The following is a 72089-nucleotide window of genomic DNA, read 5'->3' as shown; positions in this document are numbered from 1 at the left end:
TCTAACAGAACTTTCATTTTTATTACATAATTGCGTGTCATCAGCAAACATATTCAATTTGGTTTCTATAAGCTCCCCGTTTTCTTCCCCGGGCAACATAATACCTGCAATGTCTTTTTCTGTCCTTATTGCACAGGCCAGGGGCTCTGCTTGTAATATATATCAAAAAGAGGATATACGACATCCCTGCCTATCTGATCTAGAAACTGAAAAATATTTAGAGACGTAACCATTTGTTTTTATACATGCCTTAGCACGTTTTAATAGCATTTGAACCCAACCACGAAAATTGTCCCCAAAATTTAATTCCTTCATAACAAAGTCTAGCCATCCCCATTCCATCCTATCAAAAGCCTTTTGTTGGTCAGGAAAGACAATATACCCTCTTCATCCTCACTATCAATATATTTTATAATATCCTGTATCATTCTATTTGCTTCCGTTATATGTCTGTCTTTTACAAACCCTTTTTGGTCGGGATGAATAGGCTTTCTGCTAGTATTTTTGCTATAATTTTATAATCACAATTCAGTAGTGTAAGAGTGCGCCAGTTCCGCATGTTTTCTCGTTCCCCGCCCTTAAATAGTAATGTTAAAACTCCTTTATATTGTGAGTCCGCCATTGTTTTTTTATTAAATATTTCTTGCAATAACGTACAAAATTCCCCTTGAATTGTATTCCAAAATAATATATAAAATTCTGATATGATCCCGTCCTCCCCTGGTATGGGGATTTCTTTGTTTTTATAATTTTTAGAACTTTCATTATTTCCTCCGCGTTAATTTCACGGTCTAGTAATTGTTTGTCCTCCTCATTTAGTTTGTTTTCGATATGGCTTGTTAAATATTGAGCATTTTCCAAATGCCATCTTTCGGAACTAAATAAATTTGAGTAAAATTTAACTTGTTCATTTAGTATTCCGTCTATATTGTGTTTATAATGCCCATTTCTGTTTTTATTCGACTCCATAATTTATTTTTACCGTTTTGCTTTCCAAGATTGAAAAAGTAACTAGTCGATTTTTCACCTTCTTCCGCCCATTTTACAAGCACCCTTATTGTTGACGCCTCTGATTTGTTCTCATTTTTCTTTGGTTAATTATTTGATTTTTAATTTCTGAAAATATATTTTTTTCTATTGAAAGTAAGGGACGACATCAAAAGTTCAATGTAGGATAAAAAACTTAATTCACATAGTTTTTTCGCTGACCCCCCTACCCCCCTTCTTAACTTAATTTGGGAAAAATTGATTTACCTATATGGATATATGTAAAATCGATTTTAGATTAACAAAACTTGCAGCAATGTTGACCCCCCACCCCCAAACTATTCGATTTAAGTTTTTTATCCTACATCGATCTTTTGATGTCGTCCCTAATGGAATGAATCAAAACAACATTGAATTAAACAAATAATGTATTAAATTGCAAAATTGGTTATTCTTGATAAAAGTTTATCGTTTGTTCCATGACTAAAGTCATATGACATATAAAAGGTAAATTCACAAAAAATGCTAAAAACACAGGAAAATTCAAAAAGAAAGTTACTTATCAAATTGAAAAATCGAAAGCACAAACATATCAAACGAATGGATAAGAACAATCATATTCCTGACTAGGTACATGCATTTTTTTCCGCAGAAATTAAATTGATGGATTAAATCTGGTTTTATAGCTAGATAAACCTTTCTCTTGTATGACAGTCGCGTAATATTCCGTTATATTGGCAAAGATGAGTAAAAAAAACCAGAAATACAACATATTAGGTGAACTTTTTATGTAAAATCATTGTATAAGTAGAAAGTTGATAAACCAGGGGTGTGTCAAAGAACTTCTCGTCCATTTAAAAATAAAGTCCATCAGAAAAAACAGGACGTTGTTAATAATAATATCATATCAAGTTCACTAAAGGTCACAGTAAAGTCTGCAAAACGGAGCCTTTGCTCATTCCGAACAGCAATTTTTAAAGGGCTCCAAAAAAATACTAGTGTAAAACCATTCAATCGGGAAAACCAAAGGTCTAATCTATATGTAAAAAAAATCGAGAAACACTTATGAACCACATCAATAAATGACTAACAGATTCCTAACTTAGGACAGATGCAAACAATTGCAGCTGGTTTAAACGTTTTAATGATACCAAACCTTCACCCTTATCTGAAACAATAGTGTAACATCACAACATAGAAAAACACACTATAAAATATCAATTAAAATAGCTTAACTTAATATGTGACTTTTTGTGTTTCTTTGTTACTTATTTTTTTTATTTTCTATAGTGATTATATAGCAAAATGTTGACAACTATTCCCCTATTCATGGAATTTTTACCTATTGTGTCTGTTTGTTTTGTTTACACATCGTTGTCGAAACAATGGAATCGATGCGACTGCCATACCAATAAGAGGTTTAGCTAGCTAGAAAAGAGGTTTAATTAATATTGTCTACATAAGAAAATGCCTGTACCAACTCAGGAATGTGACAATCGTTTTCCTCTCGTTTTAGCTTTCGATTTTGTCATTTGCTAACGAACCTTACGTTTTAAATTGTCCTTTGAGTTTGTTATTTTTTTGTTTGTTAATTTACTCATCAGTTACATGTATGTACCACTCGACTCTTATTCATGTAAATGTGCCAGTGAATGTGTTCAAATGAATAAAAAGAAATTGAAACTCCTCTGGTTGTAATGAAAATTCTGATTCATCTTACGCATATCTGTTTTTAAGTTCACATACAGTATGTAAAACAAAAACAAAAGGATTATTAGAACATCTTTCACTAGATGAGAACTTTTTATTATTCTAAAGTCTTTATCGATTAAGTTGTCCTTTAGGTATTGGATTATATTATCTCCAGTAAAGCTTAAATAAATGAATTTATGTGCGGTATGCGGAAGGTATTTGAAAGATTGCGCATTAATTTTATAAGGGTGATTTTGTATAAGTTGTATACTATTGCCGTTAACCGGTTTGGCGGTCAGTATAAAAGTAAATTGCACGGGTTTTTAGTTATCGAGGACTGGGTAGTGACCACATACGCACACGTCATATATATATAGGTAGAAGTTTATTTTCATCATGTCCGATATGGAGCCAGACAACTTATTGAATGATATTCAACCTGAAGTTGCTTCACATGCTGCGGTTCCTGATGAGGAGATTTCCAATGCTGATTTGCTTTCGCTTATGCAAAACTACTTTGGTAAGAAATTGTCGGGGATTGAAAGAAATTTCGCTGACACTACTCAGGATTTAGCCCGTAAAGTCAAGAAGACCGAGAATAATTTACGATACAAAGGAAATCAGGTGCAGTTTGATCTAAATTCAGACATTTTAGACAATATTAGTGGCGCTTTAGACAACTTGCATCATAAGAGATATTGCAAGGCCGTTTCGTTGTTGGAGGAGTCTGAAAAGGTGCTAAAGAAGAGAAACAAACTGATCCGTATAGCGGACAAGTCAGAGGCAGGATGGAAAACCGTTGACGAATATCTTTCTGACGAGGTAGCTAGCAATTCAGAAGATGAGAAGAAGATACGATCTGCAGAGACGAGAGCCGTGAAGAAGATGAAAGTAACAAAGGGTAGTAGCGGTAACAGAAGTGTTAAGAAAAGACCCGCTGAAGCTGCAAGCGGTCCGTCTTCAGTCGCTCGTGGAGCTGATGGTATTGCAACTGTTTCACAGCCGCCCTTTCGTGTTGGCGGGCATCGGGCCCTAATTCAAGATTCGTCAGATCAAAAGCCAGAGACATCTGCTACAAGTGTGGGTTGTATGAGCATTGGGCCAAGGAATGCAAGAACGGAGGGAACAGTAACTTCACAGCTTCCAGAGGGTCTTCTGCATAAAAGAAATTCGGACATTTTACAGGTACAAAGCTTAGACAATTTTCAAACTTATTTTGAATATGAATCTGGTTCATTTTTGATTAATGTACATAATAGACTGAAGCATTCTATTTCTTTTTGGAAAAGCATAAATACTTCAGATTTTATTCTAGATATAATTAATTCTGGTTATAAAATTCCTTTTATCAATGAACCTGAAAGTGTATTTTTGAAAAACGATAAATCTGCATTTGATAATTCAGATTTTGTAGGGAAGGCTATACAGGATTTGTTAGATTCTAATTTGATCAGAGAGGAGTCGAACGCACCTTTTGTTGTAAATCCGTTAACGGTATCTGTAAGTCAATCAGGTAAAGGTCGTTTAATTTTAGATTTACGACATGTAAACAAACAGGTACGTTATTGTAAGGTCAAGTTCGAGGACTGGAAAACAGCTAGTCAGTTTTTAACTTCGAATTGTTTTGAATTCGTCTTTGATCTTAAGTCTGGTTATCATCACATAAATATCTTTCCTAATCATCAAAAATATTTGGGATTTTCATGGAAGTTTGGTAATTCTGTAAAATATTACGTTTTTACTGTTTTGCCATTTGGGCTTTCATCAGCAGGGTACATTTTTACAAAGGTAGTTTGTCTTTTGGTATAACATTGGCGTAAGGATGGGATTAAGATAACTGTTTATTTGGACGATGGCTTGGCGTTAGCAGAAGAAGAACAGGTATGTGCACAACAAGCTATACGGGTGAAACATGACTTGATTTTGTCTGGATTTGTACCCAATAAAGATAAGTGTATTTGGAGGCCTGTCCAGAATTTAGTCTGGCTTGGATTTATATGGGATTTGAAGCTTTGTCTATTTCAATTGCTTCCAGAGAAAGTGGCAAATATTGTAGATTTAGCAGGAGTCATTTTAGAACAGCCTCACAAAGTGAAAATAAGGTTGCTTGCGAAATTTTGTGGTAAAATAATTTCTTTTACCCCAGTTATAGAAAATGTCACACAGATAATGACTAGGTGCATTTTTTCAGTGATTAACAGTAGAGATGAGTGGGATCAATTTGTAGATTTGAATTTTTATTCAGGTTCTATACGAGAAATTTTATTTTGGAGACAAAATATCGTAAGTTTAAAGCCTGTGGCAATCTTGCGAGAAATTTCAGATTTTAAAGTGTTCACTGACGCCAGTGATGGTGCAGCTGCAGGTTTTGTAGCTAATTCTGATTATATCATGCATAAGCAGTGGTTGAAGCATGAAGCTATTAAAAGTTCCACTTGGAGAGAATTGAAAGCTATTGAACTGTCTATAGATAGCTTTAAGCATTTACTATCGAATAGTTTAGTTTCGTTTTTCACAGATAACCAAAATGCTGTTGGTATTATTCAGAAAGGTAGCAAAGTACCAGAATTGCAAACGTTGGCTTTGTCAATATTTAGTATTTGTGTTTCTTGTAACATTTCGTTACATCCAGAATGGATCCCGAGGGAAGATAACGAAAAAGCAGACGCTTTGAGTAGGATCGTCGATATTGACGATTGGGGTATTTCGTTTGAATTTTTCAACTTCATAGATAGATTATGGGGATTACATACAGTTGATAGATTCGCTAATATGAACAATGCGAAACTCGGGAGATTTAATTCTCTATTTTGGAATCCGGGTACGAGTGCAATTGATGCTTTTACTTGTAATTGGAAGGGGGATAATAATTGGTTAGTCCCTCCTGTTAATCTAGTTAGCAAATGCATCAATCATTTAATTAATTGCACGGCAGTAGGAACATTAATCGTTCCGAAATGGCCATCGTCTGCGTTTTGGCCTCTTTTATTTAAGGAAAATTTAGAATATGCTTGGTTTGTCAGAGATGTTTTAGAATTTCATGAGATTGACAGAATCTTAGTTGCAGGCAATAATAAGAATTCTATGTTCGCTAATGGGACATTTAATGGGCTATTATTAGCTGTTCGTTTGGATGCTTCTCAGATGAATTAATATGTTGTTTATTATTTACAGATTTTGGATAAAGATGTTGCACCACTGGGTTTTTTATGTAATGATTACGCTGGACTGCCTTAAAGGTTGCTGGACCATGTATGTGTTTAGAGGTCACTGGACCATATGTTTAAGTGTCACTGGACGTACATCTTCTAAGATGTGTTGCCTATTTGCATTGTGTAGTGTTGGTCACAGGACCATATAGAAATCATAACGGTATGTATTGATTATATAATACATTTTTTATTGGAGTGTTTATTTGATTACAGAAAATATTTTCTACTGGATTCTGGTCTGAAAATGAAAAAGTGGCACATCCTGAGCTTCATCTGCTTTTACATAATTTGCCAACAACTGTAACTAATGCTAGAGCTAAATCTACAGTAGACAAATATAGTGGTGGTTTTAAAAGATTTGCCAAATGGACAGAAAAGTATCGTGAAATAAGTTGTATTTTACCATGCAAAGAAATTTATGTTGGTCTTTATCTGCAAAATTTAATAGAATCTGCAAATCATTTTAGTTTAATAGAGTTTGCATTTTATAGTATCAGATGGGCACACAATTTAGCTGGTGTAAAAAATCCTTGCGACTCAGATTTAATTTCTTCAATAGTTGAGTCAGCAAGAAGAACACTTTCTAGACCTATTAAGAAAAAGGAACCTGTGACACCTGATATTATGATTAAATTGTTTGATAGATATTATACTTCCAATAGCACACTCAAAGATTTACGTTTACTTACTATCTGTTCTTTAGCTTATACTGGTTTTTTACCTTTTAATGCATTATGTAACATTAAAGCCAAACATATAAGTTTTTGTGATGGTTATATAGATATTTTTGTCGAAAGAAGCAAAACAGATTGTTATAGAAAAGGCAACCATGTTTTTATATCAAAGCTAGAAAGTCCACAATGTCCTGTTGCTTTACTTTCAAACTATTTAGATGTAGCCAATATAGATATGAAGTCCGACATGTATATTTTTAGATCGATCTCGTTTTTTAAGAGTCGTAATGTATTTTCATTAAGAAAGAAAAATGTATGTCTCTCGTACACTAGAACTAGAGAAATCGTATCTATGGCATTAGCTGATTTTGGCTGTAGTATAACTGATTTTGGTTTACATAGCTTCAGAGCTGGAGGGGCAACAGCCGCCGCTCAGAATGGTATATCTGATAGATTATTTAAAATGCACGGTCGCTGGAAATCAGATAGAGCCAAGGACGGATATGTGTCAGAAAATTTACAAAAGCGTTTATCAGTTTCTAAGAATCTTGGAATTTAGTTACTTGTATATTTCTGTCTACTTTCTTTGTGCGTCGAGGTGGTCACTGCGCCATTCAGTATCCAAACTTGTGTTTGTTTTATTGACTTTAGAAAGTAAAGGCTAATGTTGAAGTGTAAATAATTGGATGTGCTCAGTTATTTACACATATGTTCAAAATAGATGGAGCATTTTAGCACATAAATACTTTATGTTTGGTTAAACAACGTGCATTAAAACATAAATGAATTTATGTGCGGCATGCGGAAGGTATTTGAAAGATTGCGCATTAATTTTATAAGGGAGATTTTGTATAAGTTGTATACTATTGCCGTTAACCGGTTTGGCGGTCAGTATAAAAGTAAATTGCACGGGTTTTTAGTTATCGAGAACTGGGTAGTGACCACATACGCGCACGTCATATATATATAGGTAGAAGTTTATTTTCATTTTTTTTTTTTTTTTTTTTTTTTTTTGTATACAAAATATTTGTATTCAAGTTTTATGTAGAACAGTATTTAAATGTGTTGTATTTATTTTGTAGATTATTTTGTTGCAGAACATATTGTCCAAGATTCTGACATCTTGTGTTTTTGATGGGACTTTTATTATTTTAGTTTGATAGACTAAACATGCAGATTAGATACATTTTGTATAAGAAATAAAATTTTCGAGGTGGTCACTGCGCCATTCAGTATCCAAACTTGTGTTTGTTTTATTGACTTTAGAAAGTAAAGGCTAATGTTGAAGTGTAAATAATTGGATGTGCTCAGTTATTTACACATATGTTCAAAATAGATAGAGCATTTTAGCACATAAATACTTTATGTTTGGTTAAACAACGTGCATTAAAACATAAATGAATTTATGTGCGGTATGCGCAAGGTATTTGAAAGATTGCGCATTAATTTTATAAGGGAGATTTTGTATAAGTTGTATACAATTGCCGTTAACCGGTTTGGCGGTCAGTATAAAAGTAAATTGCACGGGTTTTTAGTTATCGAGGACTGGGTAGTGACCACATACGCGCACGTCATATATATATAGGTAGAAGTTTATTTTCATTTTTTTTTTTTTTTTTTTTTTTTTTTTGTATACAAAATATTTGTATTCAAGTTTTATGTAGAACAGTATTTAAATGTGTTGTATTTATTTTGTAGATTATTTTGTTGCAGAACATATTGTCCAAGATTCTGACATCTTGTGTTTTTGATAGGACTTTTATTATTTTAGTTTGATAGACTAAACATGCAGATTAGATACATTTTGTATAAGAAATAAAATTTTCGAGGTGGTCACTGCGCCATTCAGTATCCAAACTTGTGTTTGTTTTATTGACTTTAGAAAGTAAAGGCTAATGTTGAAGTGTAAATAATTGGATGTGCTCAGTTATTTACACATATGTTCAAAATAGATGGAGCATTTTAGCACATAAATACTTTATGTTTGGTTAAACAACGTGCATTAAAACATAAAAGAATAATTATGATGATAAAAAAAACGCTTTCTTTAATGTTTTAATTGTATTCTCAAATCAACTAAATTTTATAATTATTAGCTTTCTTTTTAATAGATATTTCAGAGAACTATTGATATACTCAGATGCTTTTCTGTGGATATCAATTCCTTGTCATATCATTTGGGCAAACAATCTTGGGTATATATCAATTGTTTTATTTATATAAACCTTGAGACCAGTAGTGTCGATAAATAGCAATTACTGGAAGACAAATGATGTTCTAAATAAGATATTGAAAATGAAAAACGTTTGATCTTAGGAATTGGACGGCCTTTTTAAATTTGTTACAGCGCTTTACCAGCCATCCATCATCTTTATAAAGTCTAAAATTGTACATAATATCTAGGTCATAATTCACTAATAAAAATCTGTGGAAATTCATCAATTTCCTTAAACAGTTCCAATACAATTTATTTAGAATTTGATAGTTCTGTAAAAGATGGAAACAATTTTTTATATACAGACCATAGGGACACGAAAAATAATCTAATCGTTAAGTGCAGTCGAAATATAATTTAAAAATAATATGTGATATGATTGCAATTGAGATAACTCCCTACCAGCGTTATATAAAGCTATTATTGGTGCTACTAAAGAAATGAAGAATTTGCAAAGGGAAAATGTGGATCATGATGAATGAAAAGTGTTAAACAGATATACTGTATACACATCAACGACCCCCTTTTTTCGAAAAAAAAGTTGGTAAATTTCGGCCAGTATAAATGTTAATGTTCTGTCTTTATCAAATTCTCTTTTCATTCCTTTTAAAAGTCAACATTCCTTCATGCTTTGTGTAAAACACTATATTGTGTTTTTTTTGGTTTATTTCATATACATTCTTGGGGATGGGAACATTACTAAATTATCATTTGTAGGGTTAAGTCGCTGTAAAGGTTTACATTTTCAAACTTTATAATATATGTACGTGATGAGGGTGAGAAATTGAGTTTTAAAATATGACAAAGTTGGTGAATCATAAGTAAATGAAACAAAATGCACGTAGGTTTTTTTTTCACAAATGCCAATAAAAGAGGGACGAAAGATACCAGAGGGACAGTCAAAGTTATAAATTAAAAATAAACTGACAACACCATAGCCAAAAATGAAATAAATGTATAAGAAGTTGTCAAATTTATGTACTTTCATTGAAAATCATAATCATGATAGCTATATTAAATTGCCTAACAAGATTTTGTGAGGTAGACGAAATTGACCTTAAAACGATCGTTTTGACTTTTCTTGTCCAAAAATAGGTAGATCGTACATATTTGGACTTCATTTTATGACTTCTGTACTTTGAGTAAAATTGAAATTAGTATATTCCAATAAAAACAAATCGGGTAGATAAATATTATTTTACCTGACATAAAATGTAGTTCGGCATTTCTCTTCTAAAAATGACTTGTTGGTTGGAATAAAACTTTGGAAACTTGGTCTTTTTTTTCTTCGCACATTTCTATTAGAAAATAATTTATTTGCTGTGTATTCAACATATTTATGAAAAAAGAAGAATTTGCAAATCTTAAATGTCATTCTTAAACTTTCATTGATAAAACATAACATGGACTCGTTTAGTGTCAAGTTTGAAGGTCATGCTAGTCACTGTCATTGTCACATTCATGCACGTTCTGATTTAATCAAAAGCATAAACAGTTTGAGTTTAAATTAATAATAACTTAATCCAATCAAATTTGCGTAAGATTCAATAACAATGACTGGTCGACATCATAATTAATAATAGGGGTTAACTGGGTAGGGAGAAAATGTTAGATATTTTAAGTTAATTTTTTGCAAAGGCGAATAAAGATTTTTCAACCAATAGGGTTGCTATTATTTCATAAACATGTCGTTCTGCATTGGTATCATTTTTGGATCTTTCATTCATATATTTAAGGCAATACAAAGTTTGGGCGTCAAAAGTCTACATAATTATTGTCAGAAAATTCGTCCTTTTAAAACATAATGATTCACAAACAATTCGCGACTACAAAGTAAATTAATTTTTCATAGCACTGCAAAAAACTGTATTTCGATTGGTATAGTGGTATTTTCATAAAGTGAAATGGACAGTGGTATAGCGATAAGATGTGTCACGGTACTTGTCTATCCCAAATTCATGTATTTGGTTTTGATGTTATATTTGTTACTCTCGCGGTATTTTGTCTGATGCTTGGTCCGTTTCTGTGTGTGTTACATTTTAGTGTTGTGTCGGTTCTCCTCTTATATTTAATGCGTTTCCCTCGGTTTTAGTTTGTTACCCCGATTATGTTTTTTTGTCCATGGATTTTATGAGTTTTGAACAGGGTATACTACTGTTGCCTTAATATAGCAAACATCGAAATCCCTCATACAATGTTATCACACACTATAGTATATATCTGTGCAGTGTGCATTTTTGTTATTCAAAGTATACGAAAAGAGTTTGATACTGAATACCGATATTATTTCATCGGGCTACTGGATATGATCTTATTGTGCTGCTTGCGTAAAACACATGAGTATTCAACAAATCAGGTACTGCAGTTTATGTTCTTATCAATAACAGAATTTCATTCCTTTGTAATACTGTACGCCAGGTAGTTTCATATTCCGGAAACGGTTTTCCGATGTGTGTTTGACATTTAACATTAACTATCTCTCTTCCTGTTTTACGATAATATAACTTGGCATTTACTGTGTTAGTCAATAAATAGACATTATCTCAAGTCGTACATTTGTGTAGTGATTTTCCTTATTGGCGGTAACTGTTTTTGTGAATTAATCCCTATATTTGTAAAATACTCCTTTTCTTATATACATAGACGCTAAGTCATGCTTTCTCACAATTAATAAAAATGTATTGAAAAGAAAAAGTCGAATGCATCGTTTTCTTACATAAAAAATGATCCCCTCTTGATATGCAATATCTTTAAAGTGATCATTAATGCTCTCATCCTTTTCTTTAAAGGAAGTATACGTCTTTATAGAAAAAGGAAAACTATAAATAAATTATTTTCAAAAAAATAATGTCTTATACTTTGTATCGTGTGACATTATACATTATGAGCTAAAGTAGACATGTCTATATCTTAACCCATTAGCATGGTTAAATGCACATACTACATTGGCCTTTAAAAGGTTGCAAGTTTTGCAGGAAAACTATAAAATTGACGGCCTTTCAACATGTGAGTCAACCAAAGTATAATTTGATGAGCGGCACATATATCAAAACAAAACAGAACAGAAAGGTATCAACTAAAATTTCGATCAAATCATAACAAATAGTATATATGCTGTATTTGCATTTTAAAACTCTACAAAATAAAGAAGAAGTCCAGAAATTAAATAAATCTATACCTGGTGAATCCAAAGAAACACAACAGCATCAATACGACTACATTTATGTAATTAGTTGAAGTTCAATACCAATTTGCGTTACAGAAGCGAGTACAAGAAGGATAAAGTTCCTGTGAATATCAGAAAAAAAGAAACTATTGTCATTTGACTAAATAATTAATTGTTTTGTCAAAAATAAGTAAAAATTTTACAATCATGAATGTCTGTTTGTTTTGTTTGTATATGATTGTTAATGTAATGAAATTTTATGTGACTGTCATTCAAGTGAGAGGTTAGCTAGCTATAACACCAGGTTTTTCTACATAGTAAAATGCCTGTACCTTTATCAGGAATATGACAGTTGTTTTCCGTTCGTTTGATGTGCTTGAGCTCTTCATTTTGCCATTTGATTACAGACTTTACGTTTTGATTTTTTTTCGGAATCGGGATTTTTGTTATTTTACTTCTTTTTTTTATAAGGACACTTCTAGGAATACAAATACCTTTTTTAATGTTTCAACGAACAAAATGAAACTTGAAATACTGAAAGAAATTTTGATAACAATTGTAATATAAAACTCAGAACATTTCATATTTTCTTATTTAAGTAAAAATGATAAATTATGAATAACTTCATGCACATTTATACTTCAATGTAAATTACTTTCAATTTGGCGTTAAGATAATATTTGTTAATCCAAACCACGGGTAGTAAGGTCGTCATATCGATGGGCGTTTAGTACAGTGTTTTTGTCATAGTTTGGTTAAGTTAGACATGGTTGTGTTAAGAGTTTTTATCGACAATCAATGACACAATATAAACATTCAGATTTTTTCGCTAAAGGAACCTCTGAATATAAATTCAAGGTGGTAAGTATCTTTGTTTATTTCTAATATGAAAGTAAGCTAAAGTTTTCATGATATAGTTACAATTTGACACAGAATATATAATGCTTGTGTATGTCAAATTTTATAAGTTGTTGTTCATTTCTAATGCATAAAGTACATTTATTTCTTTACTGTCTGTTACATCCCATATTTCAATATGGTATGAATCTGCCGTCAATTATTCCAAAAAAAATGTACATTTGCACACAATTTAAGATTACAGAAAATTCGGTGTCATGGTTTGGTTCATTAGTGTCATGGTTCAGTTCATGTTGGACATGGTTCAGATTAGATTCCTGTCGTGAATGATAGAGATGTTACCACCAAAACAAACTGTTTAACAATATTTTGTCTGATACTTTTTTCGTATTAAACCTATTCTATCCTATTTTGAGTCAATATAGTGTCGTTATTTTCTTATGTTGTTGTTTTGTTCCCAGACGAGTAGATCTAAGTTTTAGATATTAAGGATGATCTTCTACTCGCAAAAATACACCGCTCGAGAAAACAAGTCGTCTACAGTAAAGCTCAGATATTATCATTATAATTATCATAATTAAAGCACGTATAAAGAAATCACTAGTCTTTAGAGTAATATATTAATGAATTTGAATCATAGCAAATTTCTGTAAAAGTTGGTGTATTCGGAATTCGATTATGACCTAAGAAAGTATATAGTAATATACAATTAGTAAATACAGTATGATTTCTAATAAGACAACTACACTTTGTATCAACCCTAGACCAAATGACGTAAATATTGGGTCACCGTACGTCCTTCAACAATAAACAGAGCTCATACCTCTTAGCAAGTAATTAAAGACCCCGTCAAATTTAAAGAAAAAGCAATTCAAATAAGAAAACTTACAGACTGACATATGTTCAGAACAATAAGCAAAAAATGAATATGATATAAAGAAGAAAAACTCGAAAGTTAGTGCATCACAGACTGTAGACTTTAAACAATGTCATACAGAATATGACGTGGTTAAAATGTTTGCTGGCTCTCAACCAGTCCATTGTCTTAATTTCCTTAATCTTGGCATACAGGTTACCGCACAGCAAAGAAATAAATTGTTGAAAAGGACTTGACTGATCAGATCGATACAGAGGAAAGTAATCAAGTATTAAACAAAACACCACAGAAAGAGCTGATCTGTGAGTACATTCCAAGCCAATAACAACTAATAAAAAGACGTAAAACTAAGACAAAAAAGTTTCTTTCATTTATTTCAGGATGGAATACTGTTACCAATATTCATATATTGTCTGTGATTTCTCGCCTTGTCTGGTCAGAAATGAGACTGAACACAGTTTAAAAGTACCTATACTAAGCACAACAGTACGTGTATCAAATATAAAAAAAGAAGATGTGGTATAATTGTCCACAAGAGACCAAAATGACACAGAAATTAACAACTATAGGTCACCGTACGGCCTTCAACAATGAGCAAAGCCCATACCGTATAGTCAGCTATAAAAGGCCCCGATAAGACAATATAAAACAATTCAAAAGTGAAAACTAACGGCCTGATTTATATATAAAAAAAAATGAACGAAAAAAAATATGTAACACATAAACAAACGACATCACTAAATTACAGGTTCCTGACTTTGGACAGGCAGGCACATACATAAATTATGTGGCGGGGTTAAACATGTTAGCGGGATCCCAACCCTCCCCCTAACCTGGAACAGTGGTATACCAGTACAACATAAGAATGAACAATAAAAATCAGTTGAAAAAGGCTTCACTCATCAGATGGACAAAAATACAAGTGGACGTGACCGGGTACTTATTCAAAGAATTTTTCAATTATGTTTTTCAATCGCATTTAATAATGTACATTTTTCATACTAAATACTAAATCGATATCGTGGATCTAATTTCATAGTTGAGTTATTGTATCATGGACGGTATCATTTCTAAGTAGGTGAACTCTGCCGGGAATAATTACCGTGAGAAATGATTAACGACGTCTTCTTAAAGCCCCAGTCCCACTAGACCACCATCACACCACGCTCACCGCGATCTAATATAAATTGAGATCGTGCTGAGGTCGCGGTATGAGCGGCATACATTTTCGTTGTTTTCACATTGCTATTACGTCCTCATTACGCTTCTACAACGACCCCGCTACGATTATACCACGTTCTCACCGGCCTTATTCCGCGACCTCACTACGGTTATCAAAATCTGTCTACGCTAATTACGAAAAAAAATATGTAACACATAAACAAACGACATCACTAAATTACAGGTTCCTGACTTTGGACAGGCAGGCACATACATAAATTATGTGGCGGGGTTAAACATGTTAGCGGGATCCCAACCCTCCCCCTAACCTGGAACAGTGGTATAACAGTACAACATAAGAATGAACAATAAAAATCAATTGAAAAAGGCTTCACTCATCAGATGGACAAAAATACAAGTGGACGTGACCGTCAGTCACGTTCTCACTTCCACCATACCACGAGTTATCCGATTGCAACACAATCTTACCACGCTTCTACTGCGATTATAGGACGTTCTTACCACGATTTAACTACATGTACGTTCATGAATACCGATCTTATGACGTTCTCAGCAATAACGTCAACTTCGTGTTCCCTATCAATACAGTTCTATTACTTCTATTTCTGATTAAATATAGATTTCTGGGAAACAATACAGTCGTGCCACCAAAATCTACCAGAACACGTGGGCGTGGTGGTATGGGTTTATGTTGAGGCAGAGGGAGCTCTAATAGTTACGAATTCTGATCCAGCAGAGATGTCGAACCGACCAATCCAACCTAAATTACAATCTATTGCTGTTTCATCAAGCGCAAATGCCGATAATTTAGTGAACGATAGCAGAGATGACATAGATTTGTGACGCATTGTTGAGCCGTTAGAGAAATTGGACAAGTCCTAACTACATACAGACAAACAAAACCTGGAGAGCTTTTATATACCGGTATTTCATGTGAAAATGACAATGAGAATGATGGTCGTAGTATGAACGTAGCCAGTTCATAAAGAGATCGTGATGAGGACGGCATGGGCGTGCTAGAATCGTACTATGGTCTTGAACAGCGTGGTGTAAACGTGGTATAGTCGTAGTGGAAGCGCAGATGGGTCGTGGTGAGAACGTAATGGTCGTAGTGCGATCGTAGTAACGTCGCTGTGAGATAGTAGCGCAGTCTCTCCGAATAGAATCACGAACTCGCTACGATGGTACAGCGCCCTTTGTGATCTTTCCACAACCTTACTGCGCTCTTACTACGTTTCTACTACGACCTGATTTCGCCACGACCGCACCATGATTGTTTTCAACATGTTCAAAGTTTGCCACGCTCATCACGATCTAGGAGACTTCACCACAACCGTATTGCAATCTACATGAAAGCACTACAAACATCAAAATTTGCATTTTGTACAGATCTTAGTGCGATCTTGGCCTTGGGGGATTGCGGTATTAGAGTTGCAAAACGTAACAGTTAGATAGTAAAAAAATAATCTTTCGGTACCAATTTTCAAATGAGTCCAAAACATTGCTGATATAAAATGCAGTTCTCCATACAATTATATTTCTAAGGGACACAACAATTGAAAAATAGGCACTTTTGAAATCGTCCAAGACATTGCTAATATAAACCTAGGTTGTAAGTTTGGCAAGAATTGTACATTTGAGAGTGCTAACAGCGCAATTTTAATATAGCTTATGTTTTCCAAGGGCCATAACTCCTTTAAAAATAAATGAGCGTCACTGATTTTCGAACTAGCCCAAATTATTACTATAAAACTATAAAACTATAATATAAGTTTCATAAAAAATCCGGCAGGAATTGTAAACGTGAGACCTGATGGATGAACGCACAGTCGGACAGACGTAAGGACGGACACTGCGTTACGCGGGATACAAAAATATATAAATGTACGGTTTGCCGTTTACGCCCAAAAAATTTATATCAAAAGACTTTTTTTCCTCTTTAGTCAATTAGTTGATTGTGTTCTTTTTAATTTTTCACAATCGCCTTCAAACAAACTATCAATATTAAGGTGCCACAAATATGTATTAATTTAGATCTAAACCATGACAAATGTGACCAAAACCATGACGATTTTCTAGATTCTTAACTGAACCATGTCAATAGCTTAACCAAACCATATCAATTTAGATATTTTGGTTATCCTGCGTTCATTTCTTAAAAATAACAATTTCAATTTAGATAGTTTGACTTACAAAATAGATTCAAACATTTGATTTTCTTTTTATTTCCTCATTTGTAAAGAATTGAGGCAATCGTTTTGGGAAGTAAAATAACTTATCCATGACCAACCTAACCAAACTATGACAAAATCACTGTACTAAACGCTCCTCGATATGACGACCTTTCTACCCGTGCAAACCTGCCTGTAAAATACATTACAAGCTAGTCGTTAAAATAATGATATACAAACCAAACCAAACCAAACCTGCATTTTAAATACATGGCAAGCTCTTCGTTAAGATAATAATATACAAACCAAACCTCCCACACTCAATTATTCAATAGCTGTAGTTTACTATTTATCAATCTCCAATTACAAATGGTTTTATTTGCAAATATAAACAATACATATTTATAGACCTTTTGAAACCGAATTTAACGAACAAAAATATGAAATAAAAACCATTAAAAGTTTTCACATCAATATGTTGCCTTTTTGCTAAATTAATCTAATGTAATGGGGTTTTTTTTTAACAACGATATACTGATTCTTTCTTTAATGACTATATAAAATCATTTTTTTTCAAATAGCTAAATGTACAGAAGATAAATCTAAATAACCATTTACACAATTACAAACCAATTAGGTAATGGCCGATCAATAAGTGTCATCAAAAAATAAATAGCTAAACATATATTGTAGACAATAGATATTTTGCCAAGATGAGATCTAAAATAACATAAAGTTATTATGACACGTCATTAACAGTTTAAGCTGTCCTGTTCGAGTAATGTACTGTGCATGAATAGTTTCATAGAAATAGTTTAAACCATCTTCAACTCTTCACGTTACTCATGCATTTCTTGATGTGCCCTTTGGGTGTCTAGATGTTTGGAGGAACTCGATTCTTTGTTTTATTGATATATTTTTAAATATAAAAAAGAAGGTGTGGTATGATTGCCAATGAGACAACTTTCCACAAGACACCAAAATGACACAGACATTAACAACTATAGGTCACATCACGGCCTTCAACAATGAGCAAAGCTCATACCGCACAGTCAGCTATAAAAGGCCCCGATATGACAATGTAAAACAATTCAAACGAGAAAACTTAGTTTTTTGCTGGATATCTTTGACTGTTTTAATATAAACATATTTGTAATTTGATGGTGTTATCCGAATCTTTGTCGGTCCTTTATATACATATGTAGCGTCGGCTACATATAACAAAGATGTGTGCTACACCGGAGGTAAAGGACTTTGCAATCGGTTGAGATTTTTTGTGCGATATTAACGGTCTTACTGTTAGATAAATAACAAGAGCCAATGCATGTTTTTTACTTCAGGTTGGATAAACTGTGTATAAGGGTTTGTTAGTCACGAATGAGGTATATTGAATGGTAGCATATTTGAAGGTCAGATCCTTGTAGTAACGCTGTAAAGCTGCTAAACTGAAGATAGACATAAAATATGGAGATCCACATCCACCTAAATAATTAAAAAATAAACATCTATTATCATATGAGTACCAAATTACTGAGCTCCTTGGCCGGTTATACCTCCGTAGAATAATAGGTAACCATCAGAGGAATCAATGAAATTTTTATAATCATATTAAGCGCTCCAAATTTACTGCACTGAATGCACATTTAGACAAGTAATATTTTCATTGCTGCTCGAGGCCAAAATATTTGATAACCATATAGAAGCGTTCAAGAGCTATAATAGTATATATAAAACAAAACGATTTACTATTTTTTCTTTTGGGGATGTACGAAGGTCATGTTTATGAATTTTTGACAGATGTCTCCTCGTCTTCTGAAATTTGGTGCTACCTTTGGTATTTTGGAGGGAAATCAAATGGTCAAAGTAACAAACACACATTCATGTAGACAGTTCTTTCTATATTAAAATACATTATATTTTTATTCAAAATGTTTCAAATGTACAAATGAATAAATTAATTTAAACAAATCAATGCACATGGTATTTTTCTTCTTATGCCAAAATGCATTTCTTATATCCTTAGAAAATAAACATCAAAAGGGTTTGGGATCTACAAAATAGTTATCACAGATAGTGTACGTTTCGTTATTGCATAGCCTTGACAAACTGTTACCATTCACAATGTTCTTATTAAAAGTTTATAAATCAATTGCATCAAAAACACAATTTTAATGTCATCTTCTTTTAAGCAGTTTGAATTTCTTTCGTTTTAAATAGGCATACAGTTTTATTATATCCGATATAATAGACAAAATTATTGGTATTAATATTATACAAACTGCAATTGATCCCATGGATTTTGATGATGTTCTATTATCTGGTGCCGAAGTAAGTCTCCTCAAATATTTGGAGGAAAACTTCTTTTCTATTCGAAGTGTATTCTTTAACAATTGTAATTCGTCGTGTAAAATGATCATCAATTCTTCCTTGGTAAGATTTGACGAGTCAATATGACTTATATTGTGTACACATGGACACATACATGACGATGTAGTCGTTATCTCTATTGCTTCTGTGGTTGTTTCTGAAATAAATTCACAAATTGTGTTTTGAAAACACGTGATATATTGCTTACATCCACTTGATTTGAACTTTGGTGAATAATTGTCTCTTTGACAATCATACACATCTGCTTTCTGTCAGGAAATAAGGTCAACGCTTTCGTCGGAAATACTTATAGTGGTAGATATTAGCAATCAAAATCGAGGGAATTGTGCAAATGATGATACAAGCATGAAAATTAGCACAAAGCATCGTTATTATATTATACTTTTTAAGAAAAAAACTGATGGCCATTTAAAAAAATCCTTTTTTCAAGATGGCCATACCCTTTTTCAAAAATGGCTATTTTTTCGAGTTCAAAAATACTTATTTTTCTACAAAACTTGTTCCTTGACCTTCTTTTAGTGAAAATATTATATGGTTTGGTGGCGACATTACTTGCATTTGGCGTATTTAATAGAAATACATATTTTACTAATCATGGTTTGCGCATGCGCAAAAATGTAACAAAACTCACGCATAAAAATTTGAACTATTTACTATTTACTTGGTGCTTTTGGATTTTTAATGATATTATGAATTGGTTTGATAAATTATTTAAGGTTATGAAACAAATGCGTTTATCAATTTTGCGCATGCGCAAACTATTTATAGACATACAGAGCGATTTGCATCCTCTGCCAGGGCACACTGATGTAAATCATAGTTCATATAACAGAAAAGGATTTGAATTTCGTAAACATATCTTGGTCGTCATTTCATTCCTCTTAAAATTATACTCTTTTATTCAAGTAACTGTAACTTCTATGATGCCACTGTTCGAAAACATGCCCATTCAGTTGAATTGATCAATCATACGAAGAAAAGGTGAAAAAAAGTGGTTAAACTTTCAAAAATCTCGGCCAAACATCAATTATAGCTGCAGATCAACCACTTTTGGTTTTGGGTAAGTAAATTCAGTATGAATGGCCAAATTTGTACGGAGACGATAAGTTTATCGTTATGTTTGGTGGAAAGTACATTAAAATGGCTTGTTTTAAAATTCATGGGGATATATTGCCTGAAAGTGGATGGACTTGTGCCCTCACTTAAGCCGACATTGCAACACCTACAACGTCATATTATTTTCATAAATATTCAAATGAACCTAGGTTAGACATGCGAATCAGATAACTGCGTGTGTTTTGCTTGAACCATTAATATCTAAATGCAGAAATTACATCTCCTGACTCTGTGTCGTTCGATAATTTGATAGACTGGTGTAAGGAAAGAGAGCCATCTCGACCACAGTTAAATATATGTTGTTCAATTATGAATTAAGAACTTTTGTTCTTTCGGCGGTATGCCCATTTTGTGAGTCGAATGGCTATGTTCTTTCATTATAAAATAAATATGGAGATGTTAAATAATTACAAACTTTACATCAAAGACTTTATTTTATTTCTTATTATTTTGCCATAATTGGAAGAGGGAATGTTTGGTGCCCAAATATGTCTTACTCTACCACTGTATGTGCCTTTCCCAAGCCAGGAGCCAGCAGCTGTTTGGGTTTGTTGCTGTATATTTGTTTTTCGTTCATTTTTCTATACATAATTCTGGCCGTATGTTTTACAATTTTCTATCGGTTTTTTTTATATCCTATTATGCGATATGGATATTAATACTTGTTAAAGGACGTAAGTTGACCTGTATATAGTTGATTACTCCTACGTTATTTAGTCTATTGGTGGAAAGTTGTCCCACTGGCAATCATACCCCATTTTCTAATGTTTTAGGTTAAGCAGACTTTAAGCGGTTAGTATCGGTAATATTGTTCAGCTACTGTTATCTACAATATACAATATACCTTGTGTATAAAATATCCACTCCCCTGTTGATCCAAAAGCAGTATAAAAACCAGAGTCCAGAATTGATAATAAACCACTTTGAAGGGACCAAGTAAGAAATCCAGTATTATTAAAAGTCTTCACGCCGGTTCCTAATGTAATAGTTATATTAATCCAAGATATCCAAAATTCCACCAACTCGTTGCAATTTAGATATGACCCATACGTTTGAGCGACAGGAGATCCTTGCTTGCTTGTTCTTATAACTGATTTTGAATTACCCCATCCACCGATCACTATTTCGTATAAAGGATCATATTCAGTTTGTCCAGAAATAAGAGCAAAATGGACATCATTACAAGACTGTACTTTAAAGTTGATAAGTCCATTCATGTAAGTTATGTTCAAACTAGACAATAGAATATATCGTTGGCTGTTAGGACTGCTGTAAGAAATTTCACCCCCTAAAATAGAAAAAAAACTATTATCACTTTATTTATATATATGAATATATTATGAGAACTTCAAGCGCTCGAAATGACGAATAGATGATATGTGAAACATAAAATGAGATATTATAAGATAATTTAAACAGAAAACAAGTAGAATAAAATCTTTGGTGTGCTACTGTCATGGTTAATCACCATTGGCCAAAGGTGCGTATCCACTAAAACTGTTTATAAATTATCAGATTTTGAGATTATTCACTTTTGTTTGGTTGGGTTCATGTTTCTCAGTTTTTAAGATTCTATGTTATGTTTCAATATCCCTTTGGTGTTATTCATTTCAATTTTACCATGGAGGTGTCTGATATATAACATTCAGGTTACAATTTTTTTGTTAAGTATTCCACAACCCAAAACTCCGATTATATATCATGTTAGTATGTCGTACATGTTTTTAAAAAATTAAACACTTGTTCATATATGTCGCTCTTCTTCCACTTTGCTTCGTGCAGAAAATCACCTTTGAATTGCAATAAAATATTGGATGATTATGATGGTTATGTGTGTGTTTACAATCGACATACGCAGGCGATGTTTTAAACAACGCCAGAATCAAAATAAAATCATCTAGTGGAGGAGCTATTTACTAACATCTTTCCAAACGTTAGTCAGTACTAACGTTGAGTATCTGTAATGTTGTGCTTCATTACAATTAGATCCGTTTCGATCCGTACGTGTTCTGAATTTTCCTATTAGAATCGAACTAATTCTTTCGCGTCATGGTATATGCTCATTTAACATGATAAGGCCATTTAACATTTTAACCCTTGCTAACACCTCATTTTAAAATATGTCCAAATATAATGTGACCTTGTTAAAACGAGCGTATAGCACGACACGAGATAATTGTTTCTTAGATAATTGTGTCTAGCTTTATTATCAAGAGCTTTCCAGTATTTTCTTTTTGCAATCAATTCACTGGCATATTTGTTATATATAACTGAACTAATTTCTGGTGATAAATGTTCATAGAAATTAATTATATATCGATAAATTAATGAATAATTAAAAAAGAAATTGAATTCACAATTGTAGTATATTGAATCGGCTAGCTATATAGACAAAAGGACCACTTATATATAGCAAAGTCTGAACTCCTGCTAGGGAAATATAAAGAAGTCATAGCTAGATGAGTTTTATTTTACCTTTAGATCAGCTATACGTTTAAACAAACTCATCATAGATACCAGGACTAAATTTTATATATACGCCAAACGCGCGTTTCGTCTACAAAAGACTTATCAGTGACACTCGAATCCACAAAAGTTAAAAAGTCAAAATAAAGTACGTAGTTCAAGAGCATTGATGACCAAAATTCCTTAAAGTTTTGCAAAATACAGCTAAGGTAATCTATTCCTGAGGTAGAAAAGCCATAGTATTTCAAAAATTCAAAAGTTGTGTAAACAGTTAATATATAAATATGACCCTATAAATGATTATTCATATCAGCACAGTAGTGCTGACTACTGGGCTGGTGAAAACCTTGGGGTATTAAAACTCTGCCGGTAATAGCATCGACCCCGTGGTTGTAAATAAACTCATCATAGATGCCAAGATTGACAATTTATCGCGGTAGGCGTTGTTGCCTTTCGATTGTTTTGGTCGTGTTTTTATTCCTTCCAAAAAATGCTGTTAATTTGGTAGCCTATGGCCAGCAAATATTTGATACACTTCACTGAAGATACTGAAGAACATAGATGTTTTTGTTTGTTTTTTGTCGGTTGGGGTTTTTTTGGGGGAGGGGGATGATTTGCTTTCCATGCAATGGTTTGTTGGCTGCTGCTTCTTTTTTTGCATTTTTCCATGATATGATTTGAATCTAACGGGTCTCTCTGTGTGTTAGATTAGGGAAGTCCAGATATATAAATTGAACCATACGTTGCAGTTGGATTATTAGTCGCCACAACAACTTGCCAAATTAAGGTCCATTCAATTTTACGTAGATTTTGGTTAAATAATTTAACAGAAAAGAATAATTACTTTCTCTTAGGGTCTGTTGGTAAACTAATTATTTGGTGCGTTCCTGATGAACGGAATTCAGAAATGCATTGTAAATGGTACATTTCCATTTAATCGAATAGTTGCAAATGAATGCATGTAAATATGACTCTTTTATACTTACAATACTAGTAATTGAATTGATAAAAATGAAAATTAAGTTAAGACAGAAGCAAAGACTTGTGTGTCTTATTTTTTTACTACAGTTAAAGCAATGTTTTAAGATATTTTTAATAGTTTTCACTCACCGAATATTTCGTACTGCAAATATGTAAATAATATAAGTCCATTTCTAATATGACAACCCTCCAACATGATTGCATTAATCTTGCACAAATAAAAAATAATAATATCCTAGTAGGCCGTTGAAGTAATGGATATTGGAAATAATTTGTAATCTCTGCTGTAGGGAAAACCTAAAAACCCAATCAATATTATTTAATTGTATGCATATAGATATAGATAAGAATGTTAAGGCGTTTAAAATAAATCAGATACTACGAAAACAGATTAAACTGATTCATCGAATTCGATTCTTTTAACCTGCATGAAATAAAATAAAAGCTTTTAGCTTATTTTGGGTTTATTTTCTATTTTCTCTCATATTCAGATTCACTAGTTTTACCGCAAGATAAACCAAACGTTCTAAACAGGATATAAAATAAACAGTAAAACATGCATGCTCTTAATAAAAGAATTATGATCGCCTACATTAAGTACATAATTACATCAATCTATTATTCAATAAAATACGAAAAAATACCAATTAATTATATAAATATCTGTTCCTCCTTGTTACAATATTATGACAGTTTTGAAAACAGTATCACATATAGTGTTATTATCAAAAAGATAGATACATGCATTTTCATTTTGAGACACTTGGAACAATATTATGATCATAGACTTTTAGTTTTATTTTCACTAGAACACACCCGCGAAATCGCAAGCATTCAGAGCGTGATTGAAAGTATGTAAAGTGTTGTAGGATGATTTTTTTGTAAAAGATTTAATGACTGGAGAATTTCAGGAAATGTATCAATAGTCATAGGTACTTTAAAATAGGACAATTGTGTTTCAGCCCCTTCTCCTTTTTTTTCCAAATTTTCCAATTTTTTGTTTTCTATTAATTTCAACATGAACATATATTTAGTATATTATGAAAATTCATTAATATCAATAAAGTGTGTTTGCTTCTTACTATCTATTCTCAGTTTACTCATCAATTCACGGAGGTCATTGATATAGTATATAGACCCTCTCGATTTAATATACTTTGTGACCCGATGAATTTTTGTAAAAGACTTTATGACTAGAGAATTCCAGAAAAAGGTATCAAAAGTCATAGGTACTTAGGGACATGACAATTAATTTCAATATGAACAAACATTTAGTATATTATGAACATTTATTACCATAAATAAAGTGAATATGCTTTTTACTATCAATTCTCAGTTTACTTATCGATCTACGGAGGTCATTGATATAATATAGACCCTCTGTATTTGATAAACTCCGTGACCGCCTTGGATAGTAAACCTGAAAATTATAGCAGATAGCAAATACACTTTATGTTCAAAGGATACAGATAAACGCAAACCGGAAGTCTTGTCTGACTTAAAATTCCTTTCAATGACGGAAACAATATCCCGGAGGCCTTGTATTCGTTTTTCTCCCAAAATAACCCGAACCGAATAATCATAAGAATGGATCACAAATGCGATAATGCATGGTACCTATAGGACACAGAGGCATACTGATTAATTTATTGCGGAAGGAAGAGAAGCGACACACAAAATGAGGTCTTCTTGTTTAATAGTATAGATTCTGGGCATTTAAAGATACTTCTTGAAACGATATATGACAATAATAACATTGAGAATGGAAATTGGGAATTTGTCAAAGAGACAACAACCTGACCATAGAGCAGACAACAGACAAACAAACATCAACATTTCAAATATTATACTTCCATAGTGTTATGTGTTCTGAAATTTAACTAATTGTAAAAATTGCCGATACATTTTTTTTAATTAAGTCAACATTATTTGTTACACGATGATCTTACAATACCTCAGTTTGATTTCTAGATTGTCTGTCACTGTCGATACCAATTTTGCATTTTTACGCCAAAGCTGTCTTGGATCACTATGTTTGAACTCACAAGTTCCTGTTGACACTAATAGTCTGTTTACTTATTATGACTTACCTACAACTAACGTGTCAAATGTGTACAGGTATTCGCACATTACTTACGGAAATGAGCGTTCTCGTTTGAATTGTTTTACATTTTCATTTCGGCGCCTTTTATAGCTGACTATGCGGTATGGGTTTTGCTCATTATTGAAGGCCGTACGGTGACCTACAGTTGTTAGTTTCTGTGTCATTTGGTCTCACGGGTAGTAAGGTCGTCATATCGAGAAGCGTTTAGTACAGTGATTTTGTCATAGTTTGGATAAGTTTGACATGACGGTGTTAAGTGTTTTTGATAACAATCATTGCAAAAATGTAAACATTCAGATATTTTGTAAAAGAAACTTCTGATCAATAATTCAAGCTGGCAAGTACCTTTGTATAAAGTAAATATGTTAGTACATCACAAATTGTATCATATAGTGAATGATTTAACACAGAACAAAGCTTGCGTATGTTCAAATTTAAAAGTTGCTAATTGGTTTAACGTGCATAAAAAAAGTTATTATCTTTATGTCTGTTACATCACATATTTCTTCTTGATACAATACTGCCGTCAATTATTCTGAAAAATACCTACTTTTGCACTCAATTCAAAATTACTGAAATATCTGTGTCATGGTTTGGTTCATTCGTGTCATGGTTTAGTTCATGTTGGACATGGTTCAGTTATGCAATTCTTGTTGTGTATAATGAAGAGTTACTATTAAAATTTACAACAATTGTTTCATTTGAAACACAAAAGGGCATAAGAACGCACATACAATGTAGTAATATGTTATAAGTAGATGCAATATGATTGCCAATGAGACAACTACCCACATAAGAGCAAATGACGTAGATGTTAGCAAGAGGCCTTCAACATTCAACAATGAGCAAAAGCATACTTTTAAGCAAGTTATAAAAGGCTGCGACAATATTCAATGTATAAGAATTCCAATAAGAAAACCATGAGCCTAATTTCTGTTCAAAATAAATAGCAAAATATGATATACAGTTACAAACGATATTCACGGCATTACAGAAACTGAACTTGAGACAGTATATACAAAATATTGCGGAGTTAAACATGGTTGCGGGCTCCCCAACCTCTTCTTCGCCTTGACCATGGCAGACATGTAAGACTAACCAGATCGGTTTTTAACAATCAAATCAACTTGATTAGTGGGACCTAGTTTCAAACCACTAACAAATTATAAAAAATCATGATTCCAAGATAGCTTCCTTTTAAATTTCAGGATGGAATTCTGCTGCCAAGATTGTGAGCTGTACAATTTATACGTATTTTCAATTCTAGGACACACCATACTAAATCATTACATAGAAAATTAAAACATTGAAAGAATTAAGTGATACTATAAACGATGCATTTATACAATATTACTGCCATTGTATATAAAGTGCGAATCCACTTTGTTCATTTTCACTGTTATATGCGAGTATGTCTATTGTAGAATAAAGGATGACGGAAAAAACTTCGTTAGTTTACTTTTTGAAAGTACGAAATAATTGATCTAAATGTATGTTTGAACACAATCAAATAAGAATACATAACTTTCTAATGTATAATCACAAGATTAAAGGCCAAACAAAGTGTAATTAAAGCAGCTGAATCCATAAAATCGTTGACTGGATGCTATTCATTTTTACTATAGTTGCGATGAATTATCACTGAAAGTGCAATCTTTTCTGATGTGGAATTTTTGCAGTGCGATGAATTTTCATTATTATTTTATATGATAATTCGACATGCACAACTGAAAATAGTCTTAAAAATGACTTTAATACTGATGATATTTAAAAAGCAAGCTGGTCGTAGATGATCACTCGAATATACACGGGTATAACCAACTTATGGTTGATTTTGGACATTGTGTACTGTTCATCGATATTTTTTCTGTACTTACATTTATGGGTTTTCCCCCCGTCATGTTATAGTACCGTTCGTGAGTAAAACATCGAGAACATAGTATGAGAAATTCAAACATATATCAAGGTGACTCGATTAATGCTCGAAATTTCTTTACTGTATAAGGTGTATATAAAATGGCATTACAAAAATTAATTATGCAGACATCCAAACGTCAAATGTAAAGGTAGCAATACACAGTTAGAAGTTTAGTTTCGCATTATGGCCCCTGTGAATTTTTTAAATATGAAAGTTTTTGTACAATAAAATTGATTTTTAGATAATTGAAGAATAATATAGCCTTCTTAGTTGGTTTATATGAACATTTAGATTGATTTTAACATGTTTTATAGGCCATTTCTATGATTGACAGTCCGTATTTTCCTATCCGTACCGTTCATAGGTCCATAAATTATTGTAGTGTTTATCAACAAAGATTTTGCGCTCGATCTTTTCAATTCAATTTTATGGAAAAACGAGCAGGAAAGCATATGATTTTTTTTGGACTACTTGATAGATATAAACCTATGGATTCAGGAAAGGTATCACTGTAATTCATTGAAATTTTCCTTTAGACCAAATTTTGGAGACTTTTGGGACATGTTCACCCCCCTTTTTTGCTATATTTTGTATCTAAGAAATGCAGATTGTTGCCAAGGTTACAGCTAAAAGGGATTATATTTCACCCTTATGACCATTAGAAATCAAATCTATGGAAGATTTTCTTTTTACAAGTATATACATGCATAACACACATATAAAGCCTTCTTTGTTAGACAGGAGGGGAAAGAGGGTGTTAAAAAATTATGAGTGTCAATTTTAAGTTTTTTTCCTAACTGTGTATTGCTACCAAAGCAATTGTTCGTGCGAGACGAAAACGTTACCACTTATCAATCGTAAAATGAAGATCTGTATGTGACTTCTCTTTGATTTTCATAGATGCATCCATTAGAGCTATTTTTATAATGCTTGTAGTTAAACGGTTTGGATGGCTTGTTTGCCTTTTTAGTATAAATATGTGCTCTATCTCAATTACAATGCCTAGGCAAACATGAATGCAAACCAAGCAAGCAAGTCTTAAGTATGTGCTGTATATTTAGACCGAAATCGTAAACTGCATTTCCGGTAGCAATCATTTGATTTTCGGGGGGAGGGGGAGGGGTGAGTTACTTGAAATGGCACATTAGTTTATATAACAACAGATTTCTTTTTGGAAAAAGAACTATATTAATATGTTATTGAGAAAATGAGTATAGTCAATCTTCAAAATTTTCCTAGGAACTGGGGGAAGACCCAAACTTGAACGTTATTTCGGCTTAAATCCAAATCAAAATTGTGGTCTTTCATATTTTAAATTTTATTTTTGAAAGTGTTTTGTATTGTTATTTCACATATACTTTTAAAACAACTGTTGTCCATGTCACGCGTAACGATTCAGTTTCATGAATGATTGAAGACTTATGATGTCGTCTTAATATCTTTTGGTTAGTTTTGTAGCTGGGTTACTGTATCATGGAACTATAACCCCACATCTCCTTTTATTCATCGTAAACTGGTTCAAATTTAAAATAAAGAAAAACAAACAATTGTATAGTTTTCTATGAAAAAATGTAAAACCCAGAATCACTTTTTGACTTGCTGCCACTTTTTGCAACTTTTAAGTAGAAGTCTTTAGCTATTTGACTAGTGATGCCGCTCACGATATCCTTGGTAGAGTCAAGCATGGACATACGGAGAAAAAATTCTATGTGAAACAGAAGCAACGCTTTGTATTGATTTGTATATAAATTATACCGAAAGCTAGTATAAAAGAGCAGTGAATTTTAAAATTACATTGTAGAAAACTTACGAAAAGTAACATGACATGTTTAATTTACGCTTTGACAATTAAACCCACTTAATTTGGTTAAACAGGTTTTTTTCGTCTTAGGCAGTTAATATATAGTGTAACTTCGTTCAATAACAGGCGCTTTCAAACTAATTTTTAGTATTAAAGTGAAACACATATATATTTATTTCGATCTAAACCATGACAAACTTGACCAAAACCATGACGAATTTCTAGACTCTTAACCGAACCATGTCAATCTCTTAACCAAACCATAGCAGATCCGATATCTTGCTTATTCTGCATTAATTTCGTTAAACAACAATTCCAATGTAGATCGTTTGACCTCCAATACAGATTTAAAGATCTTATTTGCTTTTCATCTGCTCGTGTGAATAGAACTGAGGCAATAGTTAAGGAAAGTAACATAAATTAACCATGTCAAACTTATCCAAACTATGACAAAATCACTGTAGTAAACGCTCCTCGATATGACGACCTTACTACCCGTGGGTCTGTTGTGGAGAGTTTTGTCTCATTGGCAATCAAACCACATCTTCTTTTTTTTTTATATATATTTACTGTTTTTATTTGTACAATATAAATACCCATTGTGGTATTCCGCTAGATAAACATAATTTAACGTTATAAATAAACATATATAATTACTGATTTAAAAATAAACATATATAATTACTGATTTAAAAATATTATATATCTATAAATGTCTTTATTTCATTAAATATATATAGATATTATTTGAGTATGCATATAGCCTTGAGATAGTGGTTTGGTTGTTAAGGACGCTTGTGTTCTTAATCACTTATAGATTATCAGGTACGCTTTCAAGTTAAAAAGTGTAGATGTCGTAGTGCATGTACTAGGTTTTTGATTTTCAGTTATTTTGGCCTCTGTCATCACAAAAGAGACGTTGGTTGTCCAAAGGCCCATTTGAAGCAGTATGATTTGTATCTTCAATAATGTGTTAAAGATACATACACTAGCATGTAGAACTATCTTTTACAAATTGATGTAAAAAGACAATAAGAATATCTGAGATCATCTCTGAGATCAAAATTGTCTCTAAAAACTGCAAGCATATTTATATGTCTCTCCGTAGGAGGCGTTAAGTGTTAGCCTTGGCCGTCCATACTTCGGTCTTTCTGTCGCCCGGTATTTACGTCCGTTCATCCAACAAATGTTTGTTGAAAAGCTTAATCAGAGGCATTCGTGTCCTAAGATAACATCTTCTTTAATAATTACAATCACATAATTATAAAACTAAAACATTGGAAAAAAGGAAAAATTTACCTGCTGTTCCATGAATTGAAATTGAAAAATTCAATTATAACGGTTGAACAATAATCGCTTTCAAAAAACTTTCAGCATTTGGTGTTTACGATACCTCAAGGTATTTTCATCGAGCGTTAGAGTTCAACTGGTCTTTCCTCAGATTAATTCTAGTCATTTCTGAATCGTGATTTGTCTAAGGTATTGTCATGTTTTACATGAACATAACTTGATTAAAATGACTTAAACCTTCTTCTCTAATGAGAAAGATAAATATGCTAGATATACTTACTGGAGGTGTGATGAGATGAATGAAGCTGTTAATTTTCTCCTTGATAATATTTATGTACGTTTCGGCAACAAAGTTTATCGACAGGTTGTAGGTATCTCCATGGGCACTAATTGTGCCCCTTTAATAGCAGACTTGTTTTTTGTACTGTTACGAATCACAGTTTATGACTAAACTCAGTAAAGACCTGTCGAAATTGCATTTAATTGATAAATTCAACAACACTTACCGTTATCTTGATGATATTTTTTCGTTAAATAATCAAGAATTTTCTGAATATACTGCTGAAATTTACCCCAAGGAACTTACTTTAAATAAATCAAATTTATTCGGTAATAACTGTCCTTTCCTGAATTTAGATATTTCGGTTTTAAATGGGAAACTCCACACTAAAATTTACGACAAAAGAGACGATTTTTCGTTTCCTATTGTTAATTTTCCATTTTTAGATGGTGATGTTCCTTTGGCACCATCTTACGGTGTTTATATTTCACAACTTGTTCGCTATGCCCGTGTCTGTTGTGACGTTTTTGATTTTAACGAACGCAACCTATGTATTACTGGTAAATTATTACACCAGGGATATCGTTACCATAAATTATTGAAAACCTTTACTAAATTTTTCCATAGATATAAAGATTTGGTTTTGAAGTTTGGATGTACCTGTAGAAAACTTACTTCAAACGGGATAGCACATCCTCATTTTTACGGAAATGTTGTTAACCGTTCCCGGAAATTTAGAAATGATCCATGTAAACTTGTCGCTCCTTTAAAAAAACTTATTCTAAAAGGTTACCTATTCAACACCGTAATAAGATCATTGAATATTGTTTTTATTGGAATAAATATTGATTTTGTTATCAGTAGATTAAAAGCTAACTAATTTTTACTAGTATGTTATATATATATATATATTCATGGATCTACAATCTGTCGATACCTGTAACTTGGCATTACACAAGGTCATGTTTTTCTCTGGCTGTTTATGATGTCTTTACACTAAATCCATTGGATGTTGGATGTGTACGGATTGATAGGTTAGTCTTAGATGCATGATTTTTTATTAGTTGTTAGTGGCTTTGAACTAGCTGTCAGATAACTGCGAGTACTCTCAGATCTGTTCATTGTGTCTTTTTGTGTCGGGATGTATAAGTACTCGGTCACGTCCACTTATATTTTTGTCCATCTGATGAGTTAAGCCTTTTTCAACTGATTTTTATAGTTCGTTCTTATGTTGTACTGTTATACCACTGTCCCAGGTTAGGGGAGGGTTGGGATCCCGCTAACATGTTTAACCCCGCCACATTATTTATGTATGTGCCCTGTCCCACATCAGGAACCTGTATATTCAGTGGTTGTCGTTTGTTTATGTGTTAAATATTTGTTTTTTGTTCATTTTTTTACATAAATAAGGCCGTTAGTTTTCTCGTTTGAATTGTTTTACATCGGGGCCTTTTATAGCTGACTATACGGTATGGACTTTGCTCATTGTTGAAGGCCGTACGGTAACCTATAGTTGTTAATGTATGTCTGTGTCATTTTTTGTTTTTTGTGGATAGTTGTCTCATTGGCAATCATACCACATCTTCTTTTTTATATATTAATTAATGTTGATTCAATTGCGTTAGTTTAAGCGCCCACTTAATCTGCCTGTAAAGCTTTACAATAGGTTGAACGGACACTGCAGAGGCATAGATTAACCTTAAGATGTGTATCGCACCAAGTTTGACTGATTACAAAATATCTGAAACAAATGAACACAATATGAAGACTTATTTTGTACTGCTACATATTTTAAAATTAGCGACGAAAATATCGGAAAATGTAACTGCACACTGACAAACATATACAGTTGTACTCAAGATTTCAAAAAACAATTCATGCAATACGTTTTTGTTTCACTTAGTCAGACCACTTGTTGACCCATACCAAGCTCTGTATTATATACCTAACTAGAACAACTGTCATAAAAGTGGGAGGATCAGTTAGCTACCAACAAGATTTAGCCCCCCAATTTCGTTAAAAATGCCTGCCCGATAGTTGTACAATGGCGATGTTTAACCAGTATTTCATAATTTACTTTTCTCAGTTGGGTCTAATTGCATAAAAGTGTTTTTATTGTAAATTTAGACTGATTTTAACAAGTTTAGCTACATTATAAAATTTTAACATCAAGTAAACATATACATGTGAAATAAATTGGATTAAACTTTCCTTCATTTTTTATTAGGCAGATTTATATGGCAGTATGATTGTCTTTGTCAAAATTTATATGAACTATTATTTAAACTTGTCTATTGATTATCATCATATGAAGTATACAACTTAAAACTTACGAAATTGTTCGTTCTTGAAATCCTTTTTTTTTTCTTTTTTTTTTTTGTCAATAAAACTATTGAAACGGGTTATAATTTTATTGTTAAAAATGATTAATAGCGAAGGGGCATTTTGTTGTTTGAAACATTCTTGGATGTATATCTATCGTAATCAGCTTATAGGAAGACATGATGTAATATCAACATGTTAAGCATCCTCACCTTACTAACAGTAACTTAATAGCTAGTGTTCAAGAAAATAAAACATAGTTTCTATTTCCTTTGACCTGTATGTGATATTTCAGTATCATGAGTATATTCCTTTACTTTTCTGTTATTATTATTATCGTACGTTGTGTGTTTAACCTTTTTGGTAATCTGTTGAGCGAGATAAAAATGAGAAGAAAACTTTTTAAAACCCGTCAAAAATAGTTTTCCATTAATAATTGAGTTATACCATCTCAAACTATTAAATTTAACATGTGCAAATCAATATATAAAATCTTAACAACTGACAGTGAATTTTGACATTTAAAGGAATTAACGTCTTTCATACGATAGATTTTAGAATATGTGACAACCAATTTTTCTTAGTGCATGTAATTATCGTTTGAATGAGTAGACCATAAAAAAATGTATAAGGCTATTGTCAACAATCAGTTGTGTCCATTCCGACATAATAATCAAATAAGAGCATTAAAATTAAATTGAAAACTGATCATATTCAAAAGGTCCATGAAAAACAAAATTAATTCCGATTAGCAAAAATCTTATGCCAGCATTCAATAGTTACCATTTGGATGTTTCAAGGTTATGATTGACGTGAATGTAAAAGTGTGATACTAAACAATACAGAAGGAGTTGTATTAGGATGTTTGTTAAAAGGGTTCGAACAGTTAAACTTAATCCCTATTGAAGAGATCAGGTATTTGTACTAAAAGGGTACCAATATTTAAAAAAAAATAGGCTAAAAGAATTTAATTGCAAGTTTCAAGCAAATAATTCGTCAAAATTGTTAACCACAAATATCCTTTCAAATACTACTCTTAAGTAATCAAAATACAATACAAAAAGGGGGTTTTGTACTCAGCATATTTTAATATTTAAAAGGACGAAAATACGTTTGATCAAAGCCCAGATTTTTATAAGTACGTTAATACACAAATACACATTCAATAGAGAGGAAGAAGAAAAACTGGACGTTACAGAATAAAGTGACGTAAAAGATAATAATTTTTTTATCAAAGATACCAAGCTTAATTTTAATTGTGTACGCTGAACTCGATTTATTGTTTACAAAAGAATCATCAATGACGCTCAAATCAAAAAGTTAAAAGACGAAAGAAATTACAGAGATGTAGAGCGTAAAAGAACTAAAATTCCGTGAGGATTGGCCAAATGCTGCTATGACAATCTATTCTAAAACGAAAATCGAAACGATATAATCAAGCTTTAGCGTTTTACTTTTTAGAAAAGGAATTAAATATCTATAACCTTTCAGTACCCGAGTGCAAGATGGATTTCAAAATCTATGAAATAGAAATCAATATCGATAAAAGCATGCAATTGTGTTTTGAAAGATTAGACACGAGAGCACAATATGTTTTTGTAGTTTTATACTATCGTCAACAATATGCAGAGACAATCTAATGATAAGAGCATTAAAAATTAACTGATAAGTGTTGAAATTTGACATTCAATGGAATGATTTTTGTTAAAACCATCCGATTAGGAATGATCATTTACCAGAAAATCGATAGTTGTCATTGGGATGCTTCAAGGTAATGCGCCAAAGTTTTTATACTAAGTTTGCAATCATTTATTTTTTTTAAATCATAATACAATGTCATTTAAAAAGATCAGGCAATATTAATACCAGGATACAAAACTGTAATGAATTGTACACTTTTAAAAAGTATGAATTAGATGTCCTTGGGAGATTATTGTTTCAATTATATTTTAACTCTCGTCATCTGTGGTAAAAAAAAAAAGTCATTAGTTTTTAATCTTTGTTTTGTCATGAAGTTCAGTTTAATGAATCCGATTTCCACACTTTAAGCATGGGTTATCAAGTTTATCAAGATTTGTTTATATTCAACTCTCTACACTGAACTTGTTAGTTTGTGTATTATTATAATATCTTCCGTGACGAGCTTAAATGACCAAAATGAACCTTACGACGAAAACCAAATAATAACTGATAGTTACTTTAATTATAAACGTTAAATTTTACCAAAATGATTAGTACTAACTCATACAGTCTGCTACACTACTTTCATTATTTATAATGTTTCTGAGCGTATTTAAAATAAATGCATACTTTCTTAAATTAGCGTATTCGATAGCTTATACAATAGACGATTAATGATATCTGATATACTTAATTTATGGAACATTATTTGTTGTGTCATGAATCACATGGATGTAGGACCATTTACGATGTTAGTCCTTGCATAAGTAATTAAGTAATGAATTCTGTGGCACACTTCTCAATCAGATCACCATACATGTAGATGCACTGTACATGATTTAAATTGTATGTAGGTATTACTTACGGTAAAAATGGATGCTAGTTGTAAAACAAAGGAGTTTTAAAACAACAGAAAATCATGACAGACAAGAAAGATAGTGGATATTCATGGATGATTTTGATCGGTACGTTATTATAACTGTATACTAGAACACACCCGCGAAATCGCAGGCATTCAGTGCGTAATTTAAAGTATGTGAAGTGTTGTTGGAAGAATTTTGTAACATACAGAATGACTGGAGAATTTCAGCAAAAGTATCATGTCATAGGTCATTGTGGACAGGAAAATGTTTTTTCCCAAAGTTCCCAATTTTTGGTTTTCTATCAATTTCAATATGAACATTCATTTAGTATGTTATGAACATTTAAGTAAGGAGCCTGTTATTCAGTAATTGTCGTTTGTTTATGTGTTAAATATTTGTTTTTCGTTCATTTTTTGTACATAAATAAGGCCGCTAGTTTTCTAGTTTGCATTGTTTTACATTGTCATTTCGGAGCCTTTTGAAGCTGAGTATGTGGTATGGGCTTTGCTCTTTGTTGAAGGCCGTACGGTGACCTATAGTTGTTAATTTCTGTGTAATTTTGGTCTCTTGTGGAGAGTTGTCTCAACATGGCAATCCTACCACATCTTCTTTTTTTTTGTAATCAATGAATTTTATAAAAGATTTAATGACTGGAGAATTTCAGAAAGGGTATCAAAACTTCACATGAATAATTTTAGCGCTTATCTGTATATTATAGACATTCATTACTATATAAATAAAGCGTATTTACTTTTAATTATAAGTTTACTAATCGATCCATGGTGATCATTGATATAGTATACAGACCCTCTCTATTTAATAAACTATGTGACCGCCGTGGATAGTAAACTTAAAAATGATAGCAGATAAAATTCTGAAAATACACTTTATTCGTAGTATGAAATTATGTATGTTCAAAGTATACAGAAAAACGCAAACCGGAAGTCCAATCTGACTTAAAATTTCGTCCAATGACGGGACAATATCCGGATACCTTTTTTCTCGTGTTTCTCCTAAAACAACTCAATCTGAATAATCATATGAATGGATGACAAATGTGACTATGCACTGTACCTATAGGACACAGAGGCGTGTTGATTAATTTATTCTGGAAAGAAGAGAAGCGACACACAAAATGAGGTCTTCTCGTTTAATAGTATAGATAAGTGTATCTAATTGAACAGCGGTACACTACTGTTGCCTTTATAGATATATACTTATGAAATATATATATAAAGATATGTGGTATGATTATCAATGATACACAATCCAACAAAAGACAATCTACTCAAAATTCAGATATATAACTCGCTAACTTGTTTCTTGTAAGCAGTATATAACTCATATATATTTATATTGTTATTTAATTGATATATAATTGTTATCGTTTATCAGCGAAAGATTTGTGGCAATTAAACCAAACAAAGATAAGATAGTACAGAAACTCATAAGTAAAAGTAAAATCACATAAATACTGAACCCCAAGGCAAATTCCAAACGGAAAGTTCTTAATCAAATTGCAAAATCAACTGCTAAAACACATCAAATGAATGGACAAAAACAGTTACAAGGTATCATTTTAATGACAGCAAAAAAGACACAATTAATATTTGATTCCAAATTTATCACTCCAAAACATCTTTAGAAAGTCTTACTGCATTTAGACAATTTGAGGCAATGGCACTTTTCCCGTCTTATAAAATAAATGAAAGACAAGACGATATTGATAGACAAAACTACTTCTCAACGTACAGTCTTCATAAAGTTTATGACATTTAGAGATACACAGCTATAACAGACGACAAACAACTACAAATAGCACACTATTGGGCTCCTTTCTTGTGATAGACACAAGCATATTCAATGTAGCTGGTTAGATAATGGCAACAGTAGTATACCGCTCTTCAAACGTCATAATTCGATTGAGAGAAAAAACAAATCCGTATAACACACTTAAATTGAGAGGAACACATCGACTAGAAGACGAAAACAACGGATACACAGAAACACGGAAGTGCAACAAAAGCAAACGCCATCATAAATGGAAAGGTACTATTCAAATAACAACTGCCGTGACTTTAAACAGGACGTCGACATTTTAGGAAAGACATGTGGGTTGTACCTGGTAATAAGGCGAACTAACCCTCCCGCTTATATGGAAATGTTAACAAATATCGCCAAACAAGTCTGTGAACAAGTCTGTTCCTATCCTGGATGTGTCGTATCATAAAACAATCATAGAACAAATTGTAAAACACGGTTAGAAAGGGCTAGGCATACAAGATCCACACTAAGCGGGAAAATGATTACTTGAGAGTCAAAGACACAGATCATAGATCAATGAGCATTCATATAAACAAACGCTAGTTCAGACTTGTCCCAATGTTAACAGTCTAATGATACAGCAGATGAACTATTAAATAAAGGCAACAGTAGTATACCGCTGTTCAAAACTCATAAATCTATGGACAAAAAGCAAAATCGGGGTAACAAACTAAAACCGAGGGAAACACATCAAATATAAGAGTAGAACAACGACACAACACCAAAATGTAACACACACACACACACACACACACAGAAACGGACTAAGCACTAGACCAAATCCTATAAGAACAACAAATATAACATCAAAAACAAATACATGAATTTGGGATATCTAGACATCTCGGTCACGGAAGCCTCTAATAAGTTTGAAAAGTAATTGAAAATCTTGTAAGAATGGAAAGGGTAAATAGATGTTTAATATCCAGTGGCAGATATAATGCACATCACAGTTATGTACCACATAAGTCTTGAATATTCGTAGACCATTCCTTGTTTTATTCTTGAATAAGTGTGTGAGTATTCCAAACTAGCTTGTTACATTTTTGAACAAATAAAGTAGTTATTGATTGTGACTGAAATACAATTTTAAATGCACAACACGAAGAATGTCTTCTTTTGTCATTTTTAATACCTTAATTGTTTTCACGTTTATCTTTAACATTACATTGTAAGTGGTTGCACTTTTGGCCTTTTTTTTACTGTAGTATTTTTCTATTTCTGTCATAGTTTCGAAACATTTATTTTGTTAACATAAATATTGCTTTTAAACCTCAGATTTGGTCACACTAAGTTTGCTTCAAGCAAGTGTAAAAATGTTGGCGTTAATCTATTGTTTGAAAATATCTATTGTTTTTGCATACATCATTACATGTATTATATTTAATTGAAATGATTGAAGACTATATATGGATTCAATTATGATTTAAGCAATTTTTGCAACAGACTAAATAATGAAAATGGTTTTGAACTGAATCCAGTGTACTTACAATACTTTCAATAACAGCAATCAATGTTTGAAATGTCTTTATCTTTGTCAAAGCAGGGTTATAATCAGATCATGTGGATCGTACCTAAACATTGATGACGTGTTACCATATAAGACTATTATGACCGTTTTTTTTGCAGATGTTCGCTGATTTCAAGAAGTTTGAAGCCCTATTTCAAATTTCTTAGATGCAATGAAATACTATATTATATAAATACTGGTCCCTGTAAGACTACTGTCTTATACACATTTAGAAGATATATTTGATTGATTAAATTTGGTTTTTGATTGTCGAATTTATGTGACCCAGATTGTTGCTTTATAATAACATTAGTTTACACTACAAATGAATACGCATGCAATGCAAAAAACACAACGTTGCGAGCACATACGTCATCAACATTATAACATCTGAATACTATTAAGTCATCCAAATTATATGCTTTTCTTCGAATTTTGATTGATAGTCGCCTTATTAATTATTTACCTTGCCCCACTTTTCATTATTCTCATATTAAAGTGGCAAATATTTTTATTGCAGGATCGAGTATTAATTATTTCATCTCAGTCGGCGTAATGAAGCTGTTCGGAATGCTTTATTCAGAGCTACTAGAAACATATGACAGCGCAGCAGGAAGAACTGCATTCATAAACAGTCTACAGATATTCATTATGGCAGCTGTCAGTAAGTTAATGTAGAATTGTTCAAAACAAAAACAAAAAAACACACACACACATACACACGCATACGTTGAAAGTTGAAAAAAAATTATGTAAATTCTTAGATAATCAATCAGTAAATAGTGTATATTTATTCATATGACAACATGATAAGTTTATAGTACCTTGTCAGTGCATCTTCAATTATTTATATTGTTTTCACGACGGGGGTCTCAACATGTGTTTTTTGGTACAGATGTGCAGAGCTCTGGGATTTAAAAACGTCCCCCATTCAGATATTGTGGTCTTGAGAAATCCTGACCCGTAAAAATATTTCATGGCAAAATCATAACCCATTCACATATTCCTCAGTTATCAGATATTATTTTTTTAACATCTTGACTTGATTTCAAAATAAAATTGATAAACTAGATGTGTCAAAAAAAGACCCATTCCAGCGGCACATCTGTTCATAACTTCATATAGGTAGTGATACCCCTCCCTCTCCCGTGGTTTTCACCTTGGATTGACATTGACTTACTCGACTAACGAAATCATAGATCTATTTTCAATTACATTGAAAGCATTTCTTCTCGTACACATAATATTCTCAAGACCGTTTCAATATAAGATTTTACATTTTCATAACTTTTTTTTTCTGTTCCAGGTCCACTGGCCGGACTTCTGAGTACGACGTATTCGTTCAGAGTCGTCACTTTTACTGGTAGTATTATTGTTGGTTTAGGGATAACCATCAGTGGTTTTACAACAAATCCTGATATGTTATACCTTACATACGGTATAATTGCAGGTATATGAAATGATATAATGGTTGAGGTGGACAGCATATCATATGATTAAAGATCTAGAAAGAATTGGATAGAATTTCCAATTAATTTATGATGTTTGTTATGTGCTGTCCCACTGATCCATACTAAATATAGTCTATAATTTGTACACACATACATTTGTACAAGCAGAAACATATTGAAATGCAGCTTTAAACAATACAGATTCTTCCAGCAGGAATATCAAATGCTCCGGAAGGCCGGGTATTTGTATGTGGGTTCAAAGTCATCGCCTCAATTATTCAATTTCAGCTTTCAAAATAAAGACATGGAGACAAGTAATGAATATATTGAACAGAATATTTCAAATAGAATGAAATTCATAACAGTGTAGCTATGGCCATTCATTGACTGGGGAAAATTAGGTGAACGTTCGTCTGTAATGCCCACTGCTCACGACGTACTTATCATAGAAATTTAAACTGTGAGGTCACCAAAGGTTCTAAACGCCTAAATAAAATAATTAAAAATACTAATCAGGAATAACCTTTGTAATTTGAAAATAAATAAAAATGGCCTTCAACACGGAGTCTTGGCTCACACCGAACAGCAAGCTATAAAGGTTGAATACTTAAAATTCTTTACTTGATTTTTTGTTATGGTTTGACCATCAGTTTTCCTAATATGATATCGCACGTTCTTTCAGATTATTTTTTTTTACTTAATTGGCTTTAAAAGTTACAATGCATGATGTCGTCTGTTTATGTAGTTCATATGTGTTTATCGTTTCTCGTTGGTTTTCCCGTTTGAATGGTTTTATACGAGTAGTTTTGGGGCCCTCTATAACTTGCTGTTCGGTGTGAGCCAAGGCTCCGTGTTGCAGGTCGTACCTTGACCTATAATGGTTTACTTTTATGAATTATTACTTGGGAGAAGAGTTGTCTCATTGGCACTCATACCACATCTTCCTATATCTATCTATATCTATACATTTTTTTTTCAACAAAAGAATACATCACAAGAATATAAGTTTTGTAAGAAACGTGAGAAATTGTGTTGGACTTGAAGATAAGGCAAAGTGACAAATATCTGAAAGAATGAATCGTTTTATGGTATTAAACAAAGAAATCAAATGATTTTTTAATTATCCAGAACTCTTCACAAACAAAACCCACATGTATACGCATTGAATAAATAGTAGGCCATTCTTAAATGATCACACCGTAGTTGTGCTCTTAATCAATGAGATATTTTGTGAATTAACCCCATCAACTTAATAGTTTTTTTTACAATGGATAAACCGATTTTTTTATTATTATTAAATAATATCATCTCTGAACATTATTATTCTTATAAATGACACGGTTGTATGTGATGATTATAATAAATATTTAAAACAAATTCCTTTCAAGCTTTGTAAAAAGAAAGTTTCATTTTATGTATCGGAATGTGTAACAAGTGAATATTTCAATCCCCACTGGAAGGCCTCTGACAGACTGGGTGGAGCATAAAATCATAGCCGTTGACAAACAAGTTACAACCTACAAACGTTTTACTGTCGACCACACTGTTATGCAATTAGTTCTATATGCAGCCGACGTCAAATACCGGAGCAACACGTAACATTAATTCATTCTAATAGATGACAAAACAAATTATCCTTTTGTTTCAGTGAAATTATTAATGTCATGCCCTTCATCCCGAAAAGATTAGCTAAAATGTACAATTTGTTTATCTTGAGCTTTCTCGTCCATTAGCAAGATCGTTCCTTTAACGTAAGGTTAAACGTATCCGTATAACCATAAAGGTAAACAAAAAAATAGAATGAAAATGGGGAATATGTCAAAGAGACAACAACCTGACCAGAGTGCAGAAGACAGCAGAAGGTCACCAATGGGTCTTCAACGAAGCGAGAATAATCCCGCATTCGGGGTGGTTCTTTGCTGGCCTCTAAATAAATACGTGTATCCGATCGTACAAGCGATATTCAATACATGACATATTTTTGAATAATGTCGCGATCTGTTTTAGAAAGAACTTTGAACGAATCCATCGGTAACCTTTTATCAGGATTGATTTATGTTCCTACCAAATACATTCTTATAACCTCAGTATCATTCAAAGCTATTGGCCTTGTCCACGGTTCAAGCATCATTCTGTGTTGATATTTTGTTTATTCAATTCATTTCATTTTCATTTGCTTCATATATTTTTCGCAGGTTGTGAAATTAGCTAAACGAAGTCTGTCAAGACATATATAATTAATGGATGTAGCCTCGGAGTCCCATGTGATATGCTAATATACGAAAACTATCTTCATTAAAGACATGTATCGCTCCTATTTGAAAATGTAAAGAACATTTAAAGAGTATATTGACTTTGATAATATAATACAATAAGCAATGCACTTTACCGCTATATGTGACTAAAAATATAATAAGCAGTAGCGTAGCTTGCATGTATGCGCAGATGCTCAAGCATCCATATCAATTTGACAAAAAAAAATTCTTTAATAATTATATAATGACAGTTGACAGCATATACACATGATGGTATCCGAATGTATATGAGAAAATGAGAATAGCTTCCAATCATTTCCGAAGCCGTATGCGTTGTTTTTCCCTTGTGTAAACAAGATGGATAAAAAAATCTGAAACATCATATCCTAATATCGTTTTCCTCATTTGATTGGGGACTTTCCATTTTGAATTTTCCTTGGAGTTCAGTATTTTTGTGATTTTACTTTTTTCTTTGGCACGAAAGACGACGACTCTATTTGTAATGAAGTGTTTTTATTCCAGGACTCACGAATACCCTTTTCCATCTAGGTACAAATATTAATGTTGTTTTCAATAAAAGATCAGAGATCAAATGTCCCGCGCATCCAAGATACATTTTTATGTACAAGAGTGCAAAAACTAAACAAAGCATGCGCACTTTTTCTTTTTTTTTTTAAATTTACATCACGAGAAAAAAGCTTCCAAACAAATACAATGAGATTTGTATTTATAATTTATATTTCCAAGGGGCATATATTGGTTAAAAATATTTGATCAGGATTTATACTCACATGTGTGAAAGACATTGCTGCATGATGATATAAGTTTCACAAAAATTTAGCAAGAATTGTACAAATGACAGCGCTAACAAGACTGGACGGATGGACGACCGGTATTTCCATATCCTCTCGCAGCAATGAGTTAAGACAAGTAATCAAAAACCTCTTTGGGAGGCTCAAATTCCAGGAAAGGAGGGAGTGTCACTTCGGTTCCTATATTCCGAAGTTCCATATACAGAAGTGCCGCTGTATTAAATAGGTTTGTTTTTGAGATGTCAAATATAAGATTTGGTGTGAAACTTTTACATTTATAAATATTTCTGAATTTAATGATGGTAGTATTGTTCTGTTGGAAATATAATGTATACTGGTGGGTATTTTGAAATTAAACGATCTAACCAGTGTCGGATTCTAGGGGAATACACTGACATGCATACAGGAAAAATTTAATTTTCTTCATCAAAAAGTCCCAAAAATTTTTCGCCTCGTTCCGCTCGGCGACAGTTTGCATCCACATCGTTCCAACCCTGGCTACGCCACTGATAAGAATGCCTTTTAATTGTACATGTAATAGATTGGGAGTTTGCCACTATCCATGTCTTGTCGGAAGATTAATTGTATTAAGCAGTGGCGGATCCAGGGGGGGTTCCGGGGGTGCGCACCCCCCCCTTTATTTTTGCCGATCAATGCATTTGTATCGGGACATATGTTTTGCACCCCCCCCCCTTGCCCTGGGTGCCCTTGGTTAGCACCCCCCTCTTTCGAAAATTCCTGCATCCGCCCCTGCTAAGCAGACCGATTTATCTCATGAATAATAAAAAAAAGATGTACATGTGATTGTCAATAAAAAAAATCTCCACAAGAGACCAAATGATATAGAAATTAACAACTATAGGTCACACATGACCATCAATTCAGTTTAGCATACCAGACAAATTGTATGTTACTTAAAAGCTTGCAGAAGTTTCACTGTCAAACAGAAATGAAACTCAAATATCAAGATGATTATTTTAATTATTAGAGTTTGCTTATTTTCCAGGGATTGGTTTTGGATTTGTTTACTCGCCATCAGTGACAATTGTCAATTATTATTTCCACAAAAAGAAAGCTTTGGCAAACGGTATAGTTGGAGCTGCAAGTGGTGTCTCTACAATAGTTCTTCCTGTTTTGTACAGAACTGTATTTGATGTATACGGGTTACATGGAGGTTTAATTGTTCTTGGTGGTTTTTGTCTAAATCTTTGTGTTGGCAGTGTTATATTCAAGCAGCCTGAATTATTTTCAAAAGTAAAAAACACAATTGTGCATAATTCTAAAAACTTTACAACGTCAGACGGTATTTTAGGTAAAACAACGAGTTGTTTCTTTGACTCCATTAAAATTTTCAAATCAATACTTAAAAGTCGAACATTTATATTCTATGCATTTGCCTTTTCATTTGCGATTCTGGGATATGTTGGGAATTTTGTGATTATTCCACCACATTTACGATCACGAGGTGTTGAAAATTCAAACATTGTTAAAATATTAACAACTTCCGGTGTTGGTGAGCTGACTGGTAGAATTCTTGTTGGTTTGATAATAGACAAGAAATACGTAAAACCGGAAATTCTTTTCACCGGAAGTATGATTATCAGTGGCATATTTTGTATTGTTTTTCCGTTTTTTGATGCCGTTTGGATGAACTATTTCTACTGTATATATTTCGGATTAGTCCCGGGATCAGTTGTAACGTTGATTCCATTAATGATAATATCAGCAACAAATTTACAAGTTCTGACACCTGCCTTTGCGCTGTCACTTTTATTAAACGACACATTTTGCCTACTTGGATTTCCTTTGAGTGGTAAGTGTAATATATGTAGCTTAAAATGTGCCTTTAAATCGTAAGTATGTTGCTCTAAGAGAAAGATTTGCAATAGATTATATTCAATAAATATAACAATTTCATAAATATTATTGATTTATTGAATGAATTCTTTTCTTCGTCCTACAATAGGACTAACAATGTGTCAACGGTCATGAAGTCTATGATAAATGGGATATGTTCTGGATAAATATATATTCTTACATTTATACCAGTGGATTATCGGATATTTCTAATCGAGATAGTTTAATTATCAATTTTATAATTTATAATTAAACAACGAGATTGGATAAATCCGATAATCCACGAGTAACTATGTAAGAATCTGTTTCTCTAATGATTAGAATAAATTTTCATGTTTTGTTAAACGAAAATCCCCATCAAGTCTTTTCCACATTCCACGAAGTTGTCAATTTCATTAACACCTGTTAGCATATTTTGATTCCTTCAGTTTGCAGTTAAAGGTTATGACCCTCAAATTCATCCAATCGTCTTCTGAGATCACTGGCAACCCAAAGTTGATTAAATTTGTTTATACAATGGGTTCGGAAAGGGGTAAATTACCATATAATTAGAAAAATTAATTGTCCAAAAGGACTAGGCACGCTAACTGTTGACCGTGGTGCGATATATTTTTTACCAGGTCATGTTAAAAAGACTGAGCAAGAGCCTCGTTCGAGAAACTAGTCAATTTTCATATTACCGACTCTACCTCCGTAATACGTTATTTTTCGACAGGTAACCTAGTAATCTGTTGTAGGACATTCCTTAATATCAACTAATGCTAAACAGCGAAAACATCGGTGCAATTTGGAGGCTGTCAACTGTTTTTCGATGCTTTTAAAATCTACAGAATACATAAAAAATGGTTTGAACTTTTGCCATTTTTGTGTGGCAAAAAGTGTTGAAACCTTTGAATATGAATGAAGACAAACTTTAATAATCGGATCTCTACGTTTTGGGTGAATACAAATCAATTAGATGTAAATTATTCAGCTGTCCTAAAGTTCTACGTATTAGGTCCGTTGCACGTGGATTTATACTTGCGATTGACGTACATTTCGTACTTTTTAATTTTATCTCCGAATGTGTTTAAGTCTTGTTGTTTTGTATGAAAAAAAAATCCTGTTATAAGAAAATCTTATTTTTAAAACTGTCAAGAATCTCACGTTGTAGCAATATACATTTTGTCTTTTGCTAACATAATTTGTATCCGGTTACGGTTAAATATTTTTGATATAGATAACAAGAAGCGGCAACTGGCAATTCGCCGTTTCATAATCAGACATTTTTTGCATTGTTCTCAAAAACGTACACCAAATAGTTGTGATTGATTTAAACTGCCATAAACAATGGATGTGACGTTATTTTTTAAATTTTTGTACCAAGATTACCCATAGTTCTTTAAATTCTGTAAAACGAAATTATTTACGCTACTATTTTTCTCTTTATTTACAGGTTGGTTAGAAGACATGACAGGAACATGGGACGCGTCATTTTATTTTCTCGGAGGCTCACAAGTGATGGCTGCTGTATTTGCATATACTGGTTTCTCATACTACTCAAAATACCAAACTAAGGAATCACAAAATCCAACAGATGACGACAAAGAGAGCATTCCCATGATAAAATAATCGAATGCTATAGTCTAATATAATTTTCTCCTCGCCTTCTGACGCATAAACCCTCTTTCTGGAGAAAGCTCTTTTTTACAGAATGTTAAAATGCCAGAGCATTAATGATGAGTTAGTAAATAAAACCTTAATGATTGAAATATTTGTTTAACTTATAATCAAAATTAAGTTTTGAGAAAATTGCGGTGGTCGTAACCAAAGCTAAGCATTACTGTAAACCAGAGTTGTGTGTGTGTGTGTGTGTGTAATCATTAAAAGTGAGAAGAAAAACATAACTTAATGAAAATATTTACAACTGTCTAGTATATTTGTTATAGCTGTAATGGCAGCCATTATAATAAATTTTTAGTGGTCATAAAAGATGATAAGTTTGGCTGGTAAGATTCAACGAATTTATTCGCGTTGGCATCATAGATTGCAAAATGCGGAATTAAATTAAGTATTTCACCAGTTCTGCTCTATTTGAAATCACATTTGCTTTTCATCTTTGCCCAAATTACCCAAGATGCATCACAAACGTTACAAACGTACATATGATTCTGAATACTAAACCTCGACATTACGTATTGAATTCTTCTGAGAGAGCCTCAACCTTAATCTGCATGACACAATTTGCCAATGGACGATAAGCAACAAACAATAAATCTGATAGAGCCAAAACAATTTTGAGAGCTTGGTTTAGATATAGAAATATAGTTAGGCAGCAACCATTTGATTTTCTGGGGGGCTATGGTTTTTTTTCGACTTTAAAAACATACCCCCCCCCCCCAGAAAATCAAATGGTTGCTGCCTTAGTATGTTTGAAAAAAATTGGAATAACCAGCTGATGACAGATTTCAAGTTTAAAGACAATAAATAAGATATACATATAGAGAAGAGACCTAAATTCAAAACATTAGCCATTAGAAAAAGAAAAACAAATAAATAGTCAACAGAATTTAACGCACCAAAGAATAAATTATACTCTCTCAAAACTTGTAAGTGCTGTGAACTTTATTATGTACTCTTAAACATGTACCGAAAACCACCCTCTAATAAAAATGTCATTCGAATCATTCGTTTAACTTTTCAGTACACGTATAGTGTATCGTATAACACGTGTTTCATATTTACTGATATCAATCTTAATATTTTAAATTCTTCATTTACATATATATGTGGACCTTTAAGTACATTTCCAACTAATGACGACAAATTTGATTTTTAAAGAAAAATGTCTTATAAAATATATTCACACAGTATAGGTTCTACGGAAAATTGTTACAAATACTACGCGAGAACTCATTTTTTATATCAATAGGTCAAGGTCATGGCAAATGAAAATAGACTTGATACAAGACTGTATGCAGGCCCGTAGCCAGGAATTTCCAAGGGGGGGGGGGGGGGGGGGGCGGTTCGTTGGACTTATGAACTCGACTTTAACAGTCACAATTTGAACAAAACGTTGACTTTAACAGTGCTTATTTGATTTCAAGGGGGGTCGAAACCCCCGAAACCCCCCCCCCTTTTGGCTACGGGTATGATATGCATGACTAAAAATACATTGGTATTGGAAATAAAATGATCATGAAACAAACTTGAATATATGATAACTTAAAAAAGATCACAGTATCAAGCAAAAACGTTATACCCGACAACTTTCTAGGTATGTCCTAATAAATTTCCAATCACAGGCGCTTGGTGAATGAAAATTAACGCTCTCTTTTTTTCTATTGTTTGTGGCTTTTTTTAATTCAGTCTATCTATCTAATGTTATTTTAACTCTTTAATATTCAAACCTACTACCGCCTTTTTAATGCGTTCTTATGAAAAAGAAGATAATAAATGATTGCCAATGAGACAACTCTTTACAAGAGACCAAATGACACAAATATAGGTCACCGTACGGCCTTCGACAATGAGAAAAAACCCATACCACATAGTACGCTATATAACACAAAATGACAAATGTAAAACAATTCAAATTCTTGTTCTTATTCATGCGATATTTCAATGACAGTACTTAGTGTATATAAAAAAATTATGCTGCACCTCTATACTTATGTGACATTCGTGGAAAACTTGACTTAACGAAAAAAGTTAAATCACAAAAAAACTGAATTTTGAGGAAAATTCAAAACGGAAAATCCCTATTTAAATGGGAAAATCAAAAGGTTAAACACATCAAACGAATGGATAACAACTGTCATACGTATTCCTGAATTGGTACTTGGTATTAGTTAGAACCTTTATATTCATTTTATTGCAGATACTCGTTCATGTTGTTGCATGCTTGTAGTTTAAATTCATGTGCATATTTACATAGATACTTAGTCTATATCATATATACATAATAATATGTAAGACTATATATATGACTGTGTAATATGATTTATAGTACATTTGAAAAAAAAGTTTAGTAAGGAAACATTTAATCTGTTGATATTTTCTTGCTGCACCAGGTTGACTTTGGCCTATTTCTAAATGTTTTTTTCTTAATAAATCTGTTTACGTAAGATGTATTTAAATCTATATATAAATACAAGTGTCATAATTCGGGAAACCAAACGGATATAATAAGAGGGGAAATGTGACGACTTCATATTTTGTGTAGGATGATTACATATAATAACACGAAAAATGTCTTATCATGTGAGAATATGAATGTTATGTGAAAATGTAAGATTTTGACCAAAGGAACAAAATTAAAAATCAAAATATTAAGTTTTGTTTTTTTACAATTAAACGTTGATGAAAAATGAATAATTCGACAATATACATGTGTCCGGACTGGCTTTATAGGATAAAATGGTCCAATGAAACTACAATTGAGGATATCAACCAAATCTTAATGACCCGAAATATTCCTGGACTAGTTTTTGTGTCTATTCTAATGCTAACTGGTTTTCTTGGAAACGCTATTGTATTGTATATTTTCTTCACTAAATTCGCGCGATCGAATTATCGGACTTATGTGCTGTGTCTCGCGTTACTTGACGAGATCAGCAGCTGTTTCCTAATGCCATTTATAATTATTTACTTGCTGTATCCGAAACATTTTCCGGATAACATTCTGTGCAAATTCGGACATTTTGTTGGATATTATACGAGCACGGCATCTGCTTTTCTTCTCATCTTAATTGCGATTGACAGGTACAGGAAAATATGTCAACCAATGAAAAGACAGATTTCCAAACTCTTTGCCAAACGGAGCTGTATTATTATTAACATTGTAGCAGCAATTATATCAATTCAATCAATGTTCATATATGGAACGACAACTAGAAAGACTGGATTATTTAATGTCACCGAAACAATTTGTTTCATGGAAAAAGATCCGTTTCTTGCGACATATGGAAGAGTGTTCTATATTCAGCTTCAAATATGCTTAGCTTTTGTGATTGTTTTTATAACAGTTTTATATTTCAATATAATGCGAAAACTCCATACTCACAAAAAGAAATCAATGAAACGTTTACGGCTTTCTTCATCTTCCGGACCAAAAACTGTCAGAACAAGAAAAACGACATTAACATTTATTGTAATTACGTTAATTTTTGCTATTAGTTCCGAAATTCACCATGCGTTAGCCATGATATTACATTTTGTTGACAATTTAGAATGTCATATGAATAAAGCTGAAGGAACGGCGTTTTATATATTCCTTTGGGCAGTTTTTATAAACAATGTATCTAATCCATTCATATATGGGGTGTCTGATGACCGTTTTAGAAGCCATGTAAAAGAGATGCTGAAGAAGAACCAAGATTTTAAACCAAATAACAGAAAAGATTCAAAAAGCTCAGTGAGCGAGTGAAATTTTTAACAAAATTAATCGAGAACTATGTTGTTTATCGTGTATTTAAAGATATTTACTCAAAGTTGTGTTTATACCCGTATATTCGTATTGAATGCTGATAAAATATACGGCTTATTATAAGGGGAGGGTAATTAGAACATGGGGAAAAATACTAAAATATAATTTGACATACTGTTAAACTGATTCATAAGATATAAAACCATATCTGTAATTACAATATTTTAAATCTCTTTGTTGTCGTATTGTTAGTTGTAATAATGTTTGTTTAAACATTGTTTGATGTACATGTACATAATTTGTGCTATACAGAAGTGGAAACTAAGTTATTCTGTATATGGTTGATTGTTTGTTACTAACGTCCAGAGGTCAAGAACGTCATATATGTTCTGCTATCTTATAAAGAAATGAATTGTTATGGATCTATCATAATTATGCTATTCGCCAGTGGCTTGTCTCTTTCTTGTGAAGTGTAGTGTGCTATTGATTGTAAAAAAAAAACGCAATGAACGTCAAGTCAACTCCGAAACAGCGGTGACGTTGCTATGCTAAACTATCAGGTGATTGATAATTGACCATTTTTTTTTTTTGTAAACTTATTGTTTATAAAACGTTGAAATATTCGAAATATGTTTTAATACTTTTTACATTTATATTTTCGATTTGGCTTTTCAACAGTTTTGATTCAGGTCCAACTGATAAGTCTTACATGTGTCATTTCGGGGCCTTTTATAGCTGACAATGTGGTATGGCTTTGTTCATTGTTGAAGGCCGTACGGAGACCTATAGTTGTTAATTCCAAAGTCATTTGATCGCTTGTGGAGAGTTGTCTCATTGCTTTTTTATACTATGTAGATGCACGAATATAGTTCCTTTTAATTAGAGTGTATTTTTCCTTAATTGTTTTTTCTTTCCCTTCCTCACTCATTTCTTAGATTTGTTTGGGTGGAAATGAAAGAAGAGAGGTGAAATAAATTTTTGGATGTTGTATTTAAACTGATTTTGATATGGAATAAGTGATTAGGCCAAGTGCAAAAAGGTAATATTTACAGTTTTCGGAACATCTCTTGACTTGTGGTACGGATGTGTATTGGCTAAATTTGTAAAAGTTATTAGTTCAATCTTTCTGAATTTTGGATATATATTTGGACTAGGACTAAAAATTACACACACAAAAAATTTGACAAAATTGCATGGTGCAATTTTTTTAATGATGCAAAACGTTATAAAGAACTGATAGAGGAATTAATTGTGGTCTGTGGCCATCATACGCGTACGGTCGGACCGTATGAGTATACTCGTACGGTCCAGTACGAGCTGACCATATTGAATCATATGGGTTAAATTTCAACAAACATTTATCAAAATCTTTATTTTTAGTTTTACAAATTGTTATTTTAATAAGTAGATGGATGAATTAATAAGTAGATGGATGAAGTGAACAAGCGAACAATTGAAATTCAATCTTTGTTTTTGATTGTATATCTGAATCCTATTTTGGTACTATCGCCAAAGGTGACACTTGATACCACAAGTAACGCCATAATATTTATTTACATTTACATGTTTGCAGTTCATGCATGTTTCTAAGAATTTGCTTTTTTTTTTTAAAGTTGCTAAATTTTCTAAACCAATTGTCCTCCCACAATATGTTTACTTCCGATAACTTCAATTTCAGTAAGCATAATTCAATTAATGTATTACTGATCGACATGCTAAATATTTATAAGAGATTAACAGATTTGATTAGAGTGACTTTTTTAAATGGTTAAAATGTAAAGTTTTTATTTCAATTACAATCGAACCTTTTTATATGTAATAGTTATACACCGAGGGAAAGGTGTGTCTGGATAAGAAACCCCGTCGGCCGGAGGCCAGAGGTGTTTCTTATTCAGACACGCCGTATCCCGAGGTGTATAACTAACTTACACCCCTTTCTAAAATCTATATTGTTAACATTGATTATTAAATGAAAAAAAAAAACCGATAGCATATATTTTATTGACAATATCAAACCATGATTTATAAGATTTTTTTTATTACATGAAACCCCACTAGTAACCTTTTTTTTGGTTATCTTCGTTCAAACTTTGACAAGCGAGTATATTTTACCAATGTCAAGGTTGTTTTGCATATTCCAATTAAATTCTTAGGTCAATATGCAGTGTCGGATCCAGAGGGGGCGTAGAGGGCGTATGCCCCTCCCCTTTTTGCCTGGACTTTTTTTTTGTAAAAAATATTAATCAGACTAAGACTTCGTGAAATTTGCCATTTCCCGTGTATTTTGTTTTTATGCGACATTTCTTAACGTATAACGATAATTATTGCTCGTATTTACTGTAATATATTATTATTTATGTCAACGTCATGTGATTCGCTACGGCGGTGTTAACCAGTGCGTCGAAAAAAAACCGTCATTCAGTCATTTTGAAATTCAGATTACAGTAACACTTGCTTATGATGAAGGTGACAAGCATGACACCTTCAAAGCAACAAAGGATTGAGCAAGAACGTACTGACTTCTATTTCATAATTCCACCAAACAGAAAGTAATACTCTATTACACTCTCGTGAAAGTTCCATAGCAATATTATGTATCTACGAAAACATGTTTAATCCCAAAGGCCCCAGCCTATAAATGAAATAGCTGAATAATGATCCCCAGTCAGTAAGCTCTAGATGAATTTTATGTCTTTTAAAAGTATGGACTATTTGATTTGAGGGGGCAATGATCTGAAATGTTTGAGAGAAAAAATCTTACCCTGATTTTTGTCTTAATCAAAAATTCTGGTCGTATATATCTGGATTGAAAACATTAATTTTGTCCACTTATTTGCTATTAGAAACAAAAATTTCAAACATAATTATTTAGCATAAAATGAACATGATGAATAATAAACGGGTATTATTTTTTGTTGCCGGGGTTTGCATGTAAATTCCATATCTGACCAGAATATTTGTTTCGCCGAACTGATATATTGAATACTTTTTTCAAGGCCCGATTGCAACCTGCCTGCTTGGTGTGGCCATTATGTCTCCATTTGTCAACCGTCATCCTTAAAGTCGTTGTCCTTTCAGACTCATTCGTAGACTTAGGTTAATTTGGAACTCTCACTTCCCTTGTTGGCTGAAACATTTCAACCAAACATTTGGACAAAAATTGTTTGTTTGTTTCTTATCTCGTGTCGGTCTATTGTAAATTTCATCGATAGCCCGGCGTCTATCTTGTTTACAACAAATAATTGTGAAGTTTAAAAAAATTTACTAAATAAACAAACGAGAAATTTCCATGTCCATTTTTTACTGCCAACTCCAACATCAATTTTCGATAGCTTTCGATCTATCCAATATTTTTATAATGGGAGAATACACTTTACAGCAACTATAAAATATGCATGCACAACTTCAGGAACCGTGTAAAAAGTTCATATCATATTGGATATAACATTAGACAAATTCAAGATATCATTGATTTTGCAGAAAAATTCAACATAGAGGGAGCTCTTCTTTTCTTAGATTTCTCCAAAGCTTTTGATTCTTTAGAGTGGGATTTCATGTTTTTAGCTTTAAAAAAATTTGGATTCAAAAGTTCAATGTTGAAATGGATCAAAGTTCTATATACTGATATTAAAAGCTCAGTTATAAACAATTGTTGGATTTCAAAACCTATAAGCATTTTTCGTGGGATTAGGCAAGGGTGCCCATGCAGTGCGATAATTTTTGTAATTGCTGTTGAAATTTTAGCATGTAGGATCAGACAAGATCATGACCTCAAAGGCTTTGAAATTAAACTTGATGGCAAAACTCACACATTAAAAATTAGTCAACTAGCAGATGATACCACTCTTTTTCTTAGAACAAAACAAGACATTTCAAAAGCACTTAATATGATTGAAACATTTGGAACATTGTCAGGTTTGAAATTAAACAGAACTAAAACTGAGGGTGTTTGGCTTGGGAAGCAAAAAAACTGCAAAGATAAACATGAATATATTAACTGGACAAATATACCTGTAAAAAGCCTAGGTATATATTTTGGTCATAATAAAAAAAGAGTGTCAAAGATTAAATGCTGAAAAACTTTTAGAAAAATCAGCAAAAATTATTCTTAATTGGAAAAAGAGAAACTTAACCATGATAGGAAGGATAACAGTTACTAAATCATTAATTATTCCTAATATTACATTTTTAGCATCTGTCTCAACCATAGATAAAGAGTATTTAAACCAGTTTAAAAAAATGATATATGAATTTTTATGGAATAACAAAACAGAAAAAGTTAAACGCTCCGTACTAAGTTACGACAAATTAAATGGGGGATTAAAAATGATTAATTTAGAGAAATACATAGAAACAATAAAAATAGGTTGGATTAAAAGATTAAATGCAGAGCAATTCTTAAACTGGACAGTAATACCAAAATTTTATTTAAACAAATTTGGAAACAATCTTCTTATATTGCAAATGAATCTGGATAGTATAAATTCAATACCAGATATAAAAAAGATACCAGAGTTTTATCTTGATATAATCAAAGTTTGGATCAAGAACAAAAATAATAATAATAAATACCCAAAAATCTACAGACTAATCCGCCAACAAGTTATTTGGGGAAATCAGTGGATAAAATTTCAAGAAAAAACATTATTATTCCAAAACTGGATAGATAGCAACATAATATACATAAATGATATCATAGATGAATCTGGAAATATAAAAGAAAGATTTATTAGACAAAAGCTTAATAAAAAGACAAACTGGATTTCTGAATTTTTAAAATTAAAAAAAGCTATACCAAAAGAATGGGTTAATATATTAGCTGAAAAATGTTCAAGAACAACTAATGTACTAACAGATAATGTTGTGTATATTTATGACAAAGATAACTTTAAACAAAATATAAATAAATTAGAAACAAGTAAAATTTACAAAATACTATTAGAACAAGATAAAGAAATACCAATTGGCTTTTACAAATGGAAGAGACTACTAAATTTTGAAAACATAGAGAATAAAGCTCAAAACATACTAAAATTTGTTCATAATTATGTGAAAGAAAATAAATTAAAAATGTTCAGATGGAAACTATTACATTTTATTCTTCCAAACAAAGTTTTATTAAAACAATGGAAAATATGCCAAAACTCAGACTGTAATCACTGTAATATTACAGAAGATTATGAACACTTTTTTATTACATGCCACTTTCTTGATAAATTTTGGAAAGACATATTTAATCTGTTAGAAAAAGTTAAACTTGGAAAACACATTTTAACACTAACAAATTTGATTTGGGGTTACAAAATAAATGATATAGAATATTATGATATTAATTTTTTTCTTACAATTATTATATTTTCAATTCACAAAATACACTATTTGTCAGAGTTTAGAACAAAGAAGATAAATGTATTTTCTGTTTTTAAAACTGAGCTTAGAAATAGGCTCGTTCTACAAAACAAATGTTTTAACCATGAAAGAAAAGGAATATTAGGAAAATTATTTAAGTATATTTGAATTGTTTGAACTGATAACATGGTTAGTAATGTTATCATTGTGAATTAATTAATTTATTATTATCTAATTTTGTATTTATTTATGATACTTGATAGACAATATGTTCCTGATAGACATTAATTACAATATTTATATTATAATCTGGTACGAGGCATTATACATTACAAAAAAAAAACAAATTACAGCATAGTTGTTCTTTGATTACCGTACGACTATTATTCTTTCAAATTATAGCTGTCTTACCTGAATAATGATGTAGATCAAAGATAATTACAATCTTTTTCGATATTGATTGAAAAAAAAACCGTTATCCGGAAACACATGGAAACTGATAGAAGTCATCCCAAACTCGGATGAACTATGAAAATTTTCCAAAAATAAGGCCAGATAATATAAATACTTTAATATAATTAGAATAGCATTATTTATCTATATTGATGTAATATTTATAATATTTTGTAAACGACTAACAATATGCAGTTTATCTACCTGAAGAATCCCTGAACTTCTGGTACTAATGAAACAGGGACCTTCACTGAGATAGCTGTGTCAGTGGAGTAATTGTTAACAGCGAGCAATACTGTTGTTGAATAAAAAAAAAAAAAAAAAGTTCATTGTACACTTATATTATGTTTTTTAGCCTAAAAAGGTTCAAAAAAAATTTCGCCTCGCTCCGCTTTGCGAAATTAAATTTACTTCGCCCACCCTTTCCAAAATCCTGGATTCGCCCCTGTACTCTGACACAAAATAGTGCTTTTGATGTCATTGTTTACTTAAACTAACCAACAAATATGCAGAAATGAAACTTTTGGTGAAAGAAAATATATTTAGGCCATTTTGAGTCAAAATTCACTTGTTTATGAGTTTGCGTTAAAAATTCAGGATTAATGCGCTACATAGTACACTAATTTAAGATATCCAGAAAACCGGTAGTTTGGTAGTACCTGTGTTTTCAAGATCAGAAATTTCATATAAGACTTTAAACATCGGTTGAAAATTGGCATGTAGAAAGGTGATACATGTACAATTCAGGACATACCTGGGTTCCTTGAAGTTAAACTTAAGGTAAAATATTTAGATAGTTGTGAAAATTGCAAGATTTGGTTGAACAGATAGGGATTTTTAGTTGGTGGTCTGACACCTTTATTTTCGTTTTCCTCCCAAACTGAATAATCATAGGATAATCACAGAGGCATGATGATTAATTTATTGTAGAAGGAAGAGAAGCGACACACAAAATGAGGTCTTCTCGTTCATTAGTATAGATACTATAACTTTTCTTTCACAATACTTTGTATATTCACATCCCTGTTTCAGTTGAATTAATGTCAGCTTATTCGAATATGTGCATGTTTTCTGGCACGTTTGAAGTAAATGCAATTCATCTAATGTTCAGTTGAATGTATATTTACACAATCATGTAATTATAAACATTTAGAATGTTTTAAAAAACAGGAAAAAATGTTTTTAAGTGCAACACACGGTATTTTTGGACAAGAAATCAATTTTTCTTACACTTTTAAAATTCAAATGAAGTAAAACAAGAAATCAATCTGGTTGACGCTACAATGACAATCTGTTACACAGAATAATAGTGGTGCATTTCTTTCCAGTGGGTCTCAATCAACACTGATTTACAGAAATCTTGGTAAGAATTTAGTCTAAGATGCTTGATTTTTTTTTATTAGTTGTTATTGGCTTTGAACAAGCTGTCAGTAACGGCGTGTAGTGGCGGATCCAGAGGGGGCGTAGAGGGCATATGTCCCCTTTTTCTTGGACTTTCTTTTTGTAAAAAGATAAATAAGACTAGACTTCGTGAACTTTGCCATTTCTCGTGTATTTAATTTTTATGAGACAATTCTTTACATATAAAGATTTATTTTTCGCCAGTATTTACTGATTATGTCAAAAGTAAAATTACAAAATACTGAACTCCGAGAAAAATTCAAAACGGAAAGTCCCTAGTCAAATGGCAAATTCAAATGATAAAACACATTAAACGAATGGACAACAACTGTCATATTCCTGAATTGGTACAGGCATTTTCAAATGTAGAAAATGATTGACTGCACCTGGTTTTATAGCGCTAAACCTCTCACTTATATGACAGTCGCATCACAGTAGAGTGATTCGGTATGGTTGAGTTGACCAGTTCGTCGAAAAAAACGTCACTCAGTCATTTTGAAATTCAAATTACAGGAACACATTTGCAATTCTGAGCATGAAAAATCATGACACCTTCAAAGCGACAAAGGAGTGAGCAAGAACTTATTGACTTCTATTTCACAATTCAACCAAACAGAAAGTTATACTCTATTATACTCTCATGAAAAAAAGTTCCACGCTCGCGTCTATCTTAAAATAACATAGCTGAATAATTATCCCCAGTCAGTATAAGCTCTGAAAAGATTTAAAGTGCAAAGTACGAACCATTTGTTTGAGGAGGCAGTCTGAGATAATTGAGAGAACAAATCTTACTCTACTTTTTGCCTTAAACAAAAATTCTGGCCGTATTTGGATTGAAAACAATAATCTTGTCCACTTTTTGGTTAATAGAAACGAAAATTTCCAACAGAATAATATAGCATTAAATGAACATAATGAATAAAAAAGGGCGTATTTTTTTGGGGACGGGGGTTTGCATGAACTGATATATTGAATACTTTTATCAAGATCAAACTGCAATCTACCTGCCGGGTGTGGCCTTTATGTCTCCATTTGTCAACAGTCATTCATAAATTCGTTGTCATTTCAGACTCATTGGTAGCCTTTGGTTACTTTTCAATTTTGGTGAGTAAAACATATCAACCAAATATTTGTATAAAAATTGCTTGTTTGCCTTTTTTTAACTTGTGTCGCTCGTATTGTTAAATTCATCGAATAGCGGCGTGTATCTTGTTTACAACAAGAAATCTGTGAGTTTATGCTAACTTAACATACAACAAGCGAGAATTGTCCATGTCTATTTTTTACTGAAAAGTCCCACATCAAATTTATCAGTTCATAGCTTTTGACCCATACTATCATTTTATGATAGACAATTTATGGGGAGAATACAACATCAAAAATGCACAACCCTTATACTTAACAGCAACTATAAAATATACATGCCCCACGTCACGAACCGTTTAAAAAGTGCATTTTACACTTATTTTATGTTTTTTAGTAAAAAAAATAAAAGTCCCAAACATTTTTCGCCCCCCCCCCTCTTTGCAAATTCATGGATCCGCTCCAGATATGGATCAGCAGGTCAAGGTTGACCGTATCGTGTATTCATATTACAAACAAAAATACGTCATGCTCCTTGTATGCAGTTGTCAATATGGAAGGGTATGAGACGAACGACATTTTTTTGCAAGCGTTGGATTTGGTAGAAGAGACTAAAGATAAAGGCAATAGTATAACTCAAAGTACTTACCTGTATCAGTTTAATAAAGGTTATCCTAACTATATTTTTTATCTAACGGTTTTATAGAAAAAAAAGCCCCCCCCCCCCCACTTGTCGAGAATAAATGAACATTCATATTCGAACCTACAAAGGGATAAGTGCGTCTGCAATAGAAACCCTACTAACAGACACGCTCAGCATACAAAGATACAGATTTAATATTCTGTAACTCTCTCTTTTGGGGAGAGGGGCTGATCCAGCTGTAGCTGCGAAACCGTACCTCATAGGTCCTTATGTTATCTTTTGACTTTTTGCGGACTACCGTTACTCATAGGTCCTTATGTTATTTTTTTGACTTTTTGCGGACTATGGTGGTCCGCAAAAAGTCAAAAAATAACAAAAGAACCTATGAACTACGGTTCCGCAGCTAATCCAGCTGGGGGTTCCCAACTCAACAGAAAGGGGGTGGGATTCCAATCAGTCAAATACATTGGTCTTTTAAATCGGGTCCAACCCGCGGAATCCCTACCCCGGATCGGCCACTGGATAACGAGGGGGGTCCGAGACTTAGAATCCCCCCTTTTCAATAGAAACATATGACTGGGATACAAAATATTACTTTCAGCAAAGGAGTAATTAAAGGATTTTTTTTTTGGTATTCAAAATAGATGCTTAATTTTTTTTCGGTATTGTAATTTTCTAACACGTTTTTTTTTTTTTTTTCTTAATATCTTAAAACAGTTTGTAGTGAGCACTATAAGTAATTTCTTATGTTCATGCTATTTAAAGAATTATCAATTTCTATTGTTACGGATAACAATGGACTTTGTTTGCGGGATGTAGAAGCAGGGATTTCCGGTAATCCCTGCTGTCACAGCTTGTGGTCAAAATCCATTGTTATTCGTAAGGCCAGACTTTTTTTATTATCTGTTTAACGAGATCCGCCGACTCCATCTTTCCCGATTTTAGAATAAAAATAAAAGTAGTGCTTCTTACTTTTAATATTATTTTTCCCGCCGACTGTTACGAAATCCTCAGAAAAAAATAAAATGTGTTGTTCACGATACTCGCTTTCAGTCGATTTCGTTATCGGTAATATTTAATTTTTACCAAGTCAATGAAACAGCAATTTTCATTTAAAAGTAAAGAAATTCAAGGCATTTATAACGATATATTTTCTTCTAAAAGATTTTTAAGCTGGTGGCATGCTTTTCATACTTGTTACACGCGAGCGTACGGGAAGACTGGGTATATTCGGACACTTTTGTTTTTTGTGTCGGAAAAGCGCCGTTGTAACAAGTATGAAAAGCATGCCACCAGCTTAAAAATCTTTCTAACTTTCGGAAAAATCAGTTATTACTTCATCAGAACTTGATGAAATTAGCCTAAAGTAAACTTGTCATCCATGTATTGCATTAGAAACGTCATATTCCTTTCCAATTGGCGTATCAAACATCGTTTATTTTTGCAAATTTTTCTTCGTCCGACATTTAAATTTGTAGAACTACGGATCGGAATCGGGATTTCATCGGAAACGGACCCGCTATGACCGAAATCCGGATTCTTGCGATAATGACTACAGACGCATGAATGGCACTGCTGACAGACAAAAATTGATCCCAAAAGGGAAAATTACGCATTCCACACGCATTAACATACTTTTGGTTAGATCTTCTTGATTAATGTATATATTTCCATGTATTGTTTCAATTTATAGGTTAAAGTTGCTTAACACTGGGACTATTACACCAGAGACATATATACACATGTGTATATATATATGTCTCTGTATACACTAAGAGGTTCCTGACTGGGTGACTGGTATATACATATATAGTGTATATGCAGCGAGGTTGATATATTTGAGTGGTGCCATGGATCTATATTAGTGGAAATACAGAATCAAAACATAGTTTTTATGTTTTTATTAATAGTAATAGAAGGGTTAACCAGAGACATATATAAACTATATGTATTTATATTTCTCTGGGTTAATATACTGGTCTGTTCTCATTTCATTGTTCTTGTATTTTGATAAATTCTAAAAAAAAAAAAAAAAAAAAAAAAGTCACCTATAATGGTTTTATTTTTATTTTTAGTGTCGACTGGACCAATTTTGCACTTTTATTTTTTTTTTTTTTTTTATTTCGCCCCCTCGACCCTAATTTTTTACAAATTTTCTCGTTAAACAGATAAAATAAAAAGTCTGGCATAACAATAGATCTATTCAATTTACACATGTTTCAAAAATAGAAACTATGAAGTATAACAATAGATCTGGGGTGTAATAATTTGAGAATAAAGGTACTATGTTGATCTGTTATATGCATTTGTATCTAATAAACTTGACCAACTTCTTAATATTAGTCAGACCGTACGCGTACGGTCCTACCGTATGAGCATTTTGAAAAAGTACATTTATGGTCCAGACCGTACGCCTATGGTCCTAATACTCATACGGTCTGGAACATAGACAAACCAAACGAGCGTCTGGTGTACTTTTGATCTCCAATGAGTTGATCGAGTTTAATGTTCAAGTGGAAAAAGGACATGTGGTATGATTGCCAATGAGACAGCTATAATTCATCAAAGAGCAACTGAAGTGGATGTAAACAATTAAAGGAAACCATATGACTTTCAACAATTAAAGGAAACCATATGACTTTCAACAATTAGAAAAGCCCAGACCGTATAGTGTGTTAAAGAAGGCCCCGACATAAAAAAAAAATATGAAACCATTCAATTTCATTTTTACATGTTATTTTTTTTTTACGCTAAACACTTTAGATACTCACGACCTAATTATTATAACAAAACAGTTTACGGGACATTCACATATAGAGAATGGACAAACATGGTGTATGTGCAAAACGCAAATAAAAATCTATGCGAAACAATAAAAGAAAAAATAAATATGAGAACCAGCCAAAAAACGGCTAATCTTAATTACAGGTTAGGCATATACACTTTATTTGGCCTTTTAAACTTTTTTTGGATTCGAGCGTCACTGATGAGTCTTTTGTAGACGAAACGCATGTCTGGCGTAAATACAAAATTTAATCCTGGTATCTAAGATGATTTTATAGACTATGGCGGAATACACATGCTTGAAGGCTCTAACCTTGCTCTTATATGAGATAGTGTGACAGTACAACATAAGTAAAAAAGCGATAAAAATCAATTGAAAAGGGCCTAACTCAACAAATCGATACAAAGCAGAAAAAAACTAACGATTTTTAACTATTAGTATCTTAAAGGTTGTTAGCGTAAAAAAAAAACTAAATTTCAAAAAATAAAATCCCCAGATTACATACATTATTTGGATATGTCTGTAAAAAGTCGCAAATTGTATAGTTAAATTTGGGAAGGTGTATTATTCTTTATATACCTTTTTTCTCGTTTGTTCCGATTTTACATCATCCAATCCAATTTGAATGACTGAATATGGCTATAATTATGATATGATGTAAAATATATTATTTACTATGCTTTGAAAATCAGCGAAATTTTACGAAATAAAATTTCCTCTCGAGTGCTTTTATGTAAAATGAAATGAAAAACTTTATACCTTTAATTGATTTTTTGTGCAATGTTTAATATATCGAGAGAAAAAAACCGAAATATGTTAAATACATTAGTATATTTGTGATTTTTATGCTATATGACAGATGTTGATTATGTGACATATGCGAATACATGTAAAGTAATCTTCGTTGTATTCGCATATGTCACATAATCAACATTCGTATATGTAAATCATGTATGTAAGCCTGCTAACGATGAAAAGCTCGCATCAGTTCTTTTAAAATTTCATTATTTGCAAGACTTATTGTGTACGCGTATTATGTGACACTGTTTATATTTATAGTTCATATTTCAACCGAAAAATTCGGTAAGTTTTTCATTTCTCAATGTTAAAACGTTTCTTATACATGTAATATAGAAATTCCTTAGATATTTTATTATGCTGTTGAAAATATACACAATCTTATCTGACCGGTCACCTAATGCAGTTTTTATTAACTGTTAAATTAAATTGGATTGCACAATTATGGTTTACTGAAGTAGAAAATTTCCTCTAAAAATATTAGGGGTGATAGATCATAGATGTTCTATTGAGGAACGGGAGCAACGGTATGAGATGCAACTCGTTGCTATAGCGTTTACGACAAAAAGTGTAACGTGTTGTTCTAATGTACAATACAAGCCTGTTTTGTGTCACCCTAGAGTATGAGAACGGATGGTTACGTAATAATCAAGGGTACGCGAATAATCTTTTATGAGTAGCTATAGCATAGTCAAGCATGCAGATAAGGTATGAAAACTGATATTGTAATCCAAGGTTTTCCATACTTTTGTTTTGTTGACTAGAAATTCAACTCATATTTATAAACCAACAATTAAGTAAATTAATTTAAAAGGAAAACATTTATTTTTTTTACCTAAAAACTTGTTTATCCAAAAATTTACTGAGTTGCCCAGGATACAACATACCGTTCCCGTTTATAATAAGCCAAAACTGTTAAGGAAGAAGGAAATAGGAAGTAGAAAGAAAATGTTAGTTTTGCTTGTTAAAAACGAAATTCATTCCATTTAGTATTCACTACATGAGGAAATACGCTGAATTTTAAGTGATTATTATAGATTATAATCTCAAGGAGATTAAATTTCTCGCTTGAACTGGTACGGCGAAAGTGAGAAAAGCAATCGAGTTGCAATGACCAATGATAATCTGTTGATCGCTATTTTACCTCTGACGACGTTGTCATATTTACCTCTGACGACGTTGTCAATTTCATGTCAATTTCATTGACAATGTCACATGTCTCCTTAGTTTCTAGCGATTATTTTTCATATCACTCGACTCCGATGAGAAAGGAAATTATATGTTAGCAAGATCAAAGGGAAGTTTTGTAAAATAGCGATAATATAATTTCTCTTAATTCTTTGGAAAAATATCCCTTTCCGAACCCATTGTATAAAAAAAATTAATAAACGTGTGGTTGCCGGTGATCTCAGAAGATGATTGGCTGAGTCAAAGGGTCATAACCTTTCTCAGCTCCCTGAAATGATCAAAATGTTCTAACAGGTGTTAATGAAATTGACAACTTCGTGGAAAGTGGAAGGCACTCGAAGGGGATTTTGGTTTAGAAAAAAGGAAATTTATCTTTTAATCATTAGAGAAACAGATTATTACATAGTAACGCGTGGATTATCAGATTTATCCTATATCGATAGTTAAATTATAAATTTTAAAGTCCTCGCCGAGGCTCGGACTTTAAAATTGATAATTTAACTATCTCGATTGGATAAATCCGATAATCCACTAGTCTTGTATCAATGTAATAATCTATATTTCTCTGATTTTTTAGTATTTTCACTTTTCTTGAGCAGCGTGAGAAAAATATTTCTCTTCCCTAGTGATAAATATCTGTTCTCGGCAAATGATTAGTCTAAATATTTTATTATGATGTCAAAATTTCTTGGTTTTTGCTATATTTTTCTTTTGTGACGTCATGAAAAAAGGCGACCATGCCTGATGACGTCGCATTTAAAGAACACAACTTTCTGGAAATCTTTAAAAAAGAAGAAAACAAAACATTAGAGAAATAGATTCCGACAAGCTCGGCAAATCTTGCTCTTTAAATAATAAAAGTTAACTGTCTCGAGTGGAGAAGTATCGTAACACACGTTTTGCAGTGTAGGAATCTATATATATATATATATCAAGGCAAGCTACATCACATTTGACATTTTTATTCCACAACATAACTTTTTTTATCAGTGTTCTGTTTAACATTCCTATATGTCATCAATTTTAGTTTCATAAAAATATTAAGGATTTTCAAATAAAAGAACGGCTTTTTCGTGCAATGTTCTTAATACTCATGTGGTTCTTATATCAACTGAGAAACATTACCAATGAACTCATCATAGATATCAGGATCAAATTCTGTATTTACGCCAAACGCACGTTTCGTCTACAAAAAGACTCATCAGTGACGCTCGAATCCAAAACAGTTAAAAAGGCCAAATAAAGTACGAAGTTTAAGAGCATGGAAGACCAAAATTATCAATAATTCCTAAAAGTTTTACGCATGGAGAATCAATCGTACTATAGTAAGTAACTTTAAAGTTTAAACACACAATCTCGAACTACTTTCATCATTCATGTCAAAAACACAATTCAGTTCAATAACATTAGTTTATTGCACAAGAATCGAATTTTGACCATTTATGTATCTTTAGTACGATTGATTCTCCATGATTAAATTCCCAAACTCGACCAAGATGCAGGGTCTTTCTTTCATCATTCAGTGATATGCAGACTTTAAAGGAAAGAGAATGTATAAAGTTTTTTACGACCGGAGTCTGAATGGATTTGATTCTTTATACTGGTAGTTGTGATTAAGAGATAGATAATTTACTTTCCATAACTGAGTTTACCATATTTAGTAGTGATTAAGAGATTGATTAAGTGCTCTCCGCAACTGGGTTTACCATGTTCAGACAGTTATGATTAAGAGAACTGTTAGACTATCAAATATAAGGCCAAATAAACTGATCAGAGATATTAGTGTAATATATGGTTAAAGTATTGTTTATGCCAGACGGACTTTCATGTCTGTATAAGAATTTAAAAAAAAAGTCAAAAGCTTATATAAAGTTGAGTTGAACTGAGATTCAGAATTCAAAATATGTTTCTTAAAATACAACGGCATCAATTCAACCTTTCAGTTCAACCGGTTACAGTTCCAGGTATCTGTCAGTTCGTTATATCTCATTGTTACTGGCTTTGACATCTAATAGATATTTTTGTATCACTATTAAGTGTTATTTTCAATTTTAATCATGTTCGATTTACTGACTAGTTATTGCTTAATATCCCATTGTTCTTTTGACAAAAATAAACTTTAAATTTTAATTATCTATCTATACTATTAAACGAGAAGACCTCATTTTGGGTGTCGCTTCTCTTCTTTCCACAATAAATTAATCAACACGCCTCTGTGTCCTATAGGTACAGTGCATAGTCGCATTTGTCATCCATTCATATGATTATTCAGATTGAGTTATTTTGGGAGAAAATCGAGAAAAAGGGCATCCGGATATTGTCCCGTCATTGGACAAAATTTTAAGTCAGATTATACTTCCGGTTTGCGTTTTTTTTTGTATACTTTGAACATACATATACTACGAATAAAGTGTATTTTCAGAATTCTATCTGCTATCATTTTCAAGTTTACTATCCACGGTGGTCACAGAGTTTATTAAATAGAGAGGGTCTGTATACTATATCAATGACCACCATGGATCGATTAGAAAACTTAGAATTGAAAGTAAATACACTTTATTTATATAATAGTGAATGTTCATAATATACAGATAAGCGCTAAAATTATTCATGTGCACTTTTGATACCTTTTCTGAAATTCTCCAGTCATTAAATCTTTTACAAAATTCATTGATTACAAAAAAAAAAGAAGATGTGGTATGATTGCCATGTTGACAACTCTCCACAAGAGACCAAAATGACACAGAAATTAACAACTATATGTCATCGTACGGCCTTCAACAACGAGCAAAGACCATACCGCATACTCTAAAAGGCACCGAAATAAAAATGTAAAACAATTCAAACGGGAAAACTAGCGGCCTTATTTATGTACAAAAAATGAACGAAAAACAAATATGTAACGCATAAACAAACGACAACCACTGAAGTACAGGCTCCTTACTTAAATGTTCATAACATACTAAATGTATATTCATATTGAAATTGATAGAAAACCACACATTGGGAATTTTGGAAATAAAGGAGGAGGGATTAAAAAAAACATTTTCCTGTCCCCAATAACCTATGATTTATGATAATTTTGCTGAAATTCTCCAGTCATTCAATATTTCACAAAATTCTTCCAACAACACTTTACATACTTTAAACAACGCTCTGAATGCCCGCGATTTCGCGGGTGTGTTCTAGTTATTTTGAAAGTAACGGAATGGTTATTTGACTGGGATAATATGCGTTTAATTTGTCACCCCTTTGATGCAAAGGGTCGAGTGAGAAATTATCAGGTCAACTGCGTATCTTTTAAATGGATTTGGAATAGCTTTTATAGTTTGCTTCGGACCCATGCCATTTAGTACTTGTTGTTTTCATTGTTAATCACGTGACACATCAGTCGTCTTGTGTGTGATCGTAAACTTTCGGTCAAATTTAGAACAGAGTCATCGGACATTCAAGGGGTATGATTTCCCTTGCTGTTGTCATGTTTAGGATGTGATTTAAGTGGTTATCTATTTTATCTCATTTTAAACACATTTCAAGATCGTAGTTTAAAAAAGAATGTCAAGTGAAATTTGATTGTAAAAAAAAATCGCCACACACTTACTTATAGTTACTAAGTGCATAAGTATTTGTATCTATATTAACCAGAAAATGATTTTATTATTTTGTTTTGCTGTTTCTGTATTATTTACAACAATCCTTTTGCATATTTCCCTTTTTTAATATTCATATTGACAAACAAAAATAAATGAAATTTTTAAAGGGGCATTAGCTGTCAAGTTTAAGTCTAAAATAAACTATTTACAAGGCATGGCTTCGATAAAATGTAGCTTCGTTTCGTGTGTATTTCAGTCTTGACACCATCTAATTAACTATCGAGTTGACCTCCGAATACTTCTTGTGGTCATATAAGCAATATACACATAAATATAGATTTTTTTTCAGAATATCTTATTTAATGAAAAAAAATCCTAACTAGCTTTAAAAAGAAACCTACTGGAAAATAACTTTCAATTATCCAGATATAACCAACACACAGACCAACGAATAGATTTATTTGTGGAATATTCAAACTATTGACACAAAAACCTGACTTTAAGGTGGTACCTAACACTACAGGGAGATAACTCTGATAGACAGCTAAACGTTTTAATTACGTTGTGTTGTAAAGGGAATATTAAGCTTCTGAATGATCAAAATTGGTGCTTGTCAAACTGCTATATAACCAGAGTAATTTTTCTGATAAAACGGTTGGTTCAAACTTTTTGAAATTTTCATATTTTTGTAAAAGGGTCAAAGTAAATACTTTGTCAAAATTTAAGAAAATTAAACGAGCCAAATTTATAATGTTAGTTAAAGTGTTGGGTGCCACCTTAAAGGGACTGCAACTGCTTAATAAAAACAGACAACATCTAAAGGTTGTCACATGAACCTAGGTTAGTATAATAGTCCAAGCATTAACGCATGCAAATGTCAGCAAAAAATCTCTAATATTTTAAAACACATTTTCGTCGAAAAATTAATATACTTACAAAAGTATTTTAACAACAACACTTAGTAAACTTTTTGTTTAGTAAAGTGCAAATGATATTTATCTTTTAAGTACAGTGTTGTGTAAATCATATCCGATGAATTTCCTTTCTCAAGTTTTTCAATTACAGTATATACTATGAATTATGTATTAAAAGTATTATTAAGGTGTATTATGACTAGACTTAAACATCTTGAGTATTTTATAGATTATTTAGTAACATTATCTCATCGTCTTTATAAATTCACGAATTGCTAAACTTAGTTGTCTATTTATTTAATTTTAATTTTTGATGTTGTTTTTGTTGCATTTTATCTCTAAAGTCAAAAATCAAAATTTGAAAAATAAATAATTTCAATATCAATTATTGAATTCTGAAAAAAAAAAACTAGATGAAATTACTAGTTACTTTCTGACAGCATGTATTACCCATAAATGACGATTAGACCCCTTTGTGTTCTGGGCAAAAGGTGTATATGATAGAGAGAGACTATAAAACAGAAAAAAATCAACAGAAAGAGATTATGGTCATGCAGTATATTATTGTCTTCAATCTTGGTTACTTTGAAAATACAAAAAGACTTAAGTGTGTGATATAGGCACTTAAGAGCCGGCTATTTAATTTACTTTTGTCATAAGTTAGAAAAACTAGTATCTTCAATATAAAAAAGGCCATTAATAAGATAAAGGAACAAACTATAAGTCATAAGATTACATTAACTATGTTAAATTGAGGGGGTTATTACAGGAAAATTTAGGTTTTCCAATTCGTTACAAACCAGTGATGTCTTTTATTATTTGTATTTTTATAACTCAATGGGATAATTTACTACGTGTATTGTATAAGACTGTCACAGAATCAATATTTTGTAAGTTATTGTTCTTTGCATGTCATTATCATATAAAAGAGCAAAAGAACAAATATACTTAGCTTGTTGTTCGGTGTGAGCCAATGCTCCGTGTTGAAGGCCGTACATTGACCTATAATAGTTTACTTTTTTAAAATTGTTATTTGGAGAAGTTGGAGAGTTGTCTCATTGGCACTCACACCACATCTTCCTATATCTATTAATATACTAAACGGAAGTCACGATAGCTTATTTATTTCCTCGGCAACATGTTTGAAATTACAATTGAAGCATAACAGTATAACACTCTGCATCTAGTCGGAATATCAATTCAAATTTATACGCTATATACATATGCAATCAATAAATAAAAAAAAAAACTTTGTTATATATTGCAATATCATATCCTAAATCAGTGTAAGTATAGGAATAAAAGTTTAACAAAGAAATGAAATCATGTATTAGATGTTTTTAAATTGAAAGCTATACCTGATATATTTAAAGTTCAACTAAACTGCCTGCGCCCTCTATGCACTAGCTCGGTCTTTTATCGCAGTTCATTCATACCTTTTAACTTTATATAAGTCATTTTAATACATTTTCTTGATACTGTTTATAATCAAACACTCTAATGCTCACATGATTTATTTTCAAAGTGAGTAGGAAGGTTTTAAATCCGCCCTCCTAAAAAATTCAGTTACTAAATCTTATTCAGTAAATTCATTACACTAACACGAAAACAGAAATCACTAAAACACTAGACAGTTAAATAGACCACAGTACCGACAACACCAAAGAATAAACGAAGAAACAAGGCAAACGACATCAAACACATGGTTACGATAACCGGACTTTACACAAAATAACAGCCTGAGGTGTATTTACCGGATCTGTAATAACATTAGCAACACGATGGGTGCCACATGTGGAGCAGGGTCTGCTTACTCTCCCGGGGCACCTGAGATAGCCCCAGTTTTTGGTGGGGTTTGTATTGCTTAGTCTTTTATGGTGTGTCTTCTTTACTTTTATTTGTCTGATTGTCTTTTTATTTTTAGCCAGGGCGTTGTCAGTTTATTTTCTGTCTATGAGTTTAAATGTCCCTCTGGTATCTCTTGTCTTTTCAAAATATGTTTTAACTTGTATATGTTGGCAGTGTGTAGAACATGCTTTGTGACAATATATCACATTCTACAAAGATTTTTAAAAATCTAAATCTTTTGAAACCAACCTCATATTTCAGTTTCCAATTATAAACTATTATTCAAATTATATTAAGCAACAATTTAACAGCGCGTGCGCATCATCGAATTATTTAATCAACAAATTCACCGAGCTTTTTTTAATATAGGAATTATTTTCATCTCAGTAACACATTAAGGAAAAGGAAATATCGTAAATAGTAAATTATAACCAATGTATGTCTACCTTGTGTTTTGTATCTAGATATCTTTGTTGCAAACCAACGCCTTATATTCTATTGAATCTTCCCATTTTCCTTACACAATGTGTATTTAGGAGATAACTGTATTGTATTTTAAGCTCCGACGGCATCAATTGGGGATTTGATGGTCGCAAATTAAGTTTACTGGCGACGCGTTAGCGGAGACAGTAAACGGGTATTTGCGACCATCAAATCCCAAATTGATGCCGTCGG

At 32.2% G+C, this 72089-nt stretch overlaps 2 protein-coding genes and 1 long non-coding RNA gene across 3 annotated transcripts; all 3 read left to right on the top strand.

Annotated features, from left to right (window-relative positions):
- The first annotated feature begins 2873 nt into the window (after window positions 1–2873).
- On the top strand, window positions 2874–7806 carry LOC143079592 (uncharacterized). The gene is made up of 3 exons (XR_012979441.1): window positions 2874–3864; window positions 5854–6051; window positions 7648–7806. It is a non-coding gene; the product is annotated as an uncharacterized LOC143079592 (long non-coding RNA).
- A 28423-nt stretch (window positions 7807–36229) lies between these two features.
- LOC143079591 (monocarboxylate transporter 12-like) lies at window positions 36230–47703 on the top strand. Its single transcript, XM_076255009.1, has 5 exons — window positions 36230–36345; window positions 40098–40241; window positions 40884–41027; window positions 45102–45908; window positions 47388–47703. The coding sequence occupies exons 1-5, from the start codon at window positions 36300–36302 to the stop codon at window positions 47561–47563; spliced, it is 1317 nt and encodes a 438-aa protein (XP_076111124.1). The 5' UTR covers window positions 36230–36299; the 3' UTR covers window positions 47564–47703.
- Window positions 47704–50076: 2373 nt separating this feature from the next.
- On the top strand, window positions 50077–51592 carry LOC143079597 (kappa-type opioid receptor-like). Its single transcript, XM_076255015.1, has one exon. It carries the CDS (start codon window positions 50301–50303, stop codon window positions 51357–51359), a length of 1059 nt encoding a protein of 352 aa, XP_076111130.1. The 5' UTR covers window positions 50077–50300; the 3' UTR covers window positions 51360–51592.
- The last annotated feature ends 20497 nt before the right edge of the window (window positions 51593–72089 follow it).

Source organism: Mytilus galloprovincialis, chromosome 6 (genome assembly GCF_965363235.1).
Source record: "Mytilus galloprovincialis chromosome 6, xbMytGall1.hap1.1, whole genome shotgun sequence".
NCBI classification, from domain to species: domain Eukaryota; kingdom Metazoa; phylum Mollusca; class Bivalvia; order Mytilida; family Mytilidae; genus Mytilus; species Mytilus galloprovincialis.
This window is presented reverse-complemented; position numbering and strand designations above follow the sequence as displayed.

Bases quoted from the DNA above. Each gene is read 5' to 3' on its own strand.
- LOC143079591 (XM_076255009.1), top strand. From the start codon at position 36,300: ATGACAGACAAGAAAGATAGTGGATATTCATGGATGATTTTGATCG. The intron at 40,242-40,883 runs GTAAGTTAATGT...TTTCTGTTCCAG, and splicing joins ATTCATTATGGCAGCTGTCA to GTCCACTGGCCGGACTTCTG. The intron at 45,909-47,387 runs GTAAGTGTAATA...CTTTATTTACAG, and splicing joins ACTTGGATTTCCTTTGAGTG to GTTGGTTAGAAGACATGACA.
- LOC143079597 (XM_076255015.1), top strand. From the start codon at position 50,301: ATGAATAATTCGACAATATACATGTGTCCGGACTGGCTTTATAGGATA.